The sequence below is a fragment of the Macrobrachium rosenbergii genome, chromosome 6 (genome assembly GCF_040412425.1).
Source record: "Macrobrachium rosenbergii isolate ZJJX-2024 chromosome 6, ASM4041242v1, whole genome shotgun sequence".
Lineage (NCBI taxonomy): Eukaryota > Metazoa > Arthropoda > Malacostraca > Decapoda > Palaemonidae > Macrobrachium > Macrobrachium rosenbergii.
The window spans coordinates 8,254,858-8,326,946 of NC_089746.1; the positions used below are offsets into that span (position 1 = coordinate 8,254,858).

The following is a 72,089-nucleotide window of genomic DNA, read 5'->3' on the forward strand; positions in this document are numbered from 1 at the left end:
GTTTGCTTCACCTTGCCCCACTTCCTCTCTGCTTCCATCTACAATCTGTCTGTGGTGCAGTAAGCACAGCAGGCAATGAATGGGCAAACTGGCTCGGATGGCAGATGGGATGACCTATGAAGAACCAGGCTGCAAAATGGTCTAAAAATGAGCACTTCTTTACCCCTCATCATCATTATCCAAGTGCCATATCCCCAAGGACGTCGGCGATCATGGCTCGCCACTCCTCTCTATTTCTGGCTCTCTGCAGCAACTGAGCTGCAGACATTCTTCCTCCAGTCATTCTCACCAATCCATCCATATATTTTTGTCTAGGTCTTCCTGTCGGCCTCCTTCCATTGATTTTACCAGTGAGAGAAAGATGTTCTAATTCTTGTTTTCTCACTATGTGACCCACAAACCGCATTTGTCTACCTCTCACTGAAGCCAAAAGTTCTCTCACAGTGCCTACTCTCTCTAATACTTCATTAGTTTTCCCTTCTGTCCATGATATTTTCAGCAACCTTCTCCAAAACCACATTTCTGCAGCCTGTAACCTCTGCAGCCTGCTAAGAAGGATGCTGCTTCTGATCTGGAGGCTGGCTGAAGATTCAAAGAAGAGAAAAGGGGCATGTCTGCCACAGCACTCTAGGCCCATCTCATCATCCTGTATGTATCCTCATGAGGAGCAACCACTCGGTGGATGGCCAGTCACAGTGAGGTTAAGACAGCATACCTGTTCTTAGCAGATATGACACAAGATGGAGGGGGGAGGTTCCTTATCTAGAGCTCTCATGATGCATAACAAGGCCCACCTAACACTTCTGCATTCGCCGAGACATATTATACTGCAAAATTAAGAAAGTTTAGTTAATAAAAAAAATGCACATTTTGCACACCATAAGGTATGTATAATACCAGTATCACAAAGTAGAAAAACTGCTACCATACATAATATATGCAACGGTAGCGTAATATAAAAAAAAATTCCAAAAATATGGTTATAAGGGATGAGGATAAAGTATGAAAAAAAGCAAATCTAAAAAATTACATTTATCATAGCTGGAATATAGGAATTTGGAATACAGTATAGAATTTAAGCCAAAAGTCCAAGCACTGGGACTTATGAGGTCATTCAGCACTGAAAGGGAAACTGAGAGTAAAAGATTTTAAAGGTGTAACAGGAATAAAAATCCCACTGTTGCACTATGAAACAACTGTTAGATGAAGGTTGAAAGTAAGAAGGAAGAAAGAGAATATGAATGGAGGTACAGTAAAAAGAATATGTGGGGGTGCAGTTAGGGGCTGAAGGGATGCTGCAAAGAACCTTAAGTAATGCCTACAGTGCACTGCATGAGGTACACTGATGGCACTATCCCCCTACCAGGTTTACCATAACAGTAACTGAGGCAAACAGATAGGTCATAAAATACAAACACAGCAATACACAATTATTTACTCACTGACACAAGAAGATGAACTCACCTATAAAATAATGTAAAGTGAAAAAATTAAAGACACTATTACCAAAGTAGAAAAATATAAAAAATACAGTATGAAGTACAGTCCAACTTACAATTCATTCACAATACAGCCAAATATATCTGCATTAGTCGGATAACAGGATTTCAAACCAACTTCAACAAAGTTGTTAGTTAACTGCTCATTAGTGGTAAGCACTAAATCTACAGTACATTACAACACCAATCTGGTACTATACATAAAATTATGTACAATAACAACCTAAAATACATATGATCAATCATCAACAGAAGCAAAGTCCTTCTCTCAGAAAAATATAAGCAGAATTACTTTCAATTAGCAACTGACACTGAGAGGCAAGTAATCTAGAAAACAATGGTCCAAATAGAATAACTATCTGCTAAGGTGCAAATTCATATTTTATCATTTATGAAAGTGAAAAAAAGGAATGAAAAGTTGTGAGCAAAGTGAAATATGGGCAGTATGAATGAATTAATGACTTAGGAATAATGACAAATACCAGCAATCTGTAGAAAAAGAAAGTCTAGGGGATTCTGCTCTGCTGCAAAGAGCTCTACAAAAAGGAAAAATGGGGCATGTCACTGACTGATACCTAGGCTCCAGGTGACACATGCACCACGCTACTACTGATCTTCTTTTGTCAATTAGCCAAAAAAAGTCAATTTCCGGGGATATTTGAATACCTAGAATGTGGATACATATGACTGATGAGTGTGCTGTAGTTGCAATTCAGCTCTTCAAATTCCACTCCAATTGGTATTTTTGTCATTTGTCACAATTTGGTAGGACTTTAATTATGAGTAATTAAGAGACATAATCCGACCAACTGACAACTTTACAGGTAACCTGAATGCACTTCCCAAACTCTTCAGTAGCCAAAACCATCAAATTTCCATGTGCTAAATTAAGATGAAGCCCATCCTCTTTTTAAGGAGGAATCCAATACTTTGTACAACAGGAAATTCTTGTCTCTTGAGCTTCATAGTGTGTACTTATTAAATTCCTATGCATATGTTACTTGTGTTACACTGTGACTTCTTCATACACATCTAATTTTATGAAGATAAAGCACAAATGATGACATAAATTTACATGTTCAGTTACTAAGGAGACAAGATGATCCTACAGAAAAGGTGCAACAAAAAAAAAAACTGTCATGAACTACATAAATAATACTCTCAATCAAAATTTACATAATTAGGCCCATGGCAAATAGAAATAGGCTATACAAACAAATAAACTGGGCTATTTATAAAACTGATATGGCACAAAATAGACATGGAGTGGTCTGGTGCAAGCAGCAAGAATCAGAAACTGTATCTGGTTGATTATAATGGATGTGATCAATAAAAATATATTCAAGGAAAAGGTCAAGTTGTGTTAATGAGCACAACAGGCTAAATAACCATGCAAAACAAAGCTCGACACTGATGAAAGAGTCAAGAAGCAAGGGACACACCATCCCTCGGTGGCAATTCTTGCCCTCATGAAAGCAAAACTGCTGTCTTGTGTGAATTTATAGTCTAACTACACTGAAATATTGAGGTAACAGGCTTTTAATAATTAAAAGTATTGGTTTGTATTTTAGAGTCACCTGAACTTTTGGTGGCTACTTTTTTTTTTATAAGAGATGAAGGTTATTGTTACAACATATACTTTTCTTTCTTTTATTGTAAATATTAACAATAAATACACTCATAAAAATATAGTCAACTATTGTCAGTTTTTACATATGTACATAATGACTTCTAACCTGAAAAGTAGGCCATTAAAAAATTACTATTTATTCACAAATACAAAATAACTAAGCTCCCTCTATCAAAATTTCTATTATGCCTTTTGAGCCATTAACTTGACTTATATTTCGTATGAAACCCTCCAGCCCTGTGGTTTGACAACTTTCTGTTTTCACTAATATCTTCACAGAGCTGCAACAATTTCCAATTGACCTCAAGACAAGCTCTTCATGTCAAATAAGAACCTTAATCACATGACCAACTTACCTCAGTCTTTCTGGCAAATTTTCACAATTCCATGCCTCCCTGAGACTTAATTCAATAACTATTTCTTCTTTTAACAACTTTTCTTAATCTTTCAAATTTTCTTGTGATGTAATGTAATATCTATAATAAATGAAATAAAATTTCCATTCTTACATAATTTGGTGGAATGTACAATGACTTCTATCAAGAAACCATTTACGGAGAACTCCAAAGACAGTATCAGATTACTGTGTAATCCTATCTTGGCATTTTCCACAGGGATCCCTTACACTTGCTCCTTTTCTTCTTCATTTTTTACACCACCCTGTTTCCTCTACTATACATGTTTACATTAGTTTGTCTCACATTTAAAACATCTACAGAGAGATTTCTTTTGTTTATGTAACAGACTATCAATCAATACTTCTTGAAACAAAAGAATTCCAGGGTACATTATAACAATAAACATACCTTCTTCTACTTTCACAATGAATGAGTACCTACCATGATGTCTAATTATTACACACAATTTAGAATAAAAATATTCAAAGTACTGTATAAAGTCACTTAATTTAGATCGATTTTCATTTATCTAATTTAAACGTACAGAACTGGTATCAATTCCTTTCTTGAATACAAAAATAGAACTTTTATATAAGGTAAGTTTGTTCACATACGGTTTCAAATCAAAGTCATAATCAAAACAGTAGTGAGAATCACTTCCTTTCTCATATAAGTTTAGAACCTAACTGGTACTTTAACATCACTCTGGCACTAAATTACCAACTTAACATACATCACGACTCAGATAAAAAAAACAGCTATTAATTTACCTGTGAGAAGAAAAAATTATACAATACCATAAATTATGGGTGTCATAAAAGATCATGGTGTACAAGAACAGTGAGAGCTGGATATAATAGATTTGGCTTAACAAAGAATCTTATAATGTTACCTTTACATAATTCATGGTTTCATTTTGATCTGTTAATACCCTACTGGTTTCTAAATAAGACATGAAATAAACTGTTACAATTAGATTGCATCTAAAGACAAATGGCACTATACATATATATACTTTATGGTATTAAGTATTCAAGATTATGAATTTATTTTTCTTCCTATTAAATTTATAACTTGTATCAATACCAGTGCAGGTACTGACAAAAGCTTTAATAAAAATTTAGTTATTTTATCAGTCACTAGTAACAAGTCTGTGACCCACATTCTTTAGTCAAAATTGTACCAAGTAATGACTGTCTTCATGTTTTCATTATATAGTTTCCTTCTACAAATCCCAGTTTACGTGGGATATGCAATGTTCATTTCCTGTAATTTTCCATTTTACATATCTATGGTCATACGGCTTACATTATTTTCTAGTTCTGGTCAAAAACAAATTAGCTGTCTAATTTTGAAAAATTGTATATCTTAATGTAAGTTTCAATTTATGTTTCAAATGCTCCAAAAGTTAAGCCAAAATAGCCCTTTATATTACAATTCACTCTGTATGGCAAGATACGCTATGGAACTGTAGATTCCCTCTGAAACTAATTTCCTACAATGACCCTGTGGCCACTTACTGGCCTTAGCTTAAATTTATCATGTGAGATGTGTTCCAATTTTTCTTAATCCATTCACTCCCACTTAGATTATTCTACATTGAATACAGTATTCCACTAAATAGCTCAAATTTCCACTTTTCATTTACAACTGTACAAACTGTATACATATCTCACCTTATTGCAGTGACTGGGATATGAAAATCAATTTACTTTTGAATAAACCTTCCTTAGTGAATTACTCAACTGGATTCTACTTTTCTGGAGATCAATATATCACTATACTTAATGACAAATGGAAGCTACTGTATATAATGACTAGCATTTTCAACACTTGTATCTACTACTGAGCTAGTTATCTGTACATATATAAAATTTTTTACACAAATACTGCTGGTCAAAACTGCTCCACTTCTCTATCAGCCCTCAACACCACAGCTTGTGTTTGCGTGTCTATTCATATCACTAATTAACAATATTCTTGTCAATTTCATTGTCAGCATATTTCTTACCCTACCATTACCTTTAAGTACTCTTCCTTTAAAAAGTTTTCCAACACTGTACTAAATCATATATCACTTGCCAAGAGTATAAACATGTGAATAAAGCAAAGAAAGTTAAGCCTTAATAAATAAACTACTGTACTATTTCAAACTGAGAACAGTACTCTCTATCTTAATATCCATTCAAATACGTATTACCATTACCTCAACAAAAATCACACTCAGTATTGTAGACATAAAGTTTCCACTCTTAAATAAGATTGTACAAGCTCAAAACAGCTTTGAGAATTTTGACTCCTCTTCTCTTAATAAAGAGTTGGTTAGTTAACCCCAAAGCTGTTAAGAGCATGCATAAGTTCATTAAAAAGTGTGGGTTTTCTCTCTTCATAAGTACTGTAATGTTTCAATATGAGATTTATTTAATAAAAAACAGCAGTGTACTGACATTTTAGGCAAGATGAATACAAGTAAAACAATTCAAACTGGTTACGAATATTCTTACAACAAGAGCTGATAACTAACACCACAGAGCAGCAAACTATGGTCCTAACCAGCAATTACAATTCAGACAATTTCATTCTTTTTTGGGGGAGGGGGAGTGAAAGCATGAAAAACAATTATTTATTTCCCCATGAAAAAATGTTTAATTATTACTTCCATGTAATATACTGACTCCTCTATGCAATTCATTAATGTGATTCTCAAGTGAATTATGTGCATGAAACTTTTCCCCACAATACTTGCAATTATGCCATCTTCCTCTTGTATGTAGCTTCATATGGCCCTTCAAGCTGTAACCAGAAGCAAAATCTTTTCCACATACACTGCAATTTACTCGCTTCTTGTTACCTCTTTCCTTCAAGCGTCTCTCACGAGCTAGTGAATAGGGAAGAGTCTTTACTGTAATTTTGCCCACTTCCATTTCACCTTCATCTCTCTCATCCTTAGTGAAAGACTGCTCCTTAACAATAATTATTTTACTTTCTCCATGATCTTCCACTTGTTCTTGACACCCATTTCCGTAGTTTAAATCTGGTTTACTTCTTCTATCAGGTTTACTTCTTCTATCATCTATTCCCGTTTTACTTCCCCTGCTTTTGATAACAATTTTAGGAAGGTCCCCCTTTTCATGATCAATTTTAGAAGGGTCTCTCTTTTCATGCCCTATCTTCTTTTTCAATTTGTGTATGATCAGATGATTCTCAAGGTGATGCTGAAAGTGGAATTTCATGCCACAAATGGAACATAACAAAGATTTTTTACCTAAGAGAGACTTTATATGTATAACATCACCTTGAACTGATGGATCCTCATTATTTCTAACATCTTGAGTGCCAATGCAACCTTGAGGTTCATTTTCATTAGTTGTTTTTCTATAGGAATCAGGTTGGTTTGCTGGTTCTCTACCATGAATCAACAAGTGTGATTCTAAAAGCTGTTTACTTTTAAAAGTACTTGAACAACAATTACACTTCAATACATTACTGTCTTTGTGGCACAGAACATGCCTTGCAAGATTACTTTTTCTGTTAAATAACTTGTTACAAACTGGACACTTATGTAACCTCCTTTCCTTGAGAATCTGTCGTCTTTTCATGGCTGCTTCATAGGATATAGTCTGAATTGTTATTTTTCCCACCTGAATTTCAACTGTTGGCTCCGTGATATCACAAAGAATCTCTTGTGTTACTTCAATATCACCTTGGGGAATACGTACTGATTTCATTCTCCCATCCATACCTATGCCACATAAATTACCATCCCTATCTAAATTTGTTTCACCACTCTCTTCAACATCATCTTTTGGATCAAGAATAAAGTGTGTTTTTCTATGCCTGCTCAAAAAAGATTTTTGTGTAAATTTTCTGTCACAAATTGTACAGTGATGTGGCCGTGAACCAGTGTGTTCCATTTTGTGTTCATCTCGACACTTTTTTTCTCTGAATCTTTTCCCACACACAGGACAATCATATACACATTCATTAGTATGAATCATTATGTGCTTCTTAAGATTACTCCTTTTGCTGAAACCTTTTATACACTGGGAGCTCTTATGAGTGCTGCTTTCATCTCCATCAGAGGAAGCTGAACAACCTTCACATTTTGGAACCTCTGATTTATCTGTGTTGCCCATTTCTTTTACATTAAATCTAACATCACTATCAATGTTTTCCAAAGCCTTCTGTAGATACTCATTATGTCGTGTTGACTCTTTTCTGACATGTATATTGTGATGTGTTTTGATAGGTTCTTTCTCTCCATGGTGGATTTTAAGATGTCTCTGATAATAACTCTTGTGAGAAAACTTTTTACTGCAAAATTTACATTCAATAGATTGTTCTTCACTATGAACATGCAAAAAGTGTGTTTTCAAATGTCCGCTTTCCTTAAATTTTTTAGCACACACATAACACTCATAACGGCGCATACCTGTATGAATGACCATGTGTCTCTTAAGATTGTTCAATCGATTAAAAGCTTTTCCACACTGTGGACACTCCAACTTATGCTGCCTCAAATGTGTCTTGAGCAGACTTGGTTCTATACAATCTTCCCCACAAATTATGCATACAAAGTTCTCTTCTGGTGTATTACTTTCTATACAGTTTTCAAAGGCTGTTGGAACTGTAACTTTGGTCAATTCACATTCCCTATTCTCCTCAAAAATATCTTGATTTCCTTTCCTATCCATTTCCTGTTCATCAATGATATGAGTTACCACCTCCTCAGAATCCAACTCAGATACAGAACTACTAATGAAGTATTGTTCCATGAGTGTGTGAATTATACTCTTATCACTTATGGTGTTGTCAGTAGCATCAGTAGTATAACCATTAGGAACAATGTCTTGCCTCTGATGCTTAAGTGCATTTTCTCTCATGACATGGATCATTTTGTGTGTATCCAGATTATGTTTATAACAAAACCTTAATTCACAAATGCTACAAGAATATGGTTTATCTTCCATTTCCCCTTTTGCACAATGAATTCTCATATGCCTTTTCAAGTCACTACTTTGCAAAGATTTCTTGTTACATACAGTACACTCATATGTTTTCTGGGAAGAATGTAACATAGTGTGTGTTTTTAATTCAGATTCATCTTTAAATTTCTTCTGACATACTGTACATTCAAAACTTTCCTGGTCCAAATGAATTTGCATGTGCTGCCTTAGCAGATGTTTCCTTGTAAACTTCATTCCACACACTTTACAATTCTCTCCCTCAGTATTGACCACCGTCAGACTTTTATCATTTTCCACCTCATGACTAGGTACATGGATCTGTAAATAATTATCATCTCTGAAATATGCAGGTCCTGGTACATGAAACTTCAAGTGCTCCTCCAGTTGGCTTTCATGTCGAAAAGTTTCTTTGCAGTGTGTACAGGGAAAAGGATAGTCATCAGTACAAGATCTCATTACAATTTTCAAAGTATTTTCTTCATTACCCAAATTATCTTTAGAATCTCTTACACTAGGAGTTTTATAATTACCTGTGCTATTGAAATTTTCACCAACTTCAGAAGAATAAGAAACCAATGTAACCTTTTGGTCCCCTCCTATTTTTTCTCCTTCAGATATAACAGATGTTCCTTTTGTCTCAGTACCACCAGTTCTTTGTGCCACTAAAGCAACTTTCCCACTGGGTGATAGTGAAGATGAATATGATGGTTTTATAGTCTGGATAATAACCTTTTCTAGATCTGAGCTGTTCTGCTGCATGCCAGTTGATATACGTATTAAACTCTGCTGCATTTCAGTTCCACCATGAGTTTTCACATGACGTGTGTAATTGCATTTGTATTTGAAAGACTTACTGCATACAGTACACCTATGACGAGTCTTATTGTGAGACACCATGTGAGATGTGAGATACGACTTAGACCTAAAACCACTTCCACATACTTCACAAGTAAATGGTTTCTCTCCCGTGTGGAGCATCATATGAAACTTCAAGTGGGAACTAGATTTGAAACCATCATCACAAATGGAGCACTTGAATGGGCGTTCCCCAGTATGAGCCTGCAAGTGTCTCTTGAATTTATCAAGCTTTTGAAATTCTTCTCCACACACAAAACATTCATATATCTTCACATTACTATGAGAAAGTATCTTCACATTACTATGAGAAAGCATATGTATATTCAAACTATTTCTATTCAAAAACTGTCTACCACACTCGGAACAGTTGCAGGAGGGGTCACCACCATGGCCCATTTTGTGCAAACTATAGTTTCTAATGTACTTAAAAGTTTTATCACAGAGAGAGCATTTGTATGGCCGTTCATCTGAATGGGTTTTCCTATGGCTTCTTAAATGACTGCTATTTTTGAACTTCTTACCACAATCTGTGCATTCATATGCTCGCTCACCTGTGTGGTTTTTCATATGTTCATTAAGATAACACTGGTGAGTGAATCTGTTTTTACAGATGTTGCAAACATAAGGCCTATCATCTAGGTGAATTTTTATATGTTTTTTCAAGTTACTATTTTGATTGAATGCCCTTCCACAGTGAGAACATTTATATGGTTTCTCTCCTGTATGAAGTAGGAGATGAGCTGTCAGGTGAGTTTTCTCCCGGAATGCCTTCCCACAAGAACTACACTGGAATGGTCGACTGCCATTGTGAATTAGGAGGTGCTTTTTCAAGTGATCACTTTTCTTGTACCCCTTCCCACATGAGCCACATATATATGTCATCTCCATATCCATCCTTAGTAATATACAGGGAACTATGCAGTGTAGTACATGTTTTGTTGTCAAATACAAAAAATTTGGCAACCATTAATATGGTACTGATAGGCCTCTTCCTTATTTAGGAAATGGGTACTGCATATTTGTTCTATTCTGAAACTCAACAGATCAAGACAGAAAGATAATGGCACAATAAATAAAGCGAAATAAACATATCTTAATAACGTACATTCAAGAATGTAACAACTACCTGCAAACAAGATTTGCAAAATAATCCATAAGTGATACTCAGTAATTCACTGTACATAGAAAAATGACTCACAAGCAAAACAAAGATTACACATAGATAAGTAATCTATACGAAACTACATCAAGATGATACATTCACAAATGAAAATCTGAATACCTCAAATATTTTCTCATACAAAGGCTCCTGTGAAACTTACAGTACACTTCTGGTATTAAAGAAAGCCTCATTTTGCATTTGAATCAATATTTACATTTTTTCAATTTGTTCCAATGCAAATCAGTGTTTAAGTTTTAACTGTGTACCCCTGATATTGTTAAAGTTCAGTAAATTCTATCTTCAAGTCCACTTCCATATAAATGTAATCTCTAAGATGCATTATTATAATGCATAACATTCTAAGAATAAGTGTATTCCAATATTAAAATAACAAATAGTAGTTCAAGTTCTTCTCACCACTCTATACATTACCTACACCTCCTTTGGTGACATGTGAGAATTTCTCCTCTACAAAACACAAAACAACATAGCATACCAACAGATGCAATCAGCAACAGAAGTTACTCCTTTACTAATGGCCAGACACTTAACAAGCACAGTATCCTCAGTTGTAATGGGCCATGACCTATGCATCAATTAACTGTCTCTTCTTCCACATTCACTCCAGTCCAGTGTTACATTAGTCCATCAACTGTAATTATCTGAAATAAATTAAGAAGCATATCAACAAACACTACATATTTTTCCATTGAATATAAAATCATCATAAAAGTAGAGGAGCTGACAAGGCCCCACCTCAGGTAATGAGTTATCTAGTAATGAGGTCTTGATGCACAATTCATTTACAATTATGGCAGTCACTTAGAGTACTGGTGAAGTTTCTAAAACAGGTTATAGCACCTTAGGATGGATTAAACACAATCAGGTAGGTTACTGAATCACAACAAAAATATTAAAATAAAAAATACTTGCAACAGCACAATCTGAAAAACAATGAATACTCATGTGATGAGATTTTGACTATACCAACAATGTATATGTCCCAATCCTTCAGTGTGATAAACTGTAACGTTTGTTTAACTAGATGGCATAAATCCTATCTATGATATAACTAAAATTTGAAAATTTTTAAAAACTGGTTATGCTGTCAGGTGCTCATTTTCTCCTGACTGATCACTTCCTAACCCATAATCAATCAAACTTATACAGTGTGTTTTCAGATACTGTATTTTGGACAAGTTAAAATGTCACTCCTTATCAGGAAATTAATACTTCATGATTTTTCTCCAATTTAGGAAAAAAAAAAGGATACAATCATTGCGCATGTGCTTTTGGCTCCAATTTGCACAAGACTACTAAGCTTGTATTTAGGTTTGCTGCAAGACCTTTCTTTCAATTATTTACATGACTGCAAAACAGTATATCATTTCACTGCTCAGCTGGATGATGAGTAAAGATATAAATTGGATACTTGTGCTATTGATTAACTGAGCTGTTGAGTTCAACTTCTCGTGATATGGAAGCATTAAGTATCTCTTGCTGTGATCAATCTGATTGTGTGAAGGGTTGTAAAACTTTTTCTTAGCTTTAAGTACAGCATCTTCAATATGGGAAGGGTAACTCGCTTCACTAAAAGTATTTCGAATATGGGAAATTTCATAACATAGGTAATAATAAAGTAGACTTCACATATGAAAATTCAATCAAATCAAAATTCACTAAGAATAATAGCAGCAGAATTGGTAGTGATAATAACAAGAGAAATATAGGAGTATATTCTATAAAATGCAAGCTCTGTAATTTACTTTATTTTGGGGAGACAGGTAGAGGGAGGGACATAATATTACAAGAACATAAAAAAGCGGTTAACGACTTTGCTACAGCACTATTGCTAAACATTGTTGGGAGAATAATCACATCATGGATTGGGAGGGAGCTAAAACTATATATAGAAGTAGGTAAGTAGCCCATAAAAGAGTACTGGAGGGGGCTTTGATAAATATTTACAACACATTAGATGGCAATAAAGCCTTTATGCAGGAGGACAAACATACAGATAGGATAGTCTGTCATTCCATAAATTTAAACTTAAAGCAGTTTCTTGAGGACTCTGATACTGTGTCACCCTCATCTCTCCCCACACAGGTTGTTCAAGTGGCAGTTGTCACAAAAACAACAGGCACCAATACTGAAAGTCGTTCACCACCCATGAATCACCTAGTCGCTAGTAACAAGCACCATACAATCGAGAGACGCTCGTTAAGAAGATCACAACGTCTGGCTCACATATAATTTATAACGAAGAGGACCATTGTGCAAACGGTCAAAGCTCCCTTTTTTAACCTTTTTTGTATTTTGAAAAATACAGTCACTCATATACACTATTGTGGCTTTTTTATTATTATTTTTGGTAAGAGTACAGTGATGCACCATATATACAAGTTATAATACTGAAGAAATGTTAAATGTCAAATATACTATATTAAATATACTGTAATTGAATAAAAATCTATATTGTACAATAAAATATTTACCTTTACTCGATTGAGTTAAAGATAATTACATCCTTAGTAATCAATAAAAGCTCTCTCTTACCCCTTTTAGTCAGTGTGAACTGACAAGCAGAAATCTGATCCAACCATTTGGCAATCAGGGTTGGTAACTAAGAGGACGATGGAACTAAGTATTAGCTCCGCGCCGGGTATAACCTTGGATATTGATTTTTTCTATCGTATCTTGGTTGCTTATCAAGAATTTACTGGGTTTTTTTTGTTGCTTGACTGGAATTAACATGTAATTAACCTCAGAACTAATTATATTTTTGCACTGCGCATGCACAGTGTTGTAAGGGAACTTCTGGTAAAAAGTGGAGTTTCCTTCACCAGGAGTCCACCCCAACCTAAGTAACAAGACCTACTAGGATAGGTTAGGGTACGTAGGTTAGTACGGTTCCTTTAATAATAGATTTCCTTAGCCAATCCCTTCTTAAACATATAGCTCCCTAATGTCTCTCGTATTCGCGGAACCGCTCCATGCAGTCAATGCAGAGCTAATACTTAGAGATGCTAAGAAGACAATCAATTACATGATGTTTGCCGTTAAGTACAATTGCTTTCTTGTAGACCATAGGCTAGCTCACAACTTCTCCAATGAAAATAACTATTTCTGAGCAGTAATGTTTTTCTTCCGTCTTTTAGTATCATTGCATTTGAGTGTTTAGTTAAGCCTATTTTGTCATGTCTCACCACAGTATAAACTTTAATTCTACTTGGGATTGATTGATCTATTGACTGTAGGTTGTGTGGTATCACAACTGGCCTGACAAGGTAACCGACACAAACAGGATTGGGAGCATATTGAAATAAGTCTGACAGTTCTTCCTGAACAAAGCTGTCACTTCGGGCAGGGTAAAACTGATGACTACTATCGCGCCCCTCTAGTTCGGTAAATACCATTTCGCGTGCGAAATGGACGCCGTGTTTAGTACCAGCCCTTTAAGGAAGAATGTAAAAACATAACCAGGGGTCAGTAACTATCATAAACATAAACGACAAAGAAAATACAGTAAACGGACTGCCTTTCGTAATCACCAGTCTACAGTATGAATTAGGCTATCTCTTGGTTCGGCTACTCACGTAATAAAATTATAATTCATCTGTATCTCACACATCCTTCCTTTTATTCCCTGTCTATATAGTTATGTGTATAATGGTCCTGGTTTACGGCTCCTCATGCTTCATCAGCGGACACTCCATAACCAAAATTGTTTCTTGTTCCTCTGTTTTGATAAAATTACTTATAATGCGGCCGTTCGATGGTTTTGTAGCCGTGTTATTCATTTTAATTGTTCGAAGCTTCACAATGGTAGTGTTTAGTGTTAATTGTTGATTTTATGAAAGTAAAAATAAAAACTTAAAATCTACTGAGTTCTCGTTACACAATTGATCCATAACTTCCAAGTTCCATTTTGATTAGGATTTTCTTAGACCTCAGCACATATCTTGTGCTTACCTTTAACAATATGATGGCATCCAACAGATGGTAATGCTTCGTTGTAATTACCAAAACAATTAGGATAACAACAAAATTAAACATGTAAATTATAAGCTGCTAAAGAGCGTCAAGGAATGGAAAATTTTAAAGGGATTACTGAAAATGGAGCTTAATGGACGAGTCAAAGCGTAGAATATTTTTTTCTATATCTATAAACTACATAATACTTTCTTCTGGAACCTAGAATACTGGTCTTCTGGCACTGTAAATACTTTTCCAGTAAAATAGGATATAGTTCCTCAGAATAAGGCAAATAACATGAAACGGTGGACGTTCCTGCACTTCTTTGCAACCTTGAGAGAAACCTAAAACGAAGAGGATTTTGGGAGGTGCAGTGCATGATACTCTTACTAGGAACTCCCAGCGAAGACAGGTATATGGTCAGTCTTAGGCAAAATACAGCATACAAATATTTTTCATTGTATATCATAATTTACTATGGAGGAAAAGAGAATAGAAACATAATGGAAAAGCAACCATAAGCTCCATTTGGAAACTGCCGTACCAGCAGAGTAAAAGTAATATGCAGTAAGTACAGTATAAAGGCTTCGGTGGAAAAGAGAAATTAGAGAGGAAATCAGTAGGGATCGTGAAAGAAATCAGGAGTGTGAAGGAATTAAATTTAAACCGTGATGTACAGAAGATGCAGCCATTTTCAACTTATCCTTTGCTTGCCTGGTTTTACATCACTCAGCCCTCGTTCCACAGATGATTTTGTCAAACAAATTCCTCACACCGGTCGTTTATCTGTTGGCACAATATGCCATTGTACATCAGAACTCGTTCTATGTTTATGTACCACAAATTTAAAATCTTTTTCTGTCTTCACTAAACGCTTATCTTTAACCTATTCTTTTAGCCAGTTCTGCTATTATCTTTCCTCATTGTGCACTACATCAAGAATCTTGGTTCTCTGGGTCAGACTTAAGTAACTTTAGGGATTCTCTTGTGCTTGGCAGAATTATCATCAGACCTACTCTTGTACTTTGTGGCCACGTAAGTGAAGTTTTCACTGACAAGCACTTTACAGAGGTAATAGCGAACTACAGAGATACAGTGTGTGTGATACCTTGGATGCTAAAACATGGCAATGGCATCACACAAGAGTGTGTAAGCTGGGAGAATCAGGGGGACAAAGGTACGGCAGCCCAAGATGCACTGTACAAAAAAGGCCGCAAACTAGAATTGGAAAACAAGAGAGGGATATTCATTACTAGCAATATGAGCAAGGTTTTTGAAAAACTGAGGATGGAAATAACGAAGGAAAAGATAAAGCAGATAATAAGGAGGTTCCAATGTGATGGACTAGAAGGACGACCCACAGTTGATCACCTGCTAATCCTGAACGCAGTGACTGACTACAACACAATTTGATTAACTAGACCTGAAGGATTACATCAAGGAGACAGGGAAGAAGATAGGGTGGAAAGATGCAATACTGATACGAAAGATGAATGAAAATGACAAGGAAGTGATACGATATCCTGCGGGAATAAGAGAAACAATTGAAATAACGGAAACTGTGAGACAAGGAACAATATATGGCCCAAAGCTATGCAGCATAGTGACAGATAGAGTTAATGAGATAAGCAGAACGAACGTAATATTATGTCGATGACAATGTTCGCCACCAGTAGGAAAGGAATAGAAATGGCAATCGGCAACCGCCGCAGCCCAGAGCAGCTTAATTATTATGGTGTTGGGTGCTCCAACTTCCCTTGTAAAATTCAAAATCTTTAATTTACAAAGTAATAATTATTCTCGGAAAGTCAAGTTGCAGGTATTATGTTTTGTTTAGTGTACTTTGATGTGGTTACATCGAGGCAAACTTCATTTTCAAAGCAACAGCAAAAAACTAACATTTACAAGTTGTATCGCCAAATTTATTAAATCAGCTATCATTATGAGAACCTGCCGGCAGCAACTATTATTGGTTGGAGACCAAGCCATACTTTTAGGCTACCACAGGGTTCACGTGTAGGATTTATCAGAGTTGGAAGCTGAGGCACGGTAAGGTTGGACAGTAAGAAAAGACCGAAAGAGTCATTTCATGCTGTATCTTTTTGATCTGTGCAGGAAACCCTTCTGGTTGGCGAGACACGTGGACTGCTCATCACGACTCGAGGCCATGTACTGTAATTATAGTTACTACTCCTTTACGTCAGGCTGTATGAAGATGCTCCAAGGTAAGGTTAAAGGTATACTACGACAAAAAAAAATAAAAGATGCGTCACCAGAGGTAAAAAAGGAATGAGGCAGGGGCAAAACGGATGGCGAGAAATGATGCGAAATGGATTCTACTGCCCAGTTTTTCTAAATATAGGCTTACAACGCACACTCAAGTGTGCAATCTTAAGAAACCTCTTCTTGTCCAAAAACTGACGCCAGTGTTTCAGTGGCAGTACAATACTTAACCATTCTGTTCAAGTAATATGTTAATGGATGCAATTAGGGGCCAATAGGATGCTGCGAGCACATAAGAGTAGCTACGCCTTTTCTTTGTACCTTGGGTAGGAGACATTAGGGAAAGGGAAATATAAAAAATGGGACACGGGGTGGTTGACTGTCCCATACAGTACCCGAGTGGAAACTTGAAAACTTGTGGACGGAATCAAGTATGCCAAGCCTCCATACAACCATGCCCGATTAAGTCAGATTAGTTTCATGGCACTTAAACCCAAACTCTTGTACCCTGTCAAACTTACGTCAATAATTAGCCAATTCTAAAGACTAAAGTACCAATCACTTACATGTTCAGAGGCTACCACTGTCTACATTCAGAGGTTTCCAGCAACCTTCAAAACACTTCAAGGATGCGTTATTCAAGGCCTAGAAGGAATACAGAGGACCCTTGATCTTCACTGTCTACAACTTCCAAAAATAAATCTTAACCTACTCTATCACTTATACCTTGTAAAATACTGCGTGCTGATGATGCCCAGTTCTATTTTCCTGTCGAAACGGTAGAAGACACCATTAGTAAAACTGATGCAATAATGAAAGATATAAAAAAATGGATGTTGGCGAAGAAATTGAAACTTAATGAAGACAAAACTGACTGTATGCTATTTGGATCTAACAGTGCACTACGAAAATGAGAACACTTCAAAAGAATAACTATTGGTTCGTCAACAATAAATATTGTAGCAGCAGTTGTAAAGTCCCCGCTCAACGCGTTCTCTAAAGTGAACATCCAGTTTTCTGCGGTGCCTTCGCATCGACCTGGGGTCGGCCTGAACACATGTTTTCCACCATAATTGTAAATTGCATATTTTATTGTCTTTCTAAATGACCATGCTTTATGTACATGTGAAGTATTTTTGTTATGCAATCAGACATCATTGATCGCTATGTTTTCTGTATGAACCTGTCCTGTTTTTTGTAGAGAATTAGTTTGACCTCAGGTCACCTGTAAATCTTTGTACCCGCGGTCTCTGCGAAGTACGCAGACGTCCGCACGCAGGGTTGCCAAATTGGCATGTTGGGTGCCAAATTCGATAAATTTGGCACTTTTCAAACCTGATTGGCATCCAAAATTTTGATTTGGCACATTTTCTTATATTTGCTTAAATTCGAATATTTTCCTAACATTATTTATTAAAATTCTGTCAAACCTGTATGTTTGAGTACGGGAGTCATTTCAAAGACAACTCCTGCGCACTACTACTACTAATACTGCTGAAAAAACAAGCGTTAGTTTCAAACAAACTGCAAATAAAGGGACCTCAGTCTCGAAAGTGGAAGTCAGCACATGCAACAGGATCTCCAAGAAGAATAAACACTTGCTTTGGAAGACACTTAAAACTGTGAGTAGCAAGTGTTTACATACCAGGTTCATGTATTGAATATGCTAGACTGTTTAATATTAAGGTGAATCCTGGCATTTTAGGAAAGGGTAGGTTTATTTACAGTACATCTGCGGAATCCGTCCCCAGTCAGGGCACGGCGCCCTAAGTGAGGTTATGTAGGTAAGGGCTGGTTAGGTCAGGACTTGGCATTCTAGGAAACGTTAGGTTTGTTTACATCTGCAGAACCTGTCTTGTCCCACAGTCAGAATTAATTAAACTATACGATAGATGACGGTAATGATTTCCCAATTTTTAGTATTCTTAGTCCGTGATGGTAGCCTACATAGCGTTTGTTACTTGTATCCTGTTGTGTTCAGTCTATTATTAACTCTATTAATGATGTAGTTATGGCTGAATATGAAACCCAATATAAAATTTTTGTTACTAAATTATATAGTTAGTTGTGGTACATTTCATAACCTGGGATTATGTGGTGAATTTTGCAGGGGCTTCGAGACAGGGACCAGCCCTATTATAGCCAAACCTTTACTGTAGCCTAGTTATGAGTAGTGCCAGATATTCAAGCCTTATGTTCCCTATGTTGAAAGCCTAAATGTTTTGTATTTACTGCAATATGAAATATCATGAAAAATATTTAACGTAAACTGCTTTGATGAACTCCGTTCTACCTAGCTATAGCTGTTATTGCCCTATGGACTGGGCCATTTGTTAGAATTGTAGTTGTTACTTCCAGGAAAGTTAATTTTTCTTTCTTTTCTCAGGTAGCTTTTCTAATAAGATAATCACCAGTGCCATGCCTAAATGGAAAAATGTCTATGATGGCCAAAGGAAATATAAAAATGAATGGGAGAAAAAGTTTTTATGGCTGAAAGAAGCACCAGATGGGAGAGGATATGCATACTGCAAGTTATGCTTTTGCACTTTAATTCCAAGGCAGCCAGTCCTTCAAAAACATGAGCAGTCGGAAAAACACAAGAAAAAGCAATTGGCAGTCAAGTGCACAAACTTAATAACATTTCAACCCCGTGGACCTAGTGAGGCTGTTAAGAGAACAGAACTGGAGCTAGCATTGGCTGTCTCTTGCCACTGCTCTTTGCTGACAGTTGACCATTTTAGTGAAATAATTAAGAAAAATGGTAAGGGCAGTACCTTGGGAAGCATAAGTTTGCACAGAACAAAATGCAGCAAACTTATCAGTGAAGTAATATCACCTGCCTTCAAACAAGAATTAATATATGATGTACAAGATGCAAAATATGCTCTACTAATTGATGAAGCAACAGATATCAGTACAGATAAACATCTCTGTATTACAATAAGGTATTTTAGTAAAAAAGAAAAAAGAATTGTCACAGAATTGGTTAGCCTTGCAGCAGTTACGGAGGCAACTGGTGCAATATTATTCAAAGTGATTAAGAATGCCATAGAAGACATTGGTCAAAGTTTAAGCAACTGTCTCGGATTTGCCAGTGATGGTGCATCTGTGATGATAGGGAATAATAATTCAGTGTGGACACAAATAAAAGAAGAATCGCCACACTGTGTGCAAGTCAGATGCATTTGCCACTCTCTTGCCCTGTGTATGCAACACTCTTTTGATAAACTGCCTTCCAACTTGGATTTTCTTTTATCGGAAATCCCAAAGTGGTTTTCAAAAAACTCTCTTAGAAGAGAGGCTTACAAATCTCTCTTTAAGGTGATGGACCCAAATGGAGAGAGGAAAGGACTGCCAACTCCTTTCCAGCAAGCATCTGTAACAAGATGGCTTGTGAGAGGAAAGGTAATGAATAATATTTTATGCAGTTGGGAAGAATTGCGTGCTTACTTTATCTTGGCAGAACAAAATTGTGGACAAGAAGCTAAATTCAAGGCAAGAATGTTAAAAGAAATGTTAGCAGATGGAGTTAATAAACTTTATTTCCACTGTGTCACTCCAATTGTCTTGGATTTTGAAAAAGTAAATGCATTTTTTCAAGGTGTTGACCTTGACCCCCATAACATGGAAAATGAACTCACCATGCTGTACAAAACAATGAAGGCAAGGATTGTTAACCCAAGGGGTGAAAACCTAAGCCAAAATGAAGTGGATTTTGGCGCCTGCTTTGCACAAGAATTGGCTATATATTTGAGGAATAACCCACAAAATGAAAACTTGCAAAGGGTGAAGGAAGTAAAGAACCGTTGCCACACGTTCATTGTAGATGCTGTTGAACAGTTGGAAGCAAGGCTTCCACCTACCAAAAATTTGTTTAAATCATTAAGCAACTTACATCCATCAGTTATCCTAAACCAAATGGCTAGACCTGAATTTCAAAATCTGCCATTTTTTAAGCTTCTGAAAACAGAAGAAATGGACAAGATTCAGCAACAATACAGGAATTTACTTGTTGTGAACTGGCGAGATGAGTGTGTGTTTGATGGTAAAATTCCGTGTGATTCAGTTCCGTTTTGGGTGGGTTTAAGTTCTTTTAAAAATGGGTTAGGTGAGCACCCTTTCAGTGAAATATCTGACTGGGCACTCTCATCACTGGTTACACCTTCAAGTAATGCCATTGTAAAAAGAATATTTTCTCAAGTTTCAGTGGTGAAAACAAAATTAAGAAATAGTGTAAGCACAAGGATGCTAGATGGAATCATACGTATTAGATGCCACCTCCAGTTTAGGGAACTTTGCTGTAAAGACTTTATTCCAACCTCACACATGATCACACTATTTTCATCTAACATTTATACTAGTAAACATGCTAAAGAAGAGACTGATGAATTATACAAAATATTCCAACATTAAACAGTATGGTGTAATTACACTTTTGATGGTGCTTTAACATGTGGCAGGGTATACCTGATGAGGCTTGATCTGGCTATGATCTTTAGTCATACTGCAATATTTATGATGTATGTTTTCAAGTTTGATATGTATAAATGTATGATTGAGCTTTGGTGTTTTATTAGTTTAGTTTGTTTGTACTGTAATGATGCCTTAGTGTACAGTACAGTATACATGATAAAGATCTGCATGAATACCTTTGAACTGTGATGTATTGATTTCTTGTTGCAACTGTGCTACCATGATACTTGAATGTCCAGTAGACATACCTTGGTATTTTGTTTTCTTATTAGTTTTACTGTGTTATAGGATTATGAAAATTCATGTAATAAAGAAGACAGTGGGCACTGTCAAAATCCAGAAAACAAAAAAAAGCTTTCTTTTAGCCTATTTCTATTTTTATAAAAATAAATATTTGAAACTTTGCATTAAAAAATAAAATTAATAACTAAGTATATACTTGGTTTACACCCTTTTCTGTGGTTAATTACTGTTAAAAAATATGCACTGCTTTCTGTGGCTGGGAAATAAAATTCCATTCCAGCTTGTGGCTCTTACGTAATACAGCACTATCAAGCAATGTTCAGGTAATTATTCATGAATTCAAATCTAATTCTATAATTTTTTAGTGTATGTTGACCTTAAGTAAACTGCTCACTCTTGTAGATGAACACTGATCTTGCACTTAGTCTACCTATTATGCTTTTGTTAATTTTTCTTTCATTTTGCTTCATAATCTACTTACATTATAGTGTGGTTCATCCCTTCATCAAGAAAATTCATCTTCAAATTACATGCAAATGTACAGCACATTTAGCCAATTCAAATGAAAATATATACATATATAATTTTATATATGTGTATGTATGTATATATATATATATATATATATATATATATAAATATATATATATATATATATATATATAAATATATATACATACATACACACACAATTGTGTATGACATAAACGAGTGTTTTGGCATAATTTTCGGGTGTTTGGCACATTTTTTAATGAAGTTTGGCATCTCTTGCTTAAAAGAATCTGACAACCCTGTCTGCAGGCTGCTTTATAAGAAGCTCGCTTCATCAATCATCTTCCCCCTCCAAAATCACTTTCACGCATCATAATAAAGTTTTCATCCAACCTACCCATCTCACAGACTCATCATCAACATAGAGTTACGGGCTGCTCTAGGAGCAAGAGCCCGTGCTGGCACAAGGCCAGCTAAATCTAAAACAACATCAATCATCTTTACGGGCTGCTCTAGGAGCAAGAGCTCGTGCTGGCACAAGGCCAGCTAAATCTGAAACAACATCAATCACCTTGTTACGGGCTGCTCTAAGAGCAAGAGCCCGTCTGGCATAAGGCCAGCTAAATCTGAAATAACATCAATCATCTTTACGGGCTGCTCTAGGAGCAAGAGCCCTTGCTGGCACAAGGCCAGCTAAATCCAAAACATCATCAATCATCAATAAAGTACTTACAGGCTGCTCTAGGAGCAAGAGCCCTTGCTGGCACAAGGACAGCTATATCTGAAACATCATCAATAAAGTAGCAGTACTTGTCTTCCTTCTCATTATTTTGCACCTCTCTCACACAGTGAGGAACTTAGGAGTATTTATTGATAATAAATTGTCGATGAAGAGCCATATATTGCATATCACAAAAACCTGTAACTATCATAATACAAACATTGCATTTATTAGAAAATGCCTAAACGAAGATACTCTGAAAACAGCAGTTTGCAACCAAATACTTTCAAGGCTTGACTACTGCAACATTATATACTGCGGTCTCCCTAACTACTGTACCTACTAAGAAAATTGCAAGGAGTACAAAATAGCGCCGCCAGGTTAATAAAAGGACTACATTCCCGTGGCAGAATAACTCCAGCACTAATTGAGCTACATTGGCTCCCAGTAAAAGCTAGAATAGAATATAAAATACTACTTACAGTCTTTAAAGCACTAAATTATGATGAACAAACATATCTGAAAAACTGCTTAAGCTTCTTTAGACCCGAAATGAACTTTGTAATCAGACATGCAAGTGAAGCATATAGGCTATTTGAACCTAAAATAAATTGTAAGTCAAGCAAGAGAGCATTTGTACACTGTCCACCAAGACTATACAACAAAATACTGCCTGAAGTGCAGAGCTTACAAGAATACAAATTTAAAATGGAACTAAAGACTTTCCTATTCTGCAGGAGCTATGATACTGACTAGAAAACACTGAAAGACAATTATAAAATATAAGAAGCACCTTATTTTGAAAACGTACATGGTCCCTCCAGAGAGGGAATTACGCCTGTGGAGAGCTGTACATAAAACCAAACAGGGAAACTGAAAAGTGGCTGTAAAATAAAAAAAAAAAAAAGACCCACTTGTATCACCTCTAGGTTACCCAATCTCTTTTTACTGTCCCTTAATCTTCTCAATTGTAGTTCCGTTTGGTAAAACTATCTACTAGATTGTAATTCCCTTTTGTTAAACTAAAGTGGTTTCACTGGACAAAATAAAGCACTTCGCTGTTAACATCACATTACAATCTGCCTTTGAGTCAGCAGGCTTACTTGGATTAGGTAGAACAATCATAACTTCCTATTATGAATCACTTCTTTTCCAGTAGCAACATAAAACAAATCCAGTCCAGAAAAAAATTATGCAACTCAAGTGTCCTGATAAATGGAACCTATTTGTAAAGCCGATCCAGAAATTTCAAAGGTTTATGTTTATTGTTAGGGATAAATTGAACTCGCTTGTAATAACAGTATACCTGGTTAATACAAATGCTTAATTCACCTAATTTAGTGTTTTTACAGTCGTCTTCTTTCGACCTTATTAATCCCACTTTATAGGCAGGGTTGGCTGCTCCAGTAAACTTTCTCCGTCTATTTCCATTCCTTGCATCTGCTTCCCAAAGTCCTGCCTCACCACACCCATTTGTCTGACCCGCTGATGCCCCACACTCCTCCCCATCACTGGCATGTTCTCTCTTGATTGGTTCCACCCTTTTCTTATTACATGACCATAGTATCTCAGACGAGCTTCCCTAGCCTTCTCCTTTACATTACATATACCACACATTCTTCTTTCATCCTGACTCTCCCTTCTTTCCAGTAGTGATATTCCAGCAATCCATCTCGGTTCTTTCCTTGTTTAAGATTAAGCCGGCCTTGTGCTGGCACGGGCTCTTGCTCCCGGAGCAGCCCGTAACGTTCTTTCCAAGTCCCTCCTCTTTCCTCTTAAGTGCCCAAGTTTCTGCCCCATATAATAGCACAGGTCTGATAACTTATAAATTTTCATTTTGAGCCTTAACAGCATTTCCTTGTCTAAAACAACTTTACTTCCTTCCATTTTCACCATGCATCTTTCACTCTGTCGCACTGGTTTCTCAGTACCTCCCTCCTCTACTACTGTTGATCCCAAGTAGTTAACTCATCATTCTGCTTTAGCTCTGTACTATCTACCACTTTAATGCTTACTTCATGTCCTCCATTACTACTAATCATTAGCTGTCTTTCAACTGTTCACTGTCAACCATTTCTTCTCTATGGCTCCTTCCCATGCTAAAAACAAAACCTTTCTTGCAGTTGTTCTTGTCTGCTATAATGACTAAATCAACAGCAAACATCAGTTCCCACAGTCCTTCGTTGTTCCTTAATTCTGATGTCAAAGTGTCTATAATGACGAGGAACAACAGCTGATCCCTGATGGAGGCCAACCTCCACAGGGAACGCCTGTCTCCCCACATTTTCAGTACACTGGTTCTTGCCCGCTTAACACAATTTCACTAACCTTGCCAACTTCTCTGGTACATAATACTCTACTACTCAAACACCAGTAAACTACTCTTCTTGGTACCCTGTCATATGCCATTCCAAGATCCACAAAACACATGTAAACATTCCGATGTCCTAAATATTTCTTAGACTTGTCTTACTATAAAAATAGCATCCACTGTGCTCTTTTTCATAAACCCAAACTGCTGTTCATGTATATCTATCAACCTCTCTTCTATTCTTTCTAGTATCTTGAATACATGCTCCAAAAGCTTTATTTCTCTGTAGTTCCCCAGTTCAACAGTTTTTGTTTATACATTTTAATAATCCAAGTATCGTTCCAGTCCCTTGGCATTTCATCTACATCCCAGATCTTTTCCAATAGCAAGTGCACCCATTCTACCCAGATTTCCCAATGCTTTAATCATTTCTATTACATCTGACTTTCTTCCAGCTTTATTTACTTTTCCTTTGTAACATTCCCGACTTCACTCTAACTGAAATTTCAATCTTAAAATTTACATTAAACAGGCATCACAAAAAAAATTTGTGAAGTCACAATTTGAAAAATACATGTCTAGTCACATAAGCATGGGTTACACAGTAAACCATTTGATTGATAAATTAAACGGAATCGACTCGCTTGAAAAAAAAGTAGATGAGAGTTACTCCTGCAAAGTATACTGTCAGAACATGGCCTACAACCAGGGTACAATGTGGTCTTCACTAAAAAATCTTACAAACTTGTGACCTTTAAAGCATGACACTAAACATAAGCAATGGCTCCAGTAACAACGTAGTCTTTACTGAAAAATCTTACAAACCTGTGACCTTTAAACCCTGACACTAAACATAAGCAATGGCTCCAGTAATTGTTATAAACCAGTGAATACAAAATTGCTGCTGGCTATACGATACAGAATGAGCATTTGCAGACCTCATCAGAAAGCATTCATACATCTAGCAATATACATGCCACATACATCCAACCATTCACTAATGGTCCAGAACTATCAAGTTTGTCAAAAATGTAACATTGTTTTATATACATTCAAGATTACAAATACAACCACATTACCAATGAAAAAGAACGTTACCATTTCCTTTACAGTAATAAAAACGGCTCCTTCCCTAATGATTATAACCCGACAAGTACTAAAGTATCGGGGGGAAAATTGCCAGCTTCTACCCAAGAAATGGTATAAATAGGGGAAAAATATAAGAGCATGGCATTTGATAGTAGTGGTTTTACAGCACTTTGCTGTTAAGATTACGTTACATTCTGCCCTTGGTCAACAGGCTTGCCTGGATTGTGTAGAAAAATGAGTGTGGGTTAACTTATGAATCACTTGTCTTCCAGTAGCAACATAAAACATATCCAGTCCAGTAAACAATTATGCATCTCAACTGCCCTGGTAAATGGAACCTTTTTGTTAAGCTGATCCAGAAATTTCAGTTTTATGCTTGTTGTAAGGGATACACTGTATTGAACTATCATGTAATAACAGTACACCTGGCTAATGCAATCAAAACGCAAATTACACCAAATTTAGTGTTTTTACAGTACAGCTGTTAAATTCAAATTTCAACAAAAATTTACATTAAACAGGCATCACAAAAAAACAATTGGTGAAGTCACAATTTATTTGAAAAATACGTATCCAGTCACACAAGCATAGGTTACACAGTAACCCATTTATGATTGATAAATTAAACGGAATGTCGACTCGCTTGAAAAAAAAGGTGGGAAAAGTAGATGAGCGTTACTCCTCCTGCAAAGTATACCTGTCAGAACATATCCTACAACCAGGGGACAACGTAGTCTTTACTGAAAAATCTTACAACCCTGTGACCTTTACCCCTTTAAAACCTGACAATAAACATAAGCAATGGCTCCAGTAATTGACTTAAGCCAATATAAGAGCCAATTAATACAAAATTTCTGCTGGGTATACAATACAGAATGAGCATTTGCAAAGACCTCATCAGAAATAAAACATTCATACATCTAGCAATATACACGGCACATACATCAAACCATTCACTAATGGTCCAGAAATATCAAGTTTTTCTTTGTTAAAAAGGTAACATTGAATGTTATATACATTCAAGACTACAATACAACCAGTTGTTTAGCACTGAAAAGGAACATGTTACCATTTTTTTTACAATAAAAACTGTTCCTTGCCTCTTAACGATTATAACCTGACAGGTACTTCAACCCATTAATGCCTGACCTACTATGTATATAGTGCATTTGCTAGGACATATTACATACCAATCTCCATGTTTTTCTTATTGTTTTGCATACTATTGTTTTTTTTTATTTAATTACTGTAGACAGGAGTTTTTCTTTGACGTATCTGTATTTTCTACCTTCCGAAAAAAAATACCAAAGGTGTATAGGATGTTTTTATATTTTCACATTTTTGATTTGAGCTCATGGTTATAAAAGTTCATGAAACATCTTTATATTGATACATACGTCACTGAAAACCGTTTATCAATTCATATATTCGAAACCGAGATAGTTGAACAAATATTACAGGCTCTATTTCATTACCTACTATATACATGTCAAGCAGATATGAAGCCACAATATGGGACAGACAGGATAATCTTAAAAAACCAGTCTCAACCTTTTAGCTAAAGTATAGTAGCTGGTGAAGTTACTTTGCAGCTAATGTCATTTAGTTGTTTCAGTTCCCTATTACCGAGTAATATCGCCCAGCGTAACAAGTTATTTCGTTTGGCTTGTGTCTAAAAAGCTTAGCTGAAGATGAGGGTGGCTTAGCTGACAATCCAAATTCCAAAGTCTCTTTCATAATGGGAGAACTTTAGGTGGAGATGAAATTGCCAACAGTAATGTCAGTTATGCAGAGGGGTAGCAATAATCAAAGAGGAAGAGAATCAAAAGATGTCTCTGGAATACAACTGGAAAAAAACCATGCAGTAGTATTCAATTTTCAGTCAGTCAAACACAGTATGGTAAACCACCACCTGCCTCAAATTTGAAGGGAAAGTCACCTGTGGAGAACACTGAATACTTCTTTGAAAACATGAATGTGCTTCCCCAGGAAACGTGCAGGTATGCTTGCGAGAAATATGCCAATTATATAATGGTCTCTGGATGCTGATGAAGAAGTTGTCGCACTTCACTGATAATCAGGCACTAAAAAAAGAGACTAACTGCCAAACTTCGACCTCTAAAGAACCATTTGAACAAAATTTACCATGTCCTACCCTTTGGATCAACATATACCACTTGACAAAGCAGTCATAGAATATTTTGGTAGGCACGGATTCAAACTGCATTTCGAATAAGCCCGAGATTTGGATCCAAAGTTTGGTGGCTAAATTCTCCACTTGGATAACTAGTTATTTTTTATGTGTATCAAGGGACAGCCTTCGGGTTGAATAGTCACTATGAAGAAGTTTGGAAAAGTTGGGGGCACTTCGATTTTATTTGAAAAACTACAAAGACAAAGATATACCACCAGAAGTCTTAACCTTGCCATTTTAGTACCTTTAATTAAATCACCTGTGAGAGAGAAACTATGGAGCAACAGGAACAATAAGGGACAACTGAATTCCAGACTTGTCCTATAAACTCCAAAAACGAAATGGGTGGTGGTTCCTCAAGAGATATGGTTGTTGGTGGGGATAGTGTTCACAAGATCCTGTTGGTATGCTGGAAAGATGAGGCAAGTTTATCAAATATTTCCCCTGTTTATCCCCTTGAAAATGTACCTTGACAATCAGCAAAGGACAAAATGAACTGGCGCATGGGTGGCACTGACAGGATGGACCAGTACTGATTCAACTTATCTTATATCCATTAGAATAAAAGTGTGGTGATGGCCAATATTTTCTTGGATTGATGCGATAATTCAAAAGTGCTGGATCCTTCGTGTTGATGAAAGCAACCTTCCACTGTTGTCATTCAGGCATTACACTGCAAGAACACCTTCAGTAGACAGAACTACATGTGGGAATAAGCTGGCCAAGATGAATATCTAGCATTATTCCAGATGTATGTTATGTCAAGATGGTTACCTGGTCAAACCCTTTGGAAAACAGGCATGGATATGTGCTCTACCTTCTTGCAAATCTTGTCCTTTGCAAGGTGTATAAAATGTGTTCCAATGCGTGACATGCTTTGTTGAGTATCATCATCGTGCTCTTTAGAAGTATGAATTAATTTCCTTTCTAAACCATAAACCAGTTTAATTTCTATTTTATTCAACAGCAAGTACCACAATTTTCTGTTAAAACATTTCACCTGTAGAAGTGTCAACTTCACGTATTCAAATATTGTCAGCACGTGCAACAGTAGTAGGGCTTATAAATGCAATAAATTTCAGCAGTGAACTGTAATATTTCTTTGTAATATTCTGTAATAAACCATTATTATTTAGTGTTTCTAATACATCCTCCTAGTAATGACAAAATACCAATGGACTTATAAAAAGTCTCCATAAAAATGTAACCCTTACCTGCCTGACTTACTATATATAGGTAGGTGGTCCTAAACATGGGCAAATACCATGAGAAATGCATAAAATACATACCATATAAATATACATACTTAAAAAAAAAAAAAAAAAAAAAGGCATTAATGGGTTAAGTATGAGGGGGAAAATAACTGCCAGCTTCTACCTAAGAAATGGTACAAAAGGGAAAAAAAAAAAAAAAAAAAAGAGCCCATAGGGTTTGATGAGCCCCACATGGAAAAAAAATCTGTGTAAACTTGGGGTAAAGGACTAGGCTGTAGCACTAGATTCCACTGGATCTGCAGAAGCTTCTTCAGCAACTTTAGCCTTCTTCCTAGGAGTACCTTCAGTCTCCTCTGCTGGTCGTTTTTCTGTGCAGGGAAAAGTCACATTAGCAAAACCAAGGACTACAAATATAAGAAAATAGGCCAAATTACATACATTTAAACTAGCTGGTATTTTGAATGGAAAAAATACTGCATATGCAATAACATGTCCCAAGTACCAAAATCCACTGCCACTAATAATAAAACTAGTCAGAACGACCTGAGCTACCAATCCTAGTGCCATAAGCTTTGTTAAAATTAACTCCTTACCAGATTCGCCATTGGTAGCAGCTTCTGCCTCTGTATGACCGTTCATTTCCTCCTCAGCCTGTAAAAAAAGAAAAAAAAAAGTTACTTCATTCAAAGACCAAATATAAGTACCTTTCCACAAAACTCCAAGACGACACTAGTATGAAACTTAAATGTCAATATGCTAACAGATGGAACTTACTAACCTTGCCATTGGTCTCAGGTGCTGATCCATTAACTTCCATTTCTTCTGACTTTTCGTCCTTTGCCTCTGTCTTTTCATCCTTTTCTTTGACTTCATCAGATTTTTCCTCCTCTTTTTCTTTCTTTTCCTCCTCCTCTGTCTTAGCAGGGTCCTCTTCAACTTTCTCTGCTGTTTCAGTGGTCTTTTCTTCCTCAGTTTCAGCAGTCTTTGTTTCTGTCTCAGGCTCCTTGGTTTCTTCAGAGGTTGATTTTTCCTCAGATTTTTCTTCAGATTCTTTGGGAGCTTCCTCTTTGTCTTTAGTATCTTTGTCTTTAGTATCTTTGTCTTTAGTATCTTTGTCTTTAGAATCTGTGTCTTTAGAATCTGTATCTTTAGAATCTGTATCTTTAGAATCTGTATCTTTAGTATCTGTATCTTTAGTATCTGTATCTTTAGTATCTTCACCTTTAGTGTCTTCATCTTTTGTATCTTTATCTGTAGTATCTGTCTCTGCCTTGTCAGCCTCCGGCTCTGTCTCACCCTTAGCTTCTACACCATTTTCCTTTGGCTTTTCAGTTTCTTCAGGAACTTCCTTAGTTTCTTTGGTCTCCTTAGTTTCTTTGGTCTCCTTGGTGACCTCAGGAGTTTCCCTGAAACATTAAAATACAATTATTCCCAGAAGTCTTAACCTTGCCATTTTAGTACCATTTCATATGCTTACCAGTGCAACACAATTGGTTTAAATGAACATCACTCAGATTCAGGCCTCAAGTATAATTTCTACTCATGACTTGACAACTGGTTAACTCAATTTTCATTACAATTAGTTGAGCAACACAGCATTTGCTAATAAATCAATGCAAAAACAATCATGAATTTGCATTTTTCAGTTCACAATTATCTTAAGTTGAAAATTGTACAATAACTTTATAAAAAAGGTAGTTGATTAGCTGCTAATACGTGGGATGGTGGGAAACACCCAACCACTCCTTTGGCAACATGAACACAGGTGGGATTTCAAGAAACATAGGTTTGTGTATCTTCAAATACAAAAATTCATCTTTGCAAATTAGTGATTTTTGGGGCAGGACATCAAGAAATCATGACCTATCTTTTACATGTAGATTTTAGATTTTTTTGGTCATGGACAGCAAGGGAAGGACTTGTAACCAGAAGAAGAAGAAGAAGAAGAAAGAGGAAAGAAAGAAGAAAGAAAGAAGAAAGAAGAAAGAAGAAAGAAGAAAGAAGAAGAAGAAGAAGAAGAAGAAGAAGAAGAAGAAGAAAGAAAGAAGGGGGGGTTTGCAGCCAGGGGCTGAAGGACACTTCAGAACCTTAATGCCTGCAGTGCACCAGCCCTTCGGGAGAGATGAACCAGCTGAGCAAGTTGAACAGCTACCACAGGTCCTAAGGAAGAGTAAACAAGGACTTAAGGATATCCTTCACACAAATGTGGTTTGGAGCAGTTAACACCTACCCTCGAGTATTCCTCCTGACCACTGGGGGGGACAAGCAATGCCTGACAGCACTTGCCTAGGGCGTAAAAGGATTCACCTACCGTCTCACCAAACTCATTTGCCCAACTGTCAGCCTCAACAAGCCAGAACAAGACCATTTTCATATGTACTTTCTAGTGCATGGTAGCATAAACAAAGGAACTGTCACATGGACACAAATGGTCAAAAAGGGATGGTGGGACAAAGGACTTCAAATTCAAACGAACATGAACAACATGCATTCCTCCAAGTGCCATATTCAGTCAAAGTGACCATGCAGTTTGTCCACTCTTTGCTAACACTAGTAAGACTGAGCATAACTCAGTCCACAAACACCAGGATACAACTACAGAGGAAGTTACTTCCGACTATGGAGACAGATCACAGCAGACAAAACCTGTCCAACAGTATGGTACCCTCAAGCAGGCAGACAACTATGCCCTAATTTAGCAAGTGACCTTTAACAGCAGTAAGAGGAGCTAGTCCTACCTCCTGAATAATGGCTATGACAACAACTGTTACTATAACAATCGGGCAACGTAAATGAGCAACACAATCCCACCGACACTAACAGCAAAATGCCCAACCATGAACTTTCTCACACCTGTTAATTGGGCTGGAAACTACCCCAGTTTTCCAACACCTGATCCTCAAATGTTTACACTGCCCAGAGAGCCAAGTCTGTTGAGAATATCCAGGTGAGATTCCTCTAATTTCACACCAAAGTCAAAAGAGCAGCTCATGTACATGGCCCATCTCATCTTCAATGTTTGAAAACTGAAGCATCACCAGTGGGAGTTTAGCAGAACTCCCACAGGGCGGCTGATGTATAGCACCAAGGGAGATCTTTCACTATTGCTCAACAGAAATGGCCGTAGTGAATTATTGACAGCAGCTGACCATTGCTTCAGGCATCACTGAAGCAAGTGCATGTGGAGACATGTAAGAAAGAACATTACAGCCTCAATCGTGATTCAAGAGATGAATCACAACTGACATGATCCTCAGCAAACCCCTTCTTGACCATAACCTGTCATGACTCTCAAACACAGCTTTCCAGGGCCAGATTAGCCCACAGGTTTATATAAAGAGGAAGGTGAACATCTTTCTCTGACACCAAGATCCAAACTTTCTCCCCTTCAAGTATCTCCTCTACGGAGAAGAGTTTGCAGGTGGAGCAGCAAATCAGGTTTCTTACTGTGGCCCCACCTGAACTGGCCCACAATCGTGGCCCCCATTACTACTGAGTACAAGGCAGACATCCCAAAGGAGACAGGAGCAGGAGGTGCCAGAGCAGCAAAACACCCACATCCATAGTTCACTGCTCAAAAGGAAGAAATCTGAGAAGTGAAAGGATACACCAAAGTTATAACCAAGACTAAGATGGAACAACAAAACTTAGAAGTATCTTTCTGTAATCAGGAATTAGGAATTAGTTATGGCGCACTGCACTCATGATTTGAAACCAATAGTTTCACCTTAACCTAAAAGTCTTAGCTACGTAACTACTCTTGTGCAAAGGGGCTTTAAAATTTCTAGTACCAATGCTAAAAGAGGGAATAACTTGTAAGTACACACATTTATCTAAATTGCCTTGTTAATGTTAATGCCTTCATTGAAGATGCACTTGCTTTGTGCTTACTATGTTTGCTTATCTTTCTGGAATAATCTATTTTCATTCTTTAATAACTGATGCTAAGAAAAAGCTTAGATATTCTGGGCTATCAATGGACAAAAGCTTAAGTAAAAGATCTACAGGGAAAACCAACACGCCCATCAAGAAATGGAAAAAAAAAAAAAAATAAATAAAAATAAATAAATAAAAACCTATTATGGGGGGGTTAGACAAAACCATTAACTGCAAAAACACGACAGAGCCTAAGAAACTAAACCTAAATTCAACATGGATGTTGTGTCTGTGCTGTCCTGAACTATGCAATTACTCAGAAACTGTTCAAAATGATTTACCCAGTTACTAGCTTATTTGAAAGGTCAGCCAAACTAATAAATCACAAAGAACAGGGTCACCCCACTTACTAATGCAAGATTTTAAATGAATTACATTTAGTATAAATCAAAATTACCATCAAATGCACAAAATACATGGAGCACCAATAACTGCCATCAACACATCACAATTACTATTTTTTTTTTTTTTTTTTAGTTTCCCGATCTTTATTTGGGGTAAATTTTTGTGAGAAACCATCAACCAATACATTCAGTTATCAACTTCATGAAGTACTGGATTCTCCTTAGCCTTCATGAAGCCAATAAAGCCTAGAGGGCATTTTTACAATTACTGCCAACATCCCTTAAATACGTTGTAACACATTCCCCAAAGAGCTGTGCCCCGAACTGGAAGGGGAGGGGGGGTTCCTTTTTTATAGCTATCCTTTTGGCTACTTGTGCCATAGCTGGAAACTAGACAAAATGCACCAGACTGAATGCACCATCAGCCTGGTCTTGATGCAACAACCATCTAGTCTGAATGCACCACACTGCATAAAATTGTCCTTGTCTGGTTGTTTCTGGTATCAAATTTTGTCATTCTTACTAGAAAATGGTTAAATCTCAGTTTTTAGCTTGTTAAAAGTAGCATAGTTTAGGTAATTTAAAGTAGTCTTATTTCTTTACTAAAGCTTTTATATCATTCATCCTTTTATATTTGATATCAATATTGTATTTTATGTACCCCAGCTTGGTCTATAGGCCATCAATTTTCCTAGGAGAAGCCTTAAAGTATCTCACTGGTTTTGTAATATTCTATTTTTATTTAATTAGGCTTGTAGTTAAAATTAAGAGGCTAGGTTTATTCAGTTAGGCTTGTAGTTAAAATTTAAGAGGCAGCTACCTAGCAAGGTAGTAGTTTTAAACTTCTCCCTCAAAAGCATGATGTCTCGTTGGTTTTGTAATATTCTTACTGCATTCACTTTTAAATGATTCACCATCAGAAAAAGATATATAGTTCCCCAAAGAGCAGGTGTTATGTGAATTAAGTTGTGCATTGGGACCACAAGGAAATAGGCCCTTTAATCAGGATATGGTGCACTGGGACCAGAGAACTGTGCATTCGGACCATGATGCATGGCGGATTCAGACTAGTGTTGGTGCATTTAGTCCATAACCCCTTAACTGATACTCAGCCCTGCAGTCTTTGAACTCTATGCTGTAATACCCAGCCCTGCTGCCTTTGAACTCTATGCTGTGATACCCAGCCCTGCTGTCTTTGAACTCTATGGTGCAGGCTTTACAAATCCCTTTCATGTAAATAGCGTACCTCGTAAACTGAAAACTACCTTCAGGTGATTGTGCAATTTTAATAGAGATCTTGGTCCACCTGGAAGATATGAGCACAAATGAAATGAAACGTAGAAGGCAAACAGCAACAAGGAATAACCCTTAAAAAACAATAAGCTACATCCACTCTAGTTGAGCAGCATCATCTAGCAAAGGGTTAAATTCAAGCAAGGTTAAAGGAACTTCCATATATTGGTGCACCTTCATACACCACTAGGCAACCATCAAATATGTGGAGCATTAAAAATCATAGTCACCTTCGGACTAACCCAAGGGTTCCTAGACTTGCAAAATCAATGCAAACCTTACATTATAAACTATCTCCAGCAGGACCTAACCATGTACAGATCATACTTGCACTACATTGTATGTGCACATCCATAAGCTAATGTAATGCACTTCAATTATGCACTAAAAAAAAAAAATTGCACCAAGTGCACCAAGTTTCTTCGGTACTTAGGCACATTCAAGTTTTCTGTACAGCATATAATCAAAGACATCTACCTCCAGTAGTCTCAGTATAATGCTGTATGAGGTACAGCCCATGAAACTTTAACCACAGCACAGTGGTGGCCTGTTATATCGTTGCCAGACACTATTATGATTAACTTTAACCTTAAACAAAATAAAAACTGCTGAGGCTAGAGGGCTGCAATTTGGTCTGTCTGATGATTGGAGAGTGGATGATCAACATGCAGCCCTGCAGCCTCAGTAGTTCTTACAACCCGAGGGCAGACAAAGCCGGCACAGTTTTCTTTTACAGACAACTAAAAGCTGTTTTAAACTAAGGTCAGCTGCACATTATGCACTTGCACATATTGCTTTTTTTCAGCACATGAAATAAACCAGTCGCAGAGCAAAAAATTGCATTTGCTATAAACAATTTTATGAATCCACATGCCCGCTACCTTAAACTCGATACTCAGATTCTACCAAAGGCATCTGGCCAATTTTTTTGTTACCAGAAACACATGAATAAACTAGAGCCAGCTACAGTACAACAGTCCAATTTGCTATTCTTACTAGCTCACTTTGCCAGTGGTAATTAGTCTGCCAGCACCCATCGGGAATTATACAAGTTACTGCAGAGTAAAGCAGGTTAGTAAGTCTTGATGGTTCGAAACGAGATAAAAGCCTTACCAGATCTAGTACCACTGCAAGCCAAACTGCCTTTCAAGCTGTGTTGCCTTTTATATTTTAATGATAATACTCTGCTCTGCAGTATTAGAAAGCATGAAAATAGACAATCAGAACATGACGTACCCAAATGCGGAAAATAATTCCACATTTTCCCCTTGTCATTTGAAAGTAAAGAGTAAGGCAAGACTAACACTGTTCAGTGAAAAAAGTTATGTTGAGAGGAGAGCGAGGTTAGGATGTAACCTGTTTGAGCGTCTGAAGATACTTTTGACCGGGAAATACAGCCAATGAGTGTTAGCTTAGGTTTCCTATGTGCATACACCTTTACCTTTGTGGTGTAGGTTACCTGCTAACTTGCTTGTAGGCTATACTTTAAGAGTGTAAGCTTACAGCACTGAAATAACCTTGATTAAAATTAACATTTTGAAGGATGAAAACTCCACATGGACAACTTTCAATCGTTAACCAATAAAAGGTTCCATTTTCTATTTTGACTTTCCAGCCAGCCAGGGGGTGCAGCATACAAAATGGCAGGACTACTTACAAATTCCTATCAGCCCAAACTCGAGTAAGTGTGTGTTCCCTTCCACCTACGAGGTGCCTAATGAACGGAATTTTACAAATTCCACAACTCAATATCAACTATCATTACGGTTAAGTGACCAGGCATGACATCAAATGCTGATTTTTCTGTATATTTAATTGGTGAAAAAAATTTAACCTTTAAGACAACCATTCAAAAGATTGAAGTTTCATTAACAAAATGAGCTACAGGAAACTGCCATACAATGTTCAAAGCAATTTTGAATCCAATATAAAATCCCCCCCAACTGATGAAAGACCCTGAACAGTGCTGGCACAATGGGAACTTCCCAGCGGTCATTAACAGTGTACTGAAAAATAATTGCGTATATATGTACTGTTCATCACTTTGTTTGGTTTAATGTGCAGCCCTCAAGGATAATTCCCTCTCCGGCTGGCCCTTGCACGTTTTCAAAATAATGTGCTGCTTATATTTCATCATTATCTGTCAGTGTTTTCTCGTCAGTATCGTACTTCCTGCATAAGTCTTTAGTTTTTTAGATATGCTTTCTTCTTATATGCTAGTCTATCGATATTACTCAAGATTTCAAGTTGTAATCAGCAAGACAAAACATTTGTTGCCTATACTAGTGAAAGCTGATACTTGGAATTCCCAGGGGTCGTGGTTGAACAAACGAATTTTTACCGTGTAATCCGTGGTTTTATCCTTACTAACATCACAACTGTACCTCCACAGTAATTTGATGGTAATTATACACTTGTTCTTAATTCACTCAAAATACCACTTAAAATGTCAGAATGGTTTACAGCACGCCAGAAGAATTTTCCACTTATTGTACATCTGGCTGCCACAAACAATCGAGAGCGGACGCCGTATTAGTGAATTGTTCATGAAAAAAAGTTAGGACTTCTTAGTGAACTGTTCATGAAAAATCTAGTATTGTTAGGACTTCTAAGTCCATATTACTACCTTTTTCCTTACGTAAACTTCTCAGACATGTAACGTGTACATATATTACCACTGGCAAAAATGCAATTTGAGTATGACAATAACTAGAACCGGTACAAGTCATGACAATATCTAGAACCAGTACAAGTCACGATGACGTCAAAATACAGGCTTAAGTTTTAAATCGAAAGTTTTTACTTGAACCACTATTATATTTGACAAAACTTGCACTATGTAATATATTACACTATATATATATAATGTAATAAAAAAAAATATGATAGGAATACGCGAAAAAGCTGCATCGTAATGTTCACAGCAAAAGCGTTGAAAATGTCTCGGGAATCTAGTTTGTTCCAATAATGAATAGTTTCAAACTATAATGAACTTTTAATACATTTACTCAATTCATAACCTAATTCTGGTGCTTAGCTACCTAATTATTTAAATATCTAGCGCTCTGGCGTCCCGCAAATTCGCTAGTTCCCCGTCCATGGCCCGATGGCCATCAGCGTTAACCAGTGGTGTAAAGGAAACAACTATCAGCGTCTATGGGCGATTTTTTTTTTTTTGCAGATTTAACACAGGAATTGGGCAGTTCTGCACGTAACTCAGCAAATATCGAAACTGCGTCACTCGTCTGCTTTTAAATCTTTTAAAGTAAAACTTTCGAGCGCGTCATGGCCGGTGTTAAAACCGGGCACGGTTAAGCCTTAATGAACCTCTTTAATCGGAAATATGCCATTACTTCGTAATCTAGGATAAAATTACTTTGATAGGAGCGTAGAGGTCTAGGCGTTATGTGTAGTTGGGGGGGGGGGTTACAAGTTTCACTGACGCTGATGAAGCAAATTCATTTTCTGTAAGTGTTCAGAGGGGGGGGGGTTACGGAACGTTAGTAACTTTCCTCAAAATGAAATCAGTAAAAAGTTGATAACATGCCTGATACGCCTCATATCGTAAGCTGCTTCAATCCCAGGAAATGTAGCATAATACGAGGGAGGGGGGAGAGGATTGCAACACCACGTGGCTAAAACAAAAGTTATTAACATGTGCCTTATCCTATTCCAAAAGATACCGATAAATTATATTCGTCCCCCCAAAACCTATTCCATTTCTGAGGCAGCATGACTGCCGCAAGCTTAGGATTATGAAGACCCGACCAAGACAAAGGAAAACTTCCCCCGCCCCCGTGAACATCAGCCATTACCGTCTAGACAACAAGGATTCCACTTCGTTAGATTCCAGTTAACCAGCAACAGCACCTATGTAGGGTAATATGGTCCCTCTAGCGTTTTAAAATAAGCATCCTAAACTGAAAAACATATATGGCAACTCCTGCAAATTATACTCCTGCTAGGCCTACCAATCGCAGCCGGCGTTAGGCCTAAAATGGTCATAACTTCGCAGGTTCTTTCTAGCACGCACGTATTTTTTTCTTAATTATCAGGTACTTTACAACAACCAGCCTAATTAGATTTACACTACAAACTGACAAAAAATAAAACCATAAAGAATTTCGCACCGCGAAAATTAATTTCCCGCCAAACCGGCGTCGTCGGGTCATTGGTGACTGGAAGGGGGGAGGGGGGGAAGCGGGTCAAAGGTTGTAGGGTAGAAACCAGTCCCTGAATTTAAAAAAAAAAAACTATCTTTAAGGATAACTCTTTCCCAACCACTTCCCCAATAAATAACGTAACACGATAATTATTCGATAAAACACGGGCATACTTACAAGAACACGAGGTGCTACATATTTCCTATTCCACTTTCCGTCATTTCGGCTCAAATCACAAAACTTCACATTCCACAAGGTGAACGCCATCCGTGAACACTAATTCACGAGAAGGTATATAGGCGGAAAAAAAAACACATTCGCCTACACCGGCCTTCAGCTCAAGCACACACGACCGGCAACTCGGAATAAATTCATATAAATTCACTTTTCTGGAAAAACTCCACTTTCTACATAAAAATTGCTTAATACTTACACAGCCTCGGGTGCGGTATCGGCCATTATGACGAATACGCTAAGGAATTAAGGAGGTTAAAAAAGAAAGGAGTGAATGAAGAGCGGCACACCACAGAGGTCTGCTTTACTCCGCGTTTGTCAGGCAAGAGAGAAGATTCCGTTGAATCGCGGCATTTCCCGCGCGCGCTGCGGCTCCCACAATGCACCAACGCCGACCAATAAAAACGCATCGTTTCCATGACAACACACTTCGCTCCGCCCCCTGAGGAGGAGTCAAGTTGAGATTTACGTGCGCCATTGCCAAGTCGATTTCTGTACGAGTGTTATTTTGATAAAAAATTGTATTAAAGTTATAAGTTAACATAATAAAGTAAATTACAATTTCTAAAAACATTTTGATTAATAAACAAGCTAATTTTTAAAATGCAAACCAAAATACTCCTGTCCTTTATTTTACATGTGGCATACCTTAAAAGCGCGGGCCATCTGACAAGACAGCTGCTGTTAAGGGAAGCCAAGAGAGCACCAAACCATGAGCTCGAAATACATTATAATCTTTTGAAAATAAATGCTCATGCTCTTGTGAAAATTTGTATTATAATAAATATGCTCACGCTGACTTGAAAAGTTGCTTTATCGGTATTGATGTCCGTAGAGTAATTCCCTTTAAAATATCTTAATGCAATACCTGTTGCTATTAACTCAGGTAACAATGTAACTACTAGTTAAAACTGTAAAGAAGTCAGAATTGAAATTCTGTTGGTGGCATACGTGTTCATTCCTTAAAGTATATAAAAACCGAAACACTTATTATAGCTTCTCATTTAAACGACATTATTTGCATGTATTTTAATGTCAGCGAAAGAATTACCTAATATTTGATAAAGGGCCTAAACTACCTTTCGGTTATTGAAGTCAAGGAAATATAAGTGCTGCAGTTCATAGAGAGAGTGGGAGGAACATGAGAACTAATTTTAGAAATCCATTGACGAGAGCTCGCTTATTGGCGCCTCTTCTCTCCAACATCATCCACAGTCACACACTGGACCATCCCGGCCTTCCGTTTCTTGGAGCGGTTAGGGAGAATTAACCGAAAAGTGTAAGCGATGGGGACACAATTCCATCAACATTGCATGTATGGTCTTAATAGATTGTCCCTGAACCTGAGTGGAGAAATGTTTCTAAATGCCTTGTCTGCCACCTTCGCGTACCATCTCGCTCTTTAATCTCTCTCTCTCTCTCTCTCTTTTCAACCCCCTTTTATCCCCATCCCCAGCCGTACGCCATTTCCCCGAGGGGTGAGCGGTCGTGAAGGCCAAGGAGAACTTTTGGATGGAGGAGTCATCGAGCTCTCTAGGGGTGATGATCGCCAACCCTCGCTGCCTTTGCTTCCTGGGATACCGTCAAAACCGAATTGGCTTTCGTGCTGTTTACAGACTTTTTCCAAGGCCGGCCCTCGCCAAAACGAATCGCACAAATTGCCTGGCCCTCAGTATCAAAGTACCCGACAACATAAATTCTGTTTTTATTTGCAAGTTTATAAATATTCATTTTTATTCAGACATGCGTAAACACCTTTAAGACAATCATCACAGTCAGCAATTAATATTAGGTTACAACAGCGACACTGAATGTCGACATCAAAATATTTTTATCATATTTAATTTACAGTGTTCTATTTCCGACAAAAGTAATTCAAGACATTCACTTTTGTATTCAGTACTAGTGTTTGTGGTTAATTTCCACATCAATGGTTTTTCAGTTTGTCGGATTCATCCATGTTCAGTATCTTGTCTAAAATGTCCTCTGTTTCGTTACCAGCACAATCACCATAAACTCTGATACCTTGACTTCCATAACACCACGTTTCCTGTCAACCCTTTTGCTTACCCACTGCTACCTATAAGATCTTGACCTGACAAAAGGAAATTGCAAAAAATAAAGGCTAGTCTAGCCTTTAATACTATTTAGGGGTGATCTTTACATTTGTAAAATGTATATCGATTTATCAAGCCGGCTACAACCAAAAGCAGCGAGCATATCATGTTGACAATATCCGAGCAACGGCCAGTCTTGACAAACAGCCCGAGGTATAATGCCAAATGGTAGTTTTCAGTGTCTGTTGATTGCCAAGTTTAGGCAATGAAAGTAAGATGCAATACGTCCATGTTTTGAGTAGTAAAGAGATGCAAACACGTCAATTTCCAAACGTATATTCGAACCTCAAAACAGCTTTGCAGGAAAATGCGATTTCTCAAAACTAACAAGGTCACAGTTGGAGCGCCTGTTCATCTGTTAGTGCTGAATTAATGGCATAACTTATAATGGAAGTTTTCAACGCCAGTTCATTTACCTATGTTATCAGAAAAGGCATTGAAAACACAATACGGTCACATCTGCGTTCCTTTGGTAATGGCATGTTCGTGGGAGCATTTCTGCTACTGGAGCATTACAGTGCCTCTCCCTAGTCTAAGGAAACATACAGTACAATTTGCTTCTTGCATGAAGCTGGCATATTTTCTCCCTTGCTAACTTTATGCACAGGGGATATTGTATTCGCAAAAAAGCATCGCTAGCCGACAATTTCATTTAGCCCATTTAATTAGATCCGTTTCAGCGTGAACGAAGTTTTGCCCTAAAGATTGCTATTGTGTTAAATAGTACCATAAATCGTCGCGACTTGTTCATTCGAAAGTTGTGGTGCCGATAAAATAAGGTGAGTTTTATACCAAATTTAGTTTTCGTCAGTATTTTCTGCTGATGTTGTAAAGACAAACCTCTTATCTACGTCATTTCAAGAATCATATGTAAATATATAAATGTATGTTTCCTTCTCCAGTATTTTGCCTTGCCGGCGCCTTGGTATTGGTTGAGCACCGCTCAACACAAAGAGATCAACGGATGCTGCCGATGTTACGATAACCTTCTGTGGCTATTCTTCTCAAAGTTGGACAGTCGCCTTCTGGAGTCAATTTAGTATTGTAAACGAATCTTTTTAGCATATTTAGTGTGTCGGGTTATAACCAGTTCAAAAAACAGCCTACATGTTGTCTTAATCCTTATTTCAAATAATGTATATATATGTATATACTGTATGTGTGTAAAAAATGGCCGTGACCTTTGACTATTCCCCCCTGCGAATCAAAACGAAAAACTAGATGCTGTTGCCTCCTACCACCCATACAAACCTCTCTCTCCTCACCCCCCCACCCCCTTTTCTCTCTCAGATGATTCAACCAGTGATTCTCGCGCGCGTTGGCCTGGATTTTGTATAAGGCAGCCACAGTACGCATCCGTCATCACATGGAAACCCAATGATAGGATGAAAATGAGTCACAGAACATTATCTTCAGCTTGAAGTGGGAACGCTGTGGCAGGCAAGCGGCATTGATCACAAGTGGCAGCCATCACCGAGGATCGTTATACCGGGCAAAGAAGGATTTCTTTAATTGAGTGTGCCTAGAACGAAGCACCATGAATATTGTAGGAATCACACTAAACTGGTGATGTTCAACTGCCATGAATTCGAAATGAGGAATTATTTTCCTTTAGTCATTTATGGATATTTTAACGATACGATTATTTTATCCTTCCTGAAACTGTTATAATGCCGAGGAAACCGATGCCGTTTCGATATTTTTTCTCCTACCCTTTAATAAAAGATTAATCGATAAGAGAGGGGATCTGGTAAGGGGAAATCCTCGTCTTTATTGATTCAACCCGACAACAGAAGGGGAGAGACCGGTAACCCATTCCCCACCAAGGAGGGGACGTGAGCTCCCCTCCACGCCCAGCAGAAAAAAAAAGCATCAAAAGTAGTACTGAACTTTCAATTCAAGTATTTTGAACGAGTGCCTAGCACCCAGAGAGCAGGGAACGTCATCTTTATGGTTTAATGCGTATTGGTCAACTTTGCTCTTCTTGTACTGACATAACTAACCCTACAGTACGGTGAGATAACCAGCACCCCCCTCAAACAATACCAGAGCATTTTCCCCACCCCGCTCCTCTCCTTATGGACGCCCTTTCCGTTCGCAGTTTTATGTTGTCCTGTCGTTTACGATTGTCAATATTATTTTGTAATTTTCTTGAGTTGAAAATAATACGACGAAACGCGTTTCAACATATAATGTCAACACAGTTAGACCCATATTTAACTGTTTTGATCTACTGCTTTAGTACCATTTTAATCAGTCATTTGGTGGGTTCTTTCCACCTCTTGTTTTACAGCAGTTGTTGTTATACACCACTTCCAGTATTAAGAAGTTAATCAGTCACCCTTCTCGGTTGCTATTCTGTTTGCAGAATGATTATTTCAGTTGGCTTCTCTCTCTCTCTCTCGTCTGGTAACCAGATTAAGGTATTCCATTTTTCCCAGCTGACGTTTCAAGTGCCTCTAATAACCTCTCAATCCTAGGTCTAAATCTACAAATACAATAGTGCCATTGCTTTTCTTTCTTATTTTATCCAAGTTCACTGCAACATTTGCTGATTTCGTCTCCCAACTATGGAACTTTTCCATCTAATCTACCCTCTCATCACCATTGTCCTTTTTTTAGTATTCTTTTTCTTTACATTTGTCCTTATATCTGTCAACTTTCTATTTGTTCAGTGCTAGTGTGCAAGTCTTGTTTGTACCTATCTTTATAGGCTAGTCACTTGCATATCTTGCATTCTTCACAGAATCCTATGTTAATTATGATAGAATTTTCGTTGATGCGTGTATTTCAGTTAGCTGTGCATATTTATTGTTATTTAATGGGGTCATCTATGACTGTTGAATAGGGAAAATTATTATTATTATTCTGTTGAACGTCACGCAGTGGCACCTCTATCCCAGTTTTTCCTGAAATAAAAATAAAGTCAAGGAATTACCCTGGCCTCTCTGCTTCAGTCGATAGACCAAACCAGTGTGGAACTTGTGCAACAGGTGTTCCTGCACTTGCAGATCCGTTCACTTGTGTCGATATATGTTATTATGACATGGTTAATGATATTCTCAAATAAACCCGCTTACTTAGTAGAAGGCTACATGAAAGGCACAGAGTGGAGATACAGACATCATACCTAAAGCGTTTAACTACCACCGAAATGACTTCATCTCCCATTCTGTTTGAATTTATGCGAACTCAGGCTTGCTGAGCTGCTCATTCCCTCCGTTTAAAAGGTTCACAAGTTTCTGTGAGAAAATCGTTCACTTTTCCTACCTCGCGTGATCAAAAAAAAAAAAAAAAAAATTCATATGCAGATGAAATGTATAAGCGGGGTAAATTACTCAAGCTTTGTTCGTAAGTAACCTTGTAAGGAGTACATTTGTTACACTAAGTTCTTGGATAACACGACTCATCAACTCATGAATGGAGGAATTGATTTCCATCCGCCACTGGTTGCGGTTCTTGCGGACGTTCTTCTGATTTTATTAAATGGTGAAACTCAACCAATCATTTTCATGGCCCGGCTTACCGTCTGGGCACAACTGGTAATTGCCCTGTCTGTCTGCCCGGCCGTTTGCTTTTCTAGCCGTTTAAACAACTATAATTATAAAATATCTTAAAGACAAATGATCGGCCTTCATATGTATCAGGTATTGGTGATGGAGACTCCATATTTTATATGATGCATCCAAGCGCCAGGTCAAGGTCACACTTATAGGCCATAGGTCAGACAGGACTATGCAAGACAAAAACTTCATGTTTGGCTTGCATACTTCACTTACGAAGCAGAATTGCAGAGTGAAATCAATATCATATAAGGTCAAATACAAAGTATATTACCCCTTATTGCTAGTGGTTTCATTACTTCCTTCTCCTTATGATATTTCATCCCTCTATGCATACTTTGTCTTCAGTACTTCTGTTTTTTTTTTTTTAGATTTATTTTGAGTCCTATCTCTCTAGATATAGGATGCATTCTGTTAAGCAAGCATTTTAAATAGATCCTGGGCTAGGAACCTAGCGTAAAAGAGGGACAGAGCAGGAACAGCTTTACATTTTAGTGGGTTTTGACGTGCTGCAGAGGATCATTTTGTGTAGGGGTGTTAATTATTATTATTATTGCACGGCAGTTCAACCATGATTCAAGAGAAAGTGATTTGTGTCATTTTTTCTGGAGCCACCCTCCTAGTGGAAACTATACACTCATGTATATGTGTGTGTGTAAAGAGAAACTTCGCCTGCCATTGATCCCATCCAGCCAGAACCAGAGTCACAGAGACTAACACGTATTGTCGGTTGCGGCTATCAAAACCAGGGACGGGAAATCCTGGCTGATTTTATGTGAATCACTGATCTATTTGTCACATAAACTTTTGTTTTGTTTTACTCGACAGTAGATGCCTTTTTTCGTCATATGCCATGTGGTGAGTGATTAATCCTGTTCTGTAGTTCTAGGAAAGAAGGAAGAGCCAATACGTATAGGTGCTATGCTCTGTCACTTCCGTTGATTCGTGTATTGTCACTTTTCAATTTATAGCCCTTTCTTTCCTTTACGTTCAAATATGTATTTTTTTTACTAGGGGTAGTTTGGATAGTCCTGAGAGCATATCAATATAATCTAAATATTCCTCACAGCTGCTTGATTTGGTCGTGATCCAAATAGCACAAGGTGTACCAAGTTCAGCGTTTCACCGAAGCCTCTCAGTCATGTAGTTTCATACATTTTGTTACTAATGCTGTATGGAATTAATTCGACAAGTGCACATTTTGATTAGAATCACCACAAATGCAGCTTCACTGCATATGGAAATATTTCTCTCAAAGGCATTAATGAAAATCCTAGCATCGAAACTAATGTTTTTTATATTGAAATTTCTCAGTCACAAAAATGGGTCCATTTTGCAATATATCTTGCCTCGTTGTCATGGCAAATGCATATCTTTTTATTTTTCATCGAAAAATGTTCAGTGTACAATACTGACAACATCATGTAATTACAATGCTGCGCTTAATAATTCTCTCGTAATAACGTCCTATATTTTTCTTTCATATGCAATACCCAATAACCATCTTCAGTCATTAAATTTCGCTTTCATAAAAAGTTAGGTATCGCCATCACCAAGCTTCTGCAGGTAGCTCCATATACAATGTAAATCGTCACAAACGAGTTGAATGTCAGCATTCCTTTTATATATATATATATATATATATATATATATATATATATATATATATATATATATATATATATATATATATATATGTTACCTAATATTCAAATGCACATCAGGTAAAGTTACCACGTGAAGGCGGTGCCCTAAACACTTCCTTTTTTTTTTTTTGAGGGGATAGCAAGTTGATTAGACTGGCTACATGCCAGCACGTTTTTTTCCTTATTGAGCTGACGGTAAACACCCAAAGACGATGTCACTGAAGCTGCAGATATTTACCAACACCCAAATAGAGACAGAACATAGTTAACCGTGCAATTATCAGCAACTGTGCATTTAGACAAGTTGCGCCATGTTTCGTTGAGCTTGGCTTCTCTCAAGTGGAAATAATCGAAGGTGGCTGGTGAGCCAGTTAGTACTGGTTCATCCCCTTTCTATGTGTAATATTTACTCGCTTCAGTTCACTCGGGAATATAAATTTTTTCCCCTTAATCTTTCTTTTTCGTGTGAAGCCTGCTGTTTGCGATTTTTTCCCTGAATTTCATCTAATAATACCATTACTTCTTATTCCGAGCTCTTTAATGATAATAATAATAATAAAGTTTTCTTCACGAAAAGTACACGACGCAAAAGAAAAACGAGGAGAAATGTGCTCTTAAACGTCCAGACATCTGGGAACCCCATGGTCATGTCCGGTTCTGTACATGGGACGTCCCGGATGGTCGTCCCGATAGGGATGTGCGTAAAGTAATAGCCTCCACTTATTATTATTATCCCTAAAAAGTTTTTCCATGAATTATTTTATATCTGCCGTTACAGGAATTTGCTCCATTGGTTCTAGAATCCTCTCATTTCTTTTGTATTTTCCTTTTGTTCACTTTTTGTTTGTAGATTAAGAAGAGAATACAGAAAAGAATGCTTACGATTTTCATAAGAAATGTGACGGGCTGAAATCGGTGTAGTCCTAGCGGTGAAAGACGTTGCAGAGGGTCGCTGTTTGCTAAAATAAAATCTAGTACTAATATTTAACTCTCTGTGTAAAATGATTAACATTTAGGTCTTTTAAGCTCCCAGATGATTTCTCGGAGAAATTTCGGTGATGTCAATCTCTAGGCGCAAGATAACAAGATAGTCCTATGTGTTGCGCCATATTGTGAAATGAATCCATTTATGTCTCTTTTTATGAATTCCAGAATTTTAGTATCACATACAGCGCCCTTTAGATAATGCCTGTCTTGTTATTGTGATCCCCTTGCTACTGTGGACAGACTATGAATTGTTTCCTTTTTCTACATTGTTTTCAAGAATAAACTTCATGTTCTTGCCATTCTGCTTAATTTCTGATCTTGAAATTCACATTTTTTTTTTTGTTGATGAGGTGAAGGATGAAATCTTAAAATTAATAAAGTAAAATAAACGATAAACATGGATCTATTGATGCAATGGAAAATAAAGTAAATCAATCAAGGGTAAAGAGGGTAAACCTGAGAAGGGAAAAAGAAGTAGCAAATCTACAAGATAAAAAGATTAAAAGAGATATATGTCGATAATACAGCCACTGAAGGCTATATTAGCCTCTAGACTGGTTTTATGAAGCGTTTGGAACTCAACAAGAAGACTCATGTTTCTCCGCCGGAATCGGAACGTTCTGCAACTATATATATATATATATATATATATATATATATATATATATATATATATATATATATATATATATATATATATATAAATGCCACGAAGGTAAGTGAAACAACGGAGTGGTGCTAGACCTTTCGACTTACTGTCATTTACTTAGCACCACTCCGTTGTTTCATTTTCCTTCGTGGCATTGCCTTTATTTATATATTCATCACGTTCCATGTTTTCGCGATTCAGTTATACACTCATACATATATGTATGTATATATATTAAATTTACGGAAACGGTATATTTCTCATTCTTGGATGAATTATACTCTACTCACGTTTTCGGGAAACAAAGCGCACTGACGCAGAAGTCCCTGACTCATTAAAATAAGGTTGTTGTCGCTTAGGCACCCGGATGTTGGTCTATTGTAATCAGCTTGCTAATGTAAAATGTTCATCCTCTCTCTCTCTCTCTCTCTCTCGGATATGTCATTCAAATGATTTAGAATTCGAGATTAGACTCGTCCTGTCCAGCTGATGATACTTATGGCTTTTAATATGAATGAAAGGAGAAGAGCATATTAAGAGAAATTTGATGAAAAATGAGCTAGGACTGAAGATGCGGAGTGTAACAAAGTCAGTAGGAACAGAAAAAGGGCAGAAAAAGATATTAAAAACGGTAAGTGTAGAAATGAGAGGTGTAGTGAAAAAAAAGGCGAGAGAAAGAGAGTGGGGGCGAGGGGTCTTTGAAGTAATGTGGCCAAGAAGAAAGTGAGTGAGGAAAAAATTACAAGTAATGAAAATTGAGAGGTGCATATCGGCAAGAACTTAGGAGAGAGTCAGAAGTTGTTCTACGGGGAAAGAAATGCATAACTTAGACCTAAGGGATGCTACAAAGTTCCTTTCAGCCACAGTTGCATTGCTTTCTGCTTTACACTTCATCTGTTCCCTTTGGTTTCTTCTTATCCAGACATCAACCACTTAAACTTTATCTTGCCCCTGGGCCCAATGTTATTATCTCTCATTAGAAAATATCCTTTGGATGTGGCTTTTAGGTTTTGGTAATGAAGAAAAGGAAGGATTTACTGTCCACATCAGGCCTCTTATTGGAGCTGGAAACCTAATGCCTTTTCCTAACTCAGATCTAAAGAAAGCACGAGAGATGAAATATGTTGGGTAATGCTTGACTAAATAAAAACAGTTGATTTACTAAAACTGGACGAAGAATTTCCAGTATCAAAAAGATTCCGTAGAACTACTAGCCTAATTCTAAAACTCATGTTGATCACGATCATAATCGTTCGAATAACAGGAAGAGTTTGGACTACCGTCACTGAATACCTGTTGTCTGAGGTCCCTTCAGATAGTATAGATCTTTTTAGATTTATAGGAAGCCGTATTACTGGTTTTACCTGATAGACCTACGCAAGACCCTATTAAAGAAGGATTTGTTACAAAATGTCTGGTGGCACTTATGGGAATCGAATTTCGAAAGTCTGGATTTTTACGTAAATAATTGTGCGTTGTATATATAAAAACTCGTTTTGAGTGGAACCCCGAACCAGACTCTTCTGCGTTTCGATCCTAGACCCAGGTCCAAAGAAAGACAGTGAGTGAACACTGACCCACGATGCCCGTGGATTGACCTGACCACGGTCTTGGGCCTGACTACGGTACCTATCATACCGCTATCGTAATCATGCGTTTATGATAATCATTATCTTAAGCTAAAACCTTCTGTCTACCGTTTAAACAAAGTTCAATGGCTAAATTGTTATACAAAGAGCTTTAAGATTATGTCAAGAAAATGCATGCAGCAATAATTTATATTGGTTATTAACGCCCCAAAAGTAATGAATGTTTCCTTTGCTTTATTTCACAAGTCGTCTGAGTTCCGACTATTCATGTAGACTGTGCACGAGTCATATATACAAAAAAAAATAGCACCTGTATGCAAATATGTAAATATAACCTCTGTATGTACATTTTGTAGTGTACGGTGTCAGTTGAATATTTAACATTTTGACGATTACAGTATTTTTAGGTTAATATTATGTTCCATGACTAGTTCAGAACTCGCAAGACCTAACATTACAGCATGTATAATGTAGGAGGAGAGAGAGAGAGAGAGAGATGCCAAGGAGTGACTTTACTGCATGACCTATTCACAAAGTTTCACATAAAACCGTCATTACTCATAAGGTACATACTGTATTATCTTGAATGGCGAGAATTCCTCATTGTTCCCGTCTTCAGCGAAATACCATAGTAACATGAAATGTCTGTCAGCCAGTGAGCAATACGTTGACCATAATTAGCTGTGATTTTTTCCATAACAAGTAAAAAAAAAAAGTTTTCTCGTATCCCCGCCATAACCATTTCCCGCCAAGGCCAAAAACACGCGCACAAACACACAACCCCCACGCAGCCACGCTCCACTCACCTCGCAGCCCTTGCTCTCAGCAAGGCTCAACCTGTAAATCAGCCGTGAGGTTTACAGCAAACTATCCATCAGACCTTTCTTTGACTCATATACCTATCCACTCCAATTAAGCCATACCATGAAGATAGGTCTACGCATTAGAAATGTATATGACACAGAAACTCTGTGTTGTAATTGCAGCATGCGGTACCAAAGTATCATTTTTAATGTATGTACCTGGCGACCTCCCGTGTCATACAGATAAATGATATCAAGAAAAACTCCCCGTCCTTCGTCAATTTCCGAATTGAAACTACACGATATATATATGTATATATATATATATATATATATATATATATATATATATATATATATGTGTGTGTGTGTGTGTGTGTGTGTTTGTGTGTGTAGCTAATCAACATACTGTGCATGTTTGCTGAAAGCATTCATCATCCTTATGACTAACGAGCAGAGCATATCACCTAGCACCTGCTTACAGCTTGCGCCAGACTTTGCTCGATTTTTTTTTTTTTTTTTTTTTTTTTGTCGGCATATACCACCCCCTTTGTTCACAAGGGAAGATTAGCGAAAGAAAAAAACCGGCTTAACAAATTACAAGATAAATAAATGGCTGCACAAGTAACCATTACTAACTGGGTTATATAATACGGAATGTTCGTAGAACTGAATTTCCTTTTAATGACATGGAATAAAAAGTAACTGACAGGCTTAGAATGAGGTCTTTTCCCAATGACATTCAAGCTGATAAACATTTGTAAAGAAATTTATGACGCTTCGTGTATGACTTATCAAAATGACAGTACAATGGAGTTTTTAATAAAAAAAAAAAGTTACTGTTAGACTATTAGTATTAGACTAATCAGTATTAAGCTGTTCGGCCCTGATTACAACACACCTTTGGGCGATTTCACTGGTGGGAAGAAACACAGCAACGAGAAAATAACAAATTGACAAATTCTGAAAGAAATTATAAGTGTGACACTTCCTTTAGGAAGCTGTTTTTTGATAATAACAAATTCTTATTGGACATGACTACGTGTGAAGGAAAGCGGAGAAAGATGCAGGTCAAGAGCACACTTATATCGCTCGTGATGATCTTTTTAAAGCCACTTACGACGTCAAGTCATAGCGATTGGTCCTTTTCAAATTCTGTCCTAGACACAAACAAATACTGTGTACAATATTTACCAAACAGTAGAATATATTTTTTCCATACTATTAACAACTATATTCACTTTCAAGGGATTGCTATCATTTCACTTTCTTCCCGAGTCTCAAGTCTGTTTACACCAGATTGTAAACGTGCCAGTATCGGATCACCAAACCGTCGACCACTTACGAGTCCTGTGCTTGATCTATATAAGGACTGGATCGCAAGAAGTGATAAACATTACTTGGGGATGTGAGTCAGAGTAGGAAAGTTTCTCTTCTTTTTTTGAGCACACTGCTTGATCATAATTACACACACACACACACACACACACACAGACACACGCACACACACACACACCGACACACGCACACACACACACACACGCACACACACAGTGGGATCTAACAAATCATGCTGGCTTGATAAGACCAACGTAGATCGCACACTGAATTTCTCGCAGGTGAGGCTTGTCCAAACCACTGGACAGCGAGAAAATAGTCTGGTAGACAGGATATTTTTACGCTATTTTATAGCTATCGCTTACATCTGATTTATAACGAACCTACCAGACCAGTCTGAATTTTATCCTTGAAATAATGGGAGACATTTCGAAAGCCGCAGTTACTGGACCCAACACATATAGCATACGTTTACATCAGCCTGGAAATATGAGATTCAGAATTTTTTGTCTATGAAAGATTTTTAGTAATTGAAACTTTTCATGTTTTTCGGGATAACTCGGACATCAATTATTTAATTATTATTTATTTTCTTAGTGGTTTAGATTCTTTTCTACCATCTGTGGGCACATATGTTTCAACTTTCAGAAGCGACGTCAAATCTAACGACTTAAAAAAAAAGAAAAATTACTGAAGAGTCAAAAAATAAAAAAAGGCCATCAGTATTTATAGATATGGCAAGGGGTTTATAGTCTCCTTGGGTACGTAGTGTCTTAAATCAAGAGAAATGGAGCAACAAGTGGCCACATAGTAAATGTAACTTTTTTTTTTATAGAGAAAGAGAGAGAGAGCTTCATTTTCAATGTGAAAGACCGATAAAACGACACGCAAAAGATAATGATTTCCTTACCGTTAAAGGATACCAAGAGTGGAGTTACCATAAAAGGTGAGTAAGTGGTTGGCTAAAAACCGCGTTTTCGGACAAGTCGAATAACATCCTCTCTCGGAGATGCATATTCTTATTATTTTTATTCTACAGTAGTTTACTTAATCGATGTTCACTATAGCGCAGGGAACAAGAAATAAATGTGATCGAACTCTTCAGCTTCTCTAGAGGAACTTATATAAAGAGCGTGTATAATGATGTGTAGGCTAATATATTCATAACAGCAAGGCCTTGCGTCAAACTTTAGAAACGAGGTATGTAGCCTAGAGTGTTCTAAATTTACTTTGGTAGCTCACCCACTGTAATGTCCTCGAACGTACCGGGAGGAGAAATACATATGTGACTTCAGACGTCTCCTCTGTAATTTTGACATAGAGAGAGAGAGAGAAGGGGAGAAAAGGAATTATAAGACGTCAAAAGATACATTATTGAAACTAGGTAATGTGACATTTATTGCTGTTTTGATGGACGCACGTGCAAAATGTTCGCGGTTCATTCCAGGGGTGACGAAACATTCATCACAAGACTGTGGCTAACCTAAAAAATTTTTCATGCCATATTCAATCGATTGTGGATTGTAATCAGACAGTTTTGTTGTTTTACATCCTGTGAACGCTGCTTCGCCAGCCATTCTCATTGACCTTTTTATATTGAAAAATTGTATCGCCATAGACCTAACCTGCATATTTAATGATGCCAGGGACGCTCAAAATTCCATGATAATCCGGTGCTGAAATCTTTGGGTAATTGTAATATTATTATTCTTACAACCCAAGTTGCAACCATAGTTGAAAAAGAAGGCTGCTACGAACCCAAGGACCCCAAAAGGGAATGCATTGAAATAGCCATGGAGTCTCCTTATCTTTTTCTGTCTGTGATTAACTATACCTACAGTAAGCGAACATAAATTCGCAATAACGATTCACTGGCATTTTCCACTACGCAATAACAGTTGGTTTTAAAAGGCACGACAGGGCTGGCAAATAGGCTGCATTCCTAGAGCTCGTGAAACCAGGTCATCAGGTCCAAGGGCTGGGAGCTGAAGGCCGCAGCGATGAAACAGGACAGATTCCTCTGTCGCGGAAAGGCCGGTTCGGAATAGAATAAAACGGGTTTAATTATACGTAATGTCCAGATATCAGATGTCGTTATTTTGATACGTAAACGTTTGTGATATTTGAGCCAAGGTTATCGTTAACTGTCACAACGCAGTTGATGGGACGGCCCTGAAAGATATCTCTCGGCCTAGATCAATCGTTCCCCTGCTTCTTTTGCTATTAAATGTTGTTCAAATCTTGTCCGCCAGCAGCCAGAGGTGATTATTTTATTTTTCGTCTTTTTTCAAAGGGGAGAGGGGATAATGTTTTTCGTACCATGCAGTTACGAGGAAAAAGTCATTCTCCTCTTATTTTCAAAGGCTTTAATTCCCTTTCACATTAAACATCGCTATTGAAAAGTTGTTTTTTCACGGTACTTTGCATCTTTGAAAACTGATCACCTCTGGGTGACGGTGTTGCTGAGAACAGTGTCTTACACTTACCTTATAGAACCCACATGGTCATTCCCAAGGTCCAGAAAAGGTCTTAACCTGCGCCCTTCCAAATCTGCAGAGAATCATTATTCCATGCCAGACTTTTCTTTTGGTACATTTGCGGTCTGCGTATGTAGATTGAACGGGAATAATATATATATGCAATTTATTGTGTGAAAATGCTACGCAATACTCTTTTAAGAAAACAAACGGTGTGCAAGTTTAATTAATGAAATGATAAAGGGATGAAATGGTGTAACAGAAGCTACAGACAAGAACCCGAGAGAAGTTAATCTGCCGTCAAGAATTCCAGGACCTTCACCTCCGCCCACCACCTGAGGTATAACCAAGGTCTTGTCTACTTCCAGGACCTTGGGCAAAGTCTCGTCTGTGATATTCCACAACTTGTTTTCTTTTGCGCTGCGTAGCAAAATTTCTCGAACAAGAAGTCCAAAAGCTTCGTTATGCTGCTTCACCGTAGTGGAGACTAAACATTTGGAAAGTTTTTTTTTCTTTCTTTTTATCGGGTGCTTCTCTTATTCGTATGGAGAGGGGAGCTGAGCGGATGGGTATTACCAGGATGGTAGTGCACTTCTTGGGACGGGATTAATTCACATGTGGGTGATAGTTTTCCCGCTGAAGAACCGGGCAAAAATTCCTGGGTTGGTTTAGATTAAGCCGGTAAGGTGTTAAGGGGATAAGAGGCCTGACGTGGTCTCCTGGATTCTGCTTAACCAACGGGGGCATGAATTAAACTTACAACATTATTTTTTCATATATCATTGATTGGTTTAGATTAATCCGGCCTTATGCCAGCACCATGTATCAGGATTTTCTAAGCGGTATAAGTATTTTGCAAGTGTGCGGAACCTTCCTTCTTTGCCGTCATTCACAATCATATTTTACAGCATTTGTATATTTCAAGTGCAAACATTTCAAATCTTATCCAGAAACCATTAGGTTTTTAGGGAATATTCTCCAGAACAAAAGTTCCTGGCCCCTCCCCCCAACACATTCAAGCGTCAAGGTCACAGAGACAAGACGAGATAACAGCCCTCTTCATATGGAAGTCAAAGGTCAACACCTTTGTTAACCTTATCTCTGCCTCGTACTCTTCAACACTTGTCTTCGAGTGGGTGGAATAAAGTGGTGTAAGTACTTTTTGGATGAGACATGGTCAGTGGCTAGTGACGAAAAATGGCTAAAATTTACAGGAAAAATAAGAATACGGACAAGAAATATTACTATCTTAATGTTCAGGTTCTCTTATCTCTCATTGTATGTGCATGACCAGATCACCTCATCGCAGTGATCCGTCTTTTCGTCAGAGAGAGAAAATGTTTCTGAATTAGGGTTATTACTGTACTATATTTATAATTTACCTACAGGGTATTACTTAGATAAAGGATTAAGACATCATAGTAAGCGCTTAACATCACGACCATTCGCCATCCATTTGAATGTTCACTTGGTAAACAAGCAAATAAAATTTACACCCGTATTTATGAGTAACGGAAGGGTTACCTGACTGCAGTTCGTTATAAAATCAATAGATTTAAACCAGTTTTAACAGGTTTGTCTTGTATTGGATTCATTTCAATCGATCATGTTCAACTGCATGTTTACATCGTCTAAAGGATCCTTCCTGTATTCTTATGCATGAATAATGGTGGCTAGTAGGCGACTCTCCAAAATTTAAGCTGTCTCCCCGTTGACATTTGACTACAAAATGACTGAAGTTGGAAATGATGCACTCCCGAGTTCCGTCAACTTACTTATGCTTCATTAGTGTAAATTACTTCTAATTTTGTGCACTAGCACTATAATGCTGCATTATTCAACTTCCATAAATTGTTATGCTGGCTCCGGAAAATTAAAAATGCTTGCTTGATCTCTCTGAAATTTAAGCCTAAAGTTATCTTGAGAAGAATCTAGCTTTGATATTAACGTACTTCTTCAACTGAATCATCTTTTCTTGGCCCAGAAAAAGTAAATGAATACTCGATATTGCTGCAACGATTGCACTGAATGTGCGAGTATTTTGGTTAAGAGCGATTTGGTTGTGCGTGACCAGTAACTTAAGCACGTGGTCAATGGCGAGCAATGCTCGAGATAGCCCCGAGTGTTCCTGTGGAGCATGATTCGTTGGCCATTCCAATCATGCTGCGTGCTAACCTTCCAACATTTTCAAGATGCCACATAATATCGTGTTGGTGGTGTTCCCTTTTGCCATTACTTCCTTTTTTTTCAGTAGTAACACTGACCTTTAATATTCGTGTATACCAGGTAAATGGTATGCTTACGCAGCCGCCCTAGAATGGACAACTGACCGTTTACGATTTCCCTCTTTACAAAACGAACATCACCCTGGAAAACACAAAATATTCCATTCCCTTTCGTTATCGATTAGTTTGTACTACAAAAGCTACAACCGTCATGATAATAGTCATTAACGCCAGTCTTGTTTTCGGGTCACAGAGTACAATTACTCGGAGAGTAAGTCTAGGCGGGGTTGGCGGTAAGAAAGCACAAAGGACAGATGTACGAGAGAGATGGCCCGCTCCGAGCCTTCCCCAAACCAACCACCACCAAGTAACAGTCCGACCCCTCTCTCTCTCTCTCAATGTGCGCAGTCACCCCTCCCAACGAACCGAGGCAAGAGGTGGCGGTGCTTCCACACGAGTGTCATCAAATTTTTAGTCCATCGGTTTCCTGAACACTGACTGGAAGTCTTGCCAACAACGGCAGAATGAAATACTTTCGATGATTTTTGAAACCCTTAACGTCAACATAAGACTTTCTTTGTTGCTGAACGTTATTTCTTGCAGAATAATTATACGATTAATGGAAATTAATACTTATGATAATGACAACATGCTAGTATGACTCGCAGCTGATGTATTTTTGGTAAATGTAACACTTTCACACAATTTCCAAATATTTCTAGGTAATATGTTTTCACTCCCACTGTTGATTTAACAGGAATGTATCGGTTCTTATTTATTAACATTAATTGTATTTATGCATTTGCTTTTCATGGACAGTAGCCGAAATCGGCAACAGCAATCGATAAGAGATGAAACAGAGAGGCTGCGAAAATAGGGAACGAAGAAACCGCCTCCTGAGTGAAGTTCAAGCTGATAACCAGGAATCGGTTGATTACACAACTCAAGTAAACAATACAAGACGTATTAGAGCATCATTCATAAAAAAAAATACTAATAATAAATAGCTACGTTTGATGAGTTCCAAAGTGAGTTTCCAAATTACACACACACACATATATAATTATATATCTTCTTTTAACGTGCTTTTTCCCCATTGGTATGGGGTAACCACGATGCCTTCTATTTGAAGGACTTTGATTTGGCTTTGGGGTAGACTTTGTAGTCTCGATCGGCTGCCCTATATATATATATATATATATATATATATATATATATATATATATATATATATATATATATATATATATATATATACCTTGAGCACTTACACTCTTAGGAGGGGATGGTGCCGCAAGGCTGCCTTGCGGTTTACATCAAGTTGTTAGGAGTTAGGTTACAATCCCTAAAGTATTTTCTTAACCTACAGTCAGGGTGACCAGACGTCCCGTATTTGACGGGATTGTCCCACATTTATGACATTTTTCCCGTGTCCCGTATCGACCTTCTCCGGGACGCCTTTTGTCCCGTATTTTCAATAGTTGAAAAAAAAATACAATACACTAGTGAAATTTTGCAAAATACGGGGTAAAGGCGGCCTTCAAACGCTCGAGTAGAGAGAGTGTTCTCTCTGATGGGCCAACGATGGGGTGGGTGCAGGAACCAGCTGATCAAGCCAGAGCTACAGATAAAGTGCAGTTTCACACTATCCTGTTCTGAGTTCATCACATATGCTCAAACCAAACACCATCTCTTGAGAGCAGTTGGATCCAGTGCAAAATATGACAAATGAAAAATAACATACTAACAACAACGAGGGAAATAATTTTAAAAGGGTTATGGAAAGGTTTTCATCATATGTATTTTACAGTATTGTCTGCAATTTATTCAATATATTATGGCAAGTCACTTTAGTTATAATATCCTTTAAAGCTGCAAAACATGCTTGATTGCCATATTGTAATGCTTTGACACATGTAATGAACAGCTCTTTGTAACAAAACCCACAACGAACTCACTTTAAAACAAAAGAAAAGTCAACGAAGTACTTACAGTAGGTCCTGGACCATCTGGACCCCGCTGAGAAGGACTTTGCGCTGCGTCACTGCGTGCGTAACTTCACGTAATTTGTGTGTCTATATTGTTCAACTACCTCTCCAGTTTAGGTGTCTCTTATTTCAGTTTTCAAAATCTGGTCAACCTGCCTACAGTGAGTAGACTTGCAAGGCACAGGCCTATACATATAGGAAACGTGAGTATGCTGTGAAGCGTACTCAATACTAAAATTTCATGTCCTGATTTTGTATGCGTCACCCCATACAAATGGGAAAAAAGCACGTTAAAAGAAGGAGAAGAATTCACGGAAGCATTGAACATTGGTGAAAACAACGTAAGCCAAACTAGAAAAATTTGTATAACTCAAAGAAAAAGGGGAAAGCAAAATAAAGTAAGCTACAAAGAAAGGTATGATTTTGTTGATGTGGGAACGCAACCTATTGGTTTTGGTATTTATGTTTTGGAAATGTTATCAGCGGAAATGCTCTTTATAAATTTAATTTTTCTTCACCCTTGGAATGCCAGTCTCTTTGGAGGAGATGAATCGAAGGCTTGGTCCTATAAATAATAACCCAGAATCAAAGTCCTTCAAAAGAAGGCACCGTGCTTACCCCATATAAAAATGGGAAAAAGCACGTTAAAACGAAGAAGTATTAGTCCATCGTGCGGCTAGTTAGACCTACGTACTGCGGGACAAGTGCATTTGCTGGCATAGGACCGGCTTAATGTTAATCAACAAGAACCATATTACCCTCGAAGCTATTGATTTCTGCTGTTCATGCCTTCGTCGACGTAGTCTCCGTAACTGGTGACCTGTACCTCCACTTTCCAACCCCCTTTTATTCCACACTCAGTCCTGAATACTTCTATTTCTTCCTTAATTAAATCTTGACCATGTGAACTATTGTGTGAATGGTGCCCCATGACTTGGTCAAGGTAAATTACTAGCTTCTAATGTGTTTTGGAGACATCGCATCGTGCAAATTGCTAAAAGTGCTTCTGAAGAAACAATTTCTTAGATTTCGTAGGTTTTGTCGTCTTTAGGTCAACAAATAAATAATTGCAGAGTTGCTTTGTCTGCATAATGTACTATCTTCTTTATTAGATTAACATACACGCCACTAGAAAAGACTAAAATTAACAGAGGTCTCAAAACACTACCCTTAAGAACACCACTCAAGAAAGGTCTAGGATCTAACTGGGGGAAAAGCTATATTGTGTGTTGCCGATCGCTTACAAAAACTGCGATTGAGAAGAAAATCGTAGTCCCCAGCCCTCAGTTTTCGAAATTTATAATAAGAACCTTTTGGTTATCCACGTCAGAGGTCATTTATGTAACAGTGTGAGAGCTGTCAATTAACTCTCGAACACTGGCCTCAACTAAGGCAGAAATATTTGTTAGAACTATAGCCTACACACCATTACCAGGACTTGAAGTATGTTAAAACGTAGACTGTTATCAGTGATGGTTTATAAGAAATATGAATGGCATTATGATAAAAAGTAAAGTAACAGAAGAGTATTTGGGCTATGTATTTTGGCTAATGTTTTCATATGCCTAAATCCTACGTGATGTTAGTGTTATGATAAATATCAAGTAAATGTAATAAAGGAAATTTGAAGAATGTAAAAAAAAATATATTTGAGATTAAAGCTCATGAAAAGGAACATAAACGTAAATTGATTTATATAAATTGCTAATTAATGTAACATTTAGGTATTATGTAAATATTTTTTTAATCTTAAAAATAAAGAAGACAAAAATAATATGAATGGACTCCATTCACTAGAAACGTAGAGAATTTAAGAGCAAGTTTGAACTGTCTTTAAGATAAACTTTCAAACCACACAGCTCTGCTCTTCTCCTGTAAGTACGTTGTCTTGTTTTTTCTTCGCATACTTCTTTCTATCTACAAAAATTCCCTTTCCTCCCATAATTCCTATGGTGTAAAGTTGCTGTGGTGTACAGTTCTCCTCAATTGTCCCCTCTCTGCTTACTTCAAAAATTAAGGCCGAGATCCAGCATATAGGCCTAAAATAAGTTCGTTGACTCCCCGCGGAGTGGGAAGATTGCATACTAACACACTGCTGATAACAACGACCGGACGGATGTAATCCTTTTTATAATTTTTTTTCTAGTCCTCTCTTGACATTATTTACCATAATAAAGCCAGTGTACATTCGCACAGGAAAAATAATAGGAAAACGTGGGATGAGAAAGATAGTAGTAAAATATAATATGCAGCGGCGGTAACATGAATTATGTTATTATTATTGGCGTGGCAGGCAGAAGGTGGACTCCTAGCAATTATGATACCTGTTTATTTTTATCATGTGGGTATAAAAGTTATACTGCAATTTTTTTCTGCAGGCTAACTAGACTGACAAGTCTATCGTCTAACATTTTCACTGTTGCAAAGTGACAAGAATGTGACGTTTATCCTGTACTGATAAACGAACGGCATTCAACATCCTCTCTACAACCTCGCCCCAATAGGTAGAGACTGGAGATCGATTCCACGAAGAGGAAACACCTTTGGGAATAATGTTCTAGTAGTAGCCAGTCAGCTGCGTAGGGTTGTAAACAAGGTGAAAAAGAGCACTGAGCCTGTAATCTCATTCGAATGAAACGCGTTAAAAACCAGGTTAACATGTGCGTGTGTGCAACTGTCAATTCTGGGAAGTAAAATAGTACAGTAACCTCTTAAACTTTATTTCTGTCATACTGTGTATTTTACAAGGCTATTCACATTTGGCCTTGCTCATGCTAGCAGCCACAAACCCAAAACGAGCATATTCTACCTATCATAAACTATTAAACCTCTTATCATTGTAATCACGTGATACCACTTCCTTTGGCAAACGCGCCAAAGAGCATAGCCAGCTGGTGCCCTGTCACCCGGTAAACTTGCTCAGGTTGTGCGAAAGTTGGTGCAGGCGCAGGTGCAGGAGGGTGGGAAGGAAAAGATCTGGTGGAAGAATGTTGTTCCATTTCCAGAAACGTCTGTCTGGTGCTCGGGAACAAATCCGTGGCCTCCTGCAGTTTCCGCACCAGAAAGCCGATCTCCCTTTGCAGGTATGGATAGAGGATAGTCAATCTCAGCGCAATCCTTGGCAACCTTCTTCAGGTGAAGGTTCCAGTAAGCCTCCTTTGGGTTAGATTCGATCTTCTCCAAAATTGCCATTTTGGCTGCCTTTGCGTTTTCAATCACCTCAAGAAAATGAGAAAAGAAAATGGAACATTTCATTAGTCATTATAGAATGCTGATTTATTATGTTTAATCTCAGACAATGAAAAACAGAAACTTAACATACAGGCATACACAATAAGACGCACTTATTATGAGAACTTGCGCACTCACACAGGCAAACACTAAATCATTAGAAACATCTACGTGTATAATAAAAGAGAAAAAAAAGGAACTGCAAAAGCACTGATACAGTAAAAATCTATACATTTTAACGTAAAAAATAAAAAGAATAATAAATATTAATCAACATGTTTGTAAATTTATTTTTTTGTTTTAAGTTAAATGGAAAATAATCAAATGTTTACCTTTCCAAGGACGAAGCCTTCGCCTCGCTGACGTTCGTACTCAAACTTCTTCTTTTTAGGCCTATGTTCCTCGATGGCTGGGATGACCTTCACCTCGCCTTCATCCCCACCAGCAGACACAACTACTTCGCCAGGGTCCTCAGGAGGGTCATCGGCGGCAGCAGCGGATTGTAGGGAAAGAAAAAGGAAAATGGATTATTAATCTTGGAAACAGTATACATTACTTTGGTTGATTTGTGTATCATTAATGAACCATGAAAAGGGAATTTTTTTTAGCAACAAAAGAATGAATAGAATAGAATTTTGGGAGACAAAATGATATAAAACCAATATTGAAATTAAGTAATGTGAAAAACAATATTATATAAAATCCTACATGTTGTTTGCCTCATGACTGCTTGAAATGTATATTATGAAATTAACTAATAATGAAAAACAAACTGACCATAATAACATGAAACCAATACAGGGTAGAACAATTTTTTGACATACCTCTTTCAATCCAAGGGTCATGGGCTTCTTCTGACGGACAATGTGCTTCCCGAAGAATTTAAATTCAGAGAGAATCCACTTCTCCCTTTCCGTCAGTTTCCTCTCTGCTGCCTGGCCGCTTTTTCCTTTCGTCAGCCGCCCATACCTGGTGCGAATCGAGCTCAACCAGGTACTTACCTGAGATCCTGTCGAAGGCGGGTCGAGGGACTTGGCCATCTCAGCAAGGAGCCGCGTCTTCTTGGCCACTTTCTTGAAGTCAGTTAGCCCCCTGTCATACAAAAAGGTGTGCTCCTGCAACCAATCCCCCAACATCCTTTCTTGCTCGTTTGTCAGGAAGACACATGGACTCTTTTTCCTCTGCTTCTGCAATCCTGACCCCTCGTCGCCACGAGTTAGGTGGTCAGCACGGGGTTCAGTTCTTCATCGTGATCAGTTGGGGCCACTGACGTTGACGCAGACGAGGAGCTTTCTTCGATGACCTGAGGAAGGGCCTGTTGACTCGGGTCACAGTCAAAAGAAGCAGAAGCAGAGGACAAAGAGCCCTGGCACTGGACAGCTGCTGCAGAAGAGGAAGAAAACTTCTCGTCGTGATGAGGTGCGTCCTTGTAGGTCACAATCTTCATCTTCTTCTTCTGCATTATCTGCTTGGCTTGGAGGCTCATGACTACAGGGGTTTGTGGCATCCTGACGAAGTTGATTATGAAATACAACAAAGGGCATGGCGAAGAGAGCAACAGAGGTCACCGTGAGGTCGCTCATGAAAGACTACTGACCCCTCGTGTTTGGGTGCTGCCTTTTATGCTTGGTGGTAATGGATGGCGCATGTCTTACGATGCGTAGGGCGCAATGACATGACAACAAATGATAGTTGGGCGTGTTTTAAACGGTTTAATTTATCTTGTAAAATGGGCTGTTTAATAATAATATTAATTTGTTTCAGCCTAGAGCCAGATACAAGCAGAGAAAAATGCTTACAATAATATGTCTGGTGAACGAATATGTACAGCAAGAAAACTAAATGGACGCTATAATAAAATAAGAGTAACAGCAGTTATAAAAGGAAGTTAATCCTGTACCGGTGTTGGCAGTTATCTATATCAATACTAATCTTAATATTAGAGATTATCGCAAGCTTTTTTAAGGACAAAGATGAAGATTCACGAGGTTAAATATGAAGCAACGAAAAAGAGCCGTTTCCTCCGTTTTGGTTTTGCGATATAACTTGGGCGTATGTGTGTGTGTACGTGTAACAGCATTTTATTATCACACTAGTTTTTGCAGTTATCCCAGTTTTCCCTTGCCTTGCTTTGCCTTTCAGCGGAAACTCCAGACTTCTTGATGTATATACACTGTCTCCCAAGGGGCTATCCACCTTTTGTTCGCGCAGGTGTTCGTTTCCCTTCCGAAAGATATAGACCGTTCTTGGGGAAGTTATGCGTGTGGTGAAATTGCTGTACAGGCGTGGTGTTAGGAAGTTAGAAACGCTTAATAATTATGTAGTGTAAGATTAACTTGGCAAAAACGAAATGTACAAATTTGATTGTAGCTGATTGAGTAATCGATTATGCAGTGAGATGAGAGAAATGTTTGGATGAATTAAGGAGTCTAACGAAAGCTGAAAGGGATGTGAATGAAATATGAAATGCCTATAGATTAAGCCCACTTTGAACCAGCAATGGCTTAAAGTGGCCAGGTCGGTGATGTAAACTGTTGAAGGGGTTAACAGGCCTGATGTGGACCCATGGCCCTCTACCAACCAACGGAAATGATTTGTGGATGCTAATATCAATTGGTAATGACGAATAGAAACTGCATGGACTGTTGCAAGTTTGTAAGAGGAGAACGTTGCAGAAAATGATAACAAGAGAAATGTAATGAGAATGAATGAGAATCATGATGATGATGAAGTGATGAATGTTAGTATGAATGGAACTGTGAAATATTGAAAGTGGCAGTCTCTCATAGGTATTTTGGAATCACGTATGTGAGGCGATGGAGTCAACAGAACCTCTGCAGAAAGATTGAATGAGAAGTGTTTATACGAACAGTGAAGAAATGCAGACCTAATCCTTTTTATAGAGGGGAAAAATATGATTAATTTATGTAGGGTACCGTGAGAGAGAGAGAGAGAGAGAGAGAGAGAGAGAGAGAGAGAGAGAGAGATTCTATATTTTATAGAGATTCTGTAGATTCTATAGATTTCAAAGACCAGCACGAGGGTATGAAGGGGGAAAGGGAAAATTTTGTGATTCGATGTGTTTAAAATCTACCAGCTCAGGAAGCGTCAGTGTGTGCAAGACCTAGGTGAAAGGCAGTGTATGCGCAGGTGGGTGGTTGCTGAGCTGCTACTGTGACTTCCTTATAGGCTTATGAAATGAACTATACTAATCTAGTATATACATTTCTATAGGAAAAGATCGTTTACTTACACACAGACATATATATGCATATATATGTATGAACACTCACTGGAAAGACCGATTTCTTACTGGATCACACCATCAGGCTGAAGGGAATAAGATGTGTTTTTTCCTGATGGTTATCTATTATCCCCTTAGCACAGCACCACCCTTAAATTTACCGCGGCTATTATGCGTATCTGACCTGCTGTAAATGGAGTCGGATTTAAGAGCCTGAAATCCAGATACACACCTCTCGGCGATGCAGTTTTCTGTTAGCGTTTGAATTCCTGTAACGGAAAAGGGAGAGGGGGTTTCATTCTCGCCAGGTGCAACCGAGGAACTGGCAAAAAAAAAAAGCATAAAATTCTCTTCTGGACACGAGCAACAGCGTAAGAAAAGTAGATACAAGGAAAAAAATGCCAAGCAATGAGGGAAAAGATGGGATATATACAACTAAGAAACATTTTCACCTTCATGCTCTACGTAAAAAAATAGCAAGAAGTCATCCTACCGATTAATGGTGAACGTAATCACTTTTCATAGTAGTGTCATTTTAAACCCGTAAAAATCACAACTGAAAAGTCCCAATTCTCGGAGTGTTCGATTTAAAGTAAGGCATAACGAGAACGATGACATGTATCGTCGGGAAAGACTCAAGTCGAGACGATTGAGCTCTCAAGGCCAGAGGGGCTAAGCCCGCCAAAGCGGCGCCTCCTGGAAAGAGAGGTACCGGCAGCCATTGTCCTCTTCCTCCGAAAGTTGAATGATCGCTCCATCGGTTCACAGTTCAGAACCGGAAATGCCAACTAAGAGCAACTATGGTTCCATTGGCGAGCACTTTTTTTTTATCACTGTACAGATAACATAACTAATAATAATAGTTATCCGATGAGATAACGTAAATTCAAATTCGAGATGGGAAATTGTAGTTTTCCCTGTCAAAGAGAAGCTGTTGCAAAATGAAGAAGAAACGTGTTAATTTTCCCGCTTCTTTTTTATTCCCAGACTTAAACACTCAGTGACCATATATATAAAGCAGACAATAGTTTAATGTTCTGCAATGATTTATAACAGTTAAAAGTGTGATTTTTAGGAACAATGTCGTGTCAAAATTGAAATACTTCATCTCGTAAAGTCTGGTATGCAATCAAACTGCCTTCTTCACGACTGCCGATTAAGAAACGGCTATCTTTAATGAGCATTCACCTTTATTCTCTTGAATGCTTTTCAAACGTTTGTTTAACCTATTACTTCAAAGAGTTATGTAATGTATCATCTACAGAGCTATAATCAAAATCATCGATTCTATGTCTGTCTGCTAAGGAAAAAAAAAACAATAACATTATATTGCTACGATTCCGCGTAATTGAGCAACTGTTCAGGGATTCCGGATATTGTCACACGTACAACAAGAGGTCGAAGAAACCATTTCCTAACAACGCCCAGGATGTGACCCCATGGACAAAACAGTACAGTCATGTATGTGTCATGGACCAACGGCCTAAGTAGCTGTATCGAATGTAAGCTAAATATTTGGCAACAGCTGTGGCAGAGTACACCATCAGAATGGAAGCAGGCCGACCTCCCATATAGATCGTATCTCACCTCTATACTTTATTATTTACTATTATTGTTATCATTATGTAGTTGAACAAGGACACTTTCACATGTCTAGACTCACGGGGCTCCCCGAATCAATAAAGTTTAGCGAGTGGTTCATCTTGCATCTTCATGATCGATAGAGCTTTCAGACGTCCTTTTGTGAAAAAGGAATTGCATTGGTAATACACCATCTCTCTCATCCCAGACTGTTCAAACCTCGATGAGCTCCTGTCCTGCAGTTCTCCCTCCCTCCATCTTGTTGCCATCAGCCCTTCCCATTTCCCTAACTTTCCCTGTGGCGTTTCCGTCAGGTAGTTTTCCCACAGTAGTGAGCATCGCCCTTTAGGGGTGCCGAGTCAATACATAACGTTCCAGAGGGAGAACCAACGTCGGTTTTTTCTTTTTTGGCCGTTCCAAAGCAACCTCTGAACTCCCTCAGAGACTGAGAGCAATTTGCAGTTGCAGTCCACAGCAATAGGTAGAGTTGATTTTATATGCGTAGGTAAGATTACGTGATTCTTGGTAGAAATACACACACACACACACACACACACACACACATATATATATATATATATATATATATATATATATATATATATATATATATATATATATATATATATTTATATACAGTATATGTATACACATATATATATATATATATATATATATATATATATATATATATATATATATATATATATATATATATATATATATATATATATATATATATATATATAATCAACCGTGAGAACCAGCGTCAAGTGAGGTCTGACTCCTCTCTTTAGCTGGTATTCCATGGCAGGAAATCGTTCTGTGTAAAGTCACGTCATGGATGCAGGTGCTGTGAATGCCATGACGCTATCAACGCACGGACGTATATACGCACAAGAGACTCATTTATCACCTTCATGTGCACCTGCAGATACTAGCACGCTCACGAGTTTATACGTCATACAGATGGTGGAAAGGCTAGGTAATATTTGAAAAGCTAGTTAGTACCGTACGTGACGATATTCTTTGTTGCTTATACGTACTAAGTGTACGTTGTTCTTAAATGTATTTCCCTTATACATAATTTCTCAAGGGGCGGGGTACCGCTTACGGTCTGCACTGCGTGTCAGTACGCAAAGAATCCGGTGATTCAGATATATTGTTAAAATTACAGCAAACTCTCCCGCTCTTGGGAAACTCATGTCTACTTCAGAAGGAATGGGATAAAAAAAATCATTATTTCATTTTCTCTGAAGCGGGGAAAATGAGTTTCCAAAGATTATCTTCTTGGCCTCATCCGAAAAAGACTTACAGTCCCTCAAAAAAGATGAAATAACTCTAACAAGCATCAACACACAATGACATACCGGTAATCTGCTAACCAAGGATACCTGGTATCAACATGAGGTTTACACCAAAGGTAAACAACAGAGCCATCAGCTGCGCAGTCCCTCAATTAATGATTTCGTTTATCGATCAGCCGGTCATTAAAGAAAGTGATTCGGACGCACGGTCTAAAGGTGATCGACAAAAAAAGAAACTTCTTGGTAACTGATGGATTGGCGGTCGACTACCTGCTCGTCCCCTGTGAAGAAATTCACCTGAACAGAAATAACGTATTTTCTTCTCTGGATGACTACTCTTCTACTTATAGTACTAGGATGAAAATTTAAAGTAATTGGTGTATACTGTAAATAAATGTAATGTGTAAATATTTTTATAAATACTGTAAAAATTAAAAAAAAAAAAATAAAGAGGGAAAAAATAGTACTTTGGGTTTATCGAGCACGACTATTGATGGCTTGAGTGCAGCTCATGCTGTCGGAGTATTTATCTCTTTTCGCCTTCGATTTCAGCATATGTCCTTCATCTCACTGGAATTTGTAGTTATACGAGTATAAATAAATAAAATTAGTTCAGTGGTTTAGGTTAAAGCGTCCTTGTGCCAGCATAGCCCTCGCCCAAAGGCAGCCTGTAAGTGTAGCAAGGTGTGAAAGGGGATAAGAGACCTTGCATGGACTTATAGACTTATAAGTCTATCGAACGAGACAGTCACATCTCAGTCCTCGGTCGGAGAGATATCGCAACCGGTGAGAGAAATCTACGGGAGAATCTTTGTGGGTGTAGTTTGGCGTTTAAAAGAACAGCTCTTACTATATCGGGCCAGCGTCATGGCAACCGCTGGAATTCTTCCTACGCTGAAGTACGCCTCTGTACAGAGAAGGAGACCATGTATTTACGCTGTGAGATAGCATGAGAGAAGTCCTGAGAGGGAGAGAGAGAGATTGAGTACCTTCTGGATTATCTAGGTTTCTACGCAAAATAATTTTGCATGTCGGCTTGCAAGAATGACGTTCTGAGAAAGAGAGAGAGAGAGAGAAATTGCTGACGTTTTAAATGCTTATATCTCGATTCTAAGACGACAGTTTCCCAAGTTCAAAAATAAATTTCTATAAGAGAGAGAGAGAGAGAGAGAGAGAGAGAAAATGTATAATTCTGTGCGTAGAATTCTGTAACAAAGGTGAGGTTACGATAAGATCCTAATGCCTTCTTTAGAAAAGCTATGTATATGCTGCTTTTGTAAGATATGCTATTGAACACAAATTCCGAGCAACGAACGCGAGTAGGGCAGATGAAAACGACTTGGAGAAAAATAAAAAAACTGTCGCAATGGTTAAATTTTCAAGTCTTATATATGGCTCTCTGCTGTTTCATATCAAGCTACAGACTTATAGCCTAGATCACATTGTAATATGATTTCTTCAAGATGTAGATTAACTAGTTGTTTTGCATCGTCTATCTGTCTTTCATTTATCCTTTCTGTAAAAATATGCACCTGTTCAGCCCATCCCAGACAAAAGTGGTTACTACAGCCATTGAAAGTATGCATTATTGCTTTTATTTCCGTTATTTATTTATTTATTTTTTTTTTAGGCATCTCGAGCTTAAATTTTACGTTTGAGTCATCATGGTGGCTCCCTCAAGGCAATATCGACTAAAGACATTCTCTCCCGTTTTACTGAAATTTAATAATTTTTCTCACTCTTACTTTTTTGAAAAGTCGTTTGCAGTGCTTTTGGCATATCTTAGGTCTTTGGCAGTTTGGCATTTGAGCTTCAAATAGCCTTTTCCTGAGCAATTGTTCATTCTTATGTTTACTTTTTAGCTATGAAATAGCTATTGGCTCAGGACATCCAAAAGAAATTATTCATATTAATTCAAATGCCTTAGCTAAATCATATCTCCTTTATGACACACACACACACGTTCTGTCATTATTAAGCAGCGGCATGGTTCAAACACCATGATTACCATCACAAGCTTGCTGGCATAAGTCTACCGAAATCTCTTAGTAACAAATCATGTAAGATTAGGCGCACTCACATGGTTACCATCCAGCTTAAATTAGAAGATCCACCTGCCTGCCCTGGAATGGCTAGAAACAGACGAACATGGAGGGGTTTCATGCATGGGACATCATTTGTTGTGCCACTGGAATACTTGAAGGCAGGTGGCAGTTGGAAGAGATGAAGCTGACCTTATGCCAGCGCAGACCCATACCCTATATGAGGCTCGGTGCGGAAATGTAGACTCTGTCCAACCAACAAAGAAACCAAGTCGTGACGGCCAGACGCTTTGTTCCTTGAGAATGCCAGTAAAGTCTTTCAGGTATGCAGCTGTCTGAAATGTGTGTCAGCTGAAGGAATACCCAAGTTTCTGAGTCTGAAGACCTAAGAGACGATGAGTCTCAGTCATATATATATATATATATATATATATATATATATATATATATATATATATATATATAATTAAAATAATAGAGAAATGTTAGGTCTGTTAATGTGAATTTCAATCGAAAATGAACTCGGAATAATATTGTATAAGAAGATTGTGACAATATTTTATGAGTCGGTCTACAGTTTCAGGAATAATTCCGACGTATGTTAACAGCCAATGGACAATCAATAAACATCTGTTATTCAACTGACTTTGAGTCTCATTTTTATACATTGGGGCTACGTGATAAAAAAAAGCCATAATGAATGTTCCGTGGAATAGTATTACAACTGCCAAGCAAAACTGAGAAGACCATACTTGCAAGTCAAGAGATACTGGGGATGCTTGATTTAAATTTAATTGAAACAACAGTAGTGTCTCTGTATACATGAAATAACAGTAGTGTCTGGATTTACCAATATAGTAACAGGTGTGTTATGTTCAAAGGCATCAGGCATTGTATACATGGTAGATGTGCTGTACTTGTTGAGCTGAAATATCTGAATGATAACATCCGGGTGATATCACCCCCATTACGGTCATTCCTTGGTGTTTTTACGCATAACAAGGAACAAGTCTCTCAGGATAGCTTATAGAGCATCTGAAAGTACAGCATAGGCGGTAAGAGCGCTAGGCGGCTGCGGGACATTTTTAGTTAATAGACCGAAATCCATACAAAGTTGTCACTAAGAAATATGAAGTACGACCTTTAAGAAGAGTAGACTGAAAGGGGTAATGATGAACTAAATACTTCAAGAATGATCACAGTAACCCTTGAGCAACCCGGATGGGGGAGGGGAGGGGGGAGGAAGGGAGGCGACTGTTTCCCAAGTCATCCCCACGAGCTGAAAACGTTCGTGCGTAGACGTGTCTTCATTCACGGATTTGCCCGCGTAATGGCAACGGATTCAACCTCGATATTAAAAAGCTGATCGATTTGTTACTGATTTACAACTAAATAAAACTTCTTGGCCGGAAATTTGAGGTACACCATGATGAAAATTTACGTTAACCAAATTTCTTAAATGGAAATACATCATATTACTAAAGATCGCTTGCCGGCATCAAGGCCATCCTATCACAGCGCAGCTGTGGAGAGAGAGAGAGAGAGAGAGAGAGAATATTGTGTATAAAGAGCAGCCGGAGATGCTGGTACAGTATTGCCCTTTTCATCCCGATATATACAAAATAAAAGTTTCAGGCTTCCCATTCAAGCTAGGAAAATCAGACTGGAAGTATTTGATGGGTAAAACTGAATCGTTTCTCTTGAGAGCTAGAAACTCGACAAGAGGATGTATTTTTTATGACTTAATTTATGAACAAGAATAAATGCTACCTGGCAACTTCTCAACGAGGACGACTCTTTCGTCCATGGTCTTCTTTGGAACATTGTTACGGCCACGTAAATTTCACTCTTTTTGAGATCACAGACATTATGGTTTATGTGGA

At 37.7% G+C, this 72,089-nt stretch overlaps 3 protein-coding genes and 1 long non-coding RNA gene across 4 annotated transcripts; 2 read left to right on the plus strand and 2 right to left on the minus strand.

Annotated features, from left to right (window-relative positions):
- Window positions 1–3,135: 3,135 nt before the first annotated feature.
- Window positions 3,136–14,333, minus strand: LOC136839143 (zinc finger protein 91-like). Its single transcript, XM_067104817.1, has 2 exons — window positions 14,111–14,333; window positions 3,136–11,176 (listed from the first exon to the last, which is right to left on the minus strand). Exon 2 carries the CDS (start codon window positions 10,244–10,246, stop codon window positions 6,173–6,175), a length of 4,074 nt encoding a protein of 1,357 aa, XP_066960918.1. The 5' UTR covers window positions 10,247–11,176; window positions 14,111–14,333; the 3' UTR covers window positions 3,136–6,172.
- A 3,879-nt stretch (window positions 14,334–18,212) lies between these two features.
- LOC136839144 (uncharacterized) lies at window positions 18,213–21,521 on the plus strand. Its single transcript, XM_067104818.1, has 2 exons — window positions 18,213–18,334; window positions 19,099–21,521. The coding sequence occupies exon 2, from the start codon at window positions 19,131–19,133 to the stop codon at window positions 21,123–21,125; it is 1,995 nt and encodes a 664-aa protein (XP_066960919.1). The 5' UTR covers window positions 18,213–18,334; window positions 19,099–19,130; the 3' UTR covers window positions 21,126–21,521.
- Window positions 21,522–26,579: 5,058 nt separating this feature from the next.
- On the minus strand, window positions 26,580–39,824 carry LOC136839145 (DNA ligase 1-like). The gene is made up of 4 exons (XM_067104819.1): window positions 39,619–39,824; window positions 30,228–30,855; window positions 30,043–30,100; window positions 26,580–29,817 (listed from the first exon to the last, which is right to left on the minus strand). The coding sequence occupies exons 1-4, from the start codon at window positions 39,642–39,644 to the stop codon at window positions 29,717–29,719; spliced, it is 813 nt and encodes a 270-aa protein (XP_066960920.1). The 5' UTR covers window positions 39,645–39,824; the 3' UTR covers window positions 26,580–29,716.
- A 14,187-nt stretch (window positions 39,825–54,011) lies between these two features.
- LOC136839719 (uncharacterized) lies at window positions 54,012–62,595 on the plus strand. Its single transcript, XR_010853436.1, has 2 exons — window positions 54,012–54,372; window positions 62,424–62,595. It is a non-coding gene; the product is annotated as an uncharacterized lncRNA (long non-coding RNA).
- Window positions 62,596–72,089: the final 9,494 nt, after the last annotated feature.

What these genes read in the sequence shown, in the direction of transcription:
- LOC136839143 (XM_067104817.1), bottom strand. Translation starts at nt 10,246, where the DNA reads ATGGATATGGAGATGACATATATATGTGGCTCATGTGGGAAGGGGTAC.
- LOC136839144 (XM_067104818.1), top strand. Translation starts at nt 19,131, where the DNA reads ATGCCTAAATGGAAAAATGTCTATGATGGCCAAAGGAAATATAAAAAT.
- LOC136839145 (XM_067104819.1), bottom strand. Translation starts at nt 39,644, where the DNA reads ATGGCCGATACCGCACCCGAGGCTGT. An exon ending in GATACCGCACCCGAGGCTGT is followed by an intron (nt 30,856 to 39,618) that starts GTAAGTATTAAG and finishes TTAATGTTTCAG; the next exon opens with GGAAACTCCTGAGGTCACCA. An exon ending in TGCTACCAATGGCGAATCTG is followed by an intron (nt 29,818 to 30,042) that starts GTAAGGAGTTAA and finishes TTCCCTGCACAG; the next exon opens with AAAAACGACCAGCAGAGGAG.